We start from the raw sequence: 72,089 nt of genomic DNA, 5'->3' as shown, positions 1-72,089 counted from the left end.
ACTGTGGCTTCCTTTGAAGCCACAAGTTGATTGAAGACTTCTGCGGTTCTATTAGCACATTGATTGTTTGCAAAAAAAAAAGTGAAATTATTTCCACCCGCTCTGCAATTGAATGAATGAATAAACCATGTCGAACAATGAATTAGAACACATACAAGTCTCGATTCAAAACTAAGAATAATTCACATGTCAAAGAACCAGTAAGCCAACTTAATGATCTGTTCGTAATAAATAAAAAATTATCGATTCTCATTTTTTTGAAAAAGATACGAATTCAATAATCAACAAAATGAAAACATTATTGAAGCCAACTGAGAAAACGCTTCATATTTAAGTCGGAAATCGTTTCACGAATTGGGACTGGAATATTTCTGTGGCATCATTAATGATTTGATTTTCTTACCTGGTAATCTGATTAGAGATATGTACGTATTTGGACTTTTTGGAGATTTCTATCGATCAAGTGTTACCGCATGTTATTGGAAATACTGCAAATTTATAATTTAGATTGAGTTTCAGCAAGATTGAGCTCCTTCGAAATACGCTCTGTTTGTTCGACATCTTGATTAAAGATATGTCAGTGGATTGGAGGAAGGAAGCCACAGTCATGGTTGTTCTGAAGCTCAAAATGTCACAATTTCACAAAAAAACACTACAAGTGCCATGAAAACACCACTTCATTTTCAAATACTTAGTTAAGAATATTTCGAGAACTAATGCATAAAATGAAAAAACAATTACTATACTGAAATCAGTATAAAAATACCTTTCAAATGAGGTATCACTCACCCCATCTTCCCTATTCAAAAATTGGGGGTGAGGGTTGTAGTAGCAAGGGTTGAAGCGCTATGCGTCCGTAACCTACATCTTAAGTTGTCCCCCTCGAAACAGAAATCGACCTGTCCGAGCATTTCTATCGAAAAAATTTATTTCGTCTGTAATCTCGTCTGTTTCGTTTTCAAATGGCCACCCTGTATACCTACAAGTACATTTTATTTTCAAATTAATATATTATGCATTATGCTCGTTTTTATACTCACCATACTCCTTTTAATCCCTTCTTGGATGAATAACTCAATGCTAAAATCAGTGTGAACACATTGTTTATATGATCAACTAAAAGTTTTTTTTTCAGATTACTACTATAAATTATTTTTCAGAAATGTAAAAAAGTAAAATCTACCTTTTAGAGAATATATTAAACGTTTTAAATTAGAGTAAGAGGATATCTTCCTCTCAACAGAAAGTTTCAGATCGAGTTAAATGACATGACCTTCAAACAAAAACGTAAACAAATATCCGCCGGTCGAAATCGACTATTGTCGCCACTGTGGTAAATAAAGTCACTGTAGATTAAAGTGATATGGGCGCCATCTCTGTTTCAAAAGTGTTTTTAAAGCCCTAAGACTGGTTAAAATATCAATTCGAGGGACATTTTCAGAAAGATAGGAAATTTTGTGAGATTCGAGATGGCCATTTTGATCGAAGAGGTTTTGAATATTTTGATTCTCGTACTACCTCTTGTTTATTAAGCTGGTTATAGTTGCTGATTCTTGAAAATTTTGTCTAATTTCTTGGTGAAAACCTCAAAATATCGTTCGGAAATTATTGTATGGTGAAGAACTGTGTATCAGATAAAAAGAAGAATGGGAATGTAAGTACCTATTAAAACTGGTAACATGTGACTCGGTCATTCATTTTTTTTTTCAGTGCTACGAAGTGGACAAAATTTTCAGGGTATAATGGCCTGCAAACAGTACTGACTACACAATGTACAGGGTGGGCAAAATTGGTGATACCTGAATTACAACTTTTTCAACCCAAACAGATAGAGGAAAATGCGTGCCACATTACGGTCGTCTTTTTTCGAGAAATTAATAATGCCATCAACTGCATTCCTCTTTCTTCTTTTGTTTTCGAGTTATAGGCCAAAATAAAAATTTCAACTTTAGTTCATTTCGTTTCTGTTTGAGCTAGGATCATAAAGTAAGTCAAGATATGGGTCTGTTCTGTGGCTAGGATGTTGAAATGAAAACATTATACAGACACTTTGTCTTTGTGTTTTGTGATAGCAATGCAGTGGCGTACTAATTTTTTCTAACAGGTATATTTGCTGAGCTATAACATAAAGATGTATTTTTTCTTATGAAAACAGTAGTTTAAAATGACTTAGAAAGACTGAGTGCGATGTATGATATATTTCTGGAACGGTAAAAAAATGTCGATTCTTTCTGAGTCATTTTAAACTACTGTTTTCATAAGAAAAAACATAACTTTATGTTATAGCTCAGCAAATAAACCTGTAGGAAAAAATCATAGTACGCCACAGAATTGCTATCAAAAAAGTGTCTGTATAATGTTTTCATTTCAACATCCTAGCACAAACAGAAACGGAGATAATGACCAAAGTTGAAATCGCCCAAATTTAAATTTTGGCTTATAACTCAAAAACAAAAGAAGATAGAGGAATGAAATTGATGTATGTATTTGATGCATTTTCTTACTATAAAGGAATGAAGTTGATGGCATTATTAGTTTCTCAAAAAAAGACGACATGAATGGTACATTCATTTGCCATCTCGTTGGGTTGAAAAGTTGCAGTTCAGGTATCACCAATTTTGCCCACCCTGTCCAATGTGCAAAGAACTTTTTATTGCAAGTCAATTCAGAACTGTTCATCCACTTAAATTATTATATTCAGGAAGCATTCCTTGCATTAAGGGCCTATTTAGGGGAAATTAGGACTTTTATACGCTCATTCAAAGATTCTCAATTCCTACTCCTTCATTATAGTCTAAGATCCCACTGCAGAATTACTACGTTCATTACGTACAGAGACGAACACACATTTTCACATACGTTTATGGATAGGAGAATACACTGATAACACCGCAGCCTGTCAAAAGTGGCCGCAAGTAATTTTAATTAAATTAATGTTAATCAATATTCCAAGAGAAATTTCGTTCACTCCGTTTTGAAATGAAATATCATCCACATCATAGCAATGCATGTAAAGAATACTAAAATCCATAGCTGCCGTTGCACACTCGGCCGCAACTACCTCGCAGACAGGTCTAAGCAGGTAACATTTCGATGTATTTCTACGTTCATGACGTACACAGATGTTTTTGATATCAAATTAAAGCTAATTTTTTTTTCGAATAGGATGATGTATGGCTGCCTGTGAAAAATGGCCGCAAGTTAGGTCTGATATCCGAAATAAAGTAAGAGAGAGTTAGACTCATTTCACACCATCGGGTTCTTACCCGATGTTCCGAATTATATCTACTGATATTATGGGATCTTTCACACATGTTCCGGTTTAGTTTAGCACTGGAAAACAACCAGATTGCACTTTCGGCGGCGCTTATCGCCAAGAGATTCGAGAGCTTGATGTGTCCACCGTACGGATAAAACCCGATGAATAATTTTTCATTCGGTTGTTTTCCGGTAAAAACCCGACGGTAAAAACCCGTGGTGTGAAAGGAATCTTAGGGTTCTCAACAGTGCATCTGAATTATTCGTATATTATAACCACGTGTTGGAGTTCGTTTTGTACACAACGCTGCTGATATTATTTATGTAATCACCCTTCGTCGGGCGCTATACGAATATGTAGAGTTCGGGCGCAATGCGTATAATAGATTCTAATAAGAATAAGGTCCAAATAAATTAATATTGAAATATTGTATCGTTTTGGAAGTCATTAAAACAAAAGGTGCTACGGACGATTTTCGTCAATTCAATATTGCTCAATGCTACTAAGTCCCACTGTTTAAAGTTTAGTGCGGAGAATAAATGGTTGGCTTCTTATGGATGGTGCCCTGAAACCAACATGGTTTCTGGCAAGTTCAACTCCGATACAAGTAGAAAATGTATTATGTAATTGAGCTAACACATTTTCAGATGATGAGAAAAACTCTGATTGCGACGACGATAGTGACAACTGCGATTGTGAAAGCAGCGAGGAATCGGACTTGGACTAGAAAATGTAATACACTGATATAAAATGTAACTTGATTCAAGAGACTGATTTTGAAGAAACACGAAAAAAAAGGGGGGGGGGCGGTTGTTCAACTCCAACTGCTTTAAAATTTTGCCAACTGTCATAGAAACATAGAAATTTTGCCATATGCGATCGAAACTTTGCCAACTGCTTTGAAATTTCTCCTCTCCCCATCCCCCTTAGAGAGACTTTTTCTCTGAAGGATCAGGAGGACGGGCGGCCAACGGCCAACATCGATAATTTCCGTATATCCACGGAATTCAGTGAATTCACTGCAGTGTTTCTTTCAGGTATATTTCCGGGAGGGGCACTGCCGCCCCCCGAAGTTCCGCAGGTGCCCCCCCGGCGAAATACTGAGAGCGCCTAGATCCAGTTATGGCGTAAAACTTCAATATATATATAACAATAATTCAATACTGATACTGATACTGATTGCTGGGTGTGTTGGACGGATAAACCCAAACCTGCCACTGCGACCAAGAGGTCTATTGTAGCACACAGGCAAGCTCATAGAGCTAGATCTTTCCCTCCAGTCCCACCCTGCCCAAAAAAGGAGATGATGTCGGAGGGGGAGTAATAATTCAATAGGTTTTTTATTTTTTCCCAACATAATGAGGGAACCCTTTCTAGAGAAGACTCTAGGGGGTACTGGGGGTAATTAATCCCCCCCCCCAGGAAAGAGTTTTTCACACTAAATCTTCGGATGGAAACGATCTAAACCCCCCCCCCCTTCCCCGCTTTTCACTCGAGATCAGTTCAGGTCCCTCGCTAAAACTGTTATTAAACAGTTTTTCTGTATTGACAACACGTATTCAGCGCCATCTCATTGTCAAATGTGTTTTCGCTGGCCAAAATGTAATCGGTTTTTAGCACTAGCGATATGGGTCCTTTCCTATCTTTCTAATCTATAATCTTTGGAATTCACATTATTATTATGATAAATCAAATTTTGGAAGCGGAGAAATTGAACGAGTTTGCCACCAGTCCAGGGGGACATTAATTAACTAAGAAATTGTCAAAATCTATTATGTCAAACATATATTAATATTAAATAAACATATATTTATATATGTTTAAATAAACATATATTTATAGCTTCGAAACATTCCAAAAACGAAAGTAACAATTCAAACCGTCAATTCAAACTGATGACTATGCACCATTACAACACCAAGGCGCGCAAGTAGGTAAGGTATAGTTACTCGACTAGTCATCACATTATGTAGGTTAGAATTATGAAGATCTTCGATTGCATATCACAGCTGTTGAAACTAGTAAAACCTAATCATCGATAATGACAATTATCCAAATTGTTAGATATTAAGTTAGAGAAGAAAGAACACAAGCGATCCAGGTACCCGATGGCATTAAATACTATGTAGATTTAGTCTGGCATTGAGTCAATCAGCTCCTTACAAGCTACTACACTCCTCTACGACGACCACCATCTTTATTCCTTCTTTGAAGACAGCCTGTTTCCCTCAATCGTCGTTCAGTAGTCACAAAAGTCCTGGCATTGGGAATACTTCTGCTCGGATACTTGTCCGTATATCGTTTTAGAGCGGCAGTAGCATTTCCCGAACATTCCCCTAATACAAGAAGTATATCTGTCAATTCAGAATTTGAATAGCGTGTCATACTTAGGGCAAAATAATAAAAAATTGCAAAAAGACGCTTCTAACAAATTTCACTGTCAAGTACAATAACATCAGAGAAGTTGTTTTTGTAATTTCTGTGAAAACCATTTTGAAATGTGTCAATTTCAAAGTTCATTTGATATTAGTTTTAGAAATGTAACAATATAAGGCTCCTTTCAAACCATCGGGTTTATATACCCGATGTCCCAAAAGTTACATTGATGGGATCTTTCACACGTTTTTAGGTCAACATTCTAGTTTGCCCGTGCGGAATTCCAAACAAGCGATACGCTCCCTGGTGTCCATTTTTGTGATTAAAAAGTTAATAATTTTTTGTTTACATCGAGGAACGGAGAATATTTTTGAATAAGAGTTTTTATGAAAAATATATCTTTATCTGTTGAAAATATCTTCATCTGTCTCGTGACAATTGGGAAACTTAGTGAAGTTTTCATAATTTGCATCCTTTGAGCAAATCTTCGATTACGGACTGTCTTGTGAAGATGTCTCCATTTATATCAGAAGTATCGAACATTTGCATCTCAATTCGAAAACTATGTACCTACAGTTTCAAAATTATGAAGTTTTTGAATTGACGGTTTGAATTGTTACTTTCGTTTTTGGAATGTTTCGAAGCTATAAATATATGTTTTACATAATAGATTTTGACAATTTCTTAGTTAATTAATGTCCCCTGGGACTGGTGGCAAACTCGTTCAATTTCTCCGCTTCCAAAATTTGATTTATCATAATAATAATGTGAATTCCAAAGATTATAGATTAGAAAGATAGGAAACGCCCCATATCGCTAGTGCTAAAAACCGATTACATTTTGGCCAGCGAAAACACATTTGACAATTAGATGGCGCTGAATACGTGTTGTCAATACAGAAAAACAGTTTTAGCGAGGGACCTGAACTGATCTTGAGTGAAAATCGGGGAAGGGGGGGGGGGGGGTTAGATCGTTTCCATCCGAAGATTTAGTGTGAAAAACTCTTTCCTGGGGGGGGAGGAATTAATTACCCCCAGTACCCCCTAGAGTCTTCTCTAGAAAGGGTTCCTTCATTATGTTGGGAAAAAAATAAAAAACCTATTGAATTATTACTCCCCCTCCGACATCATCTCCTTTTTTGGGCAGGGTGGGACTGGAGGGAGAGATCTAGCTCTATGAGCTTGCCTGTGTGCTACAATAGACCTCTTGGTCGCAGTGGCAGGTTTGGGTTTATCCGTCCAACACACCCAGCAATCAGTATCAATATCAGTATCAGTATTGAATTATTGGTCGGCAGTGCCCCTCCCGGAAATATACCTGAAAGAAACACTGCAGTGAATTCACTGAATTCCGTGGATATACGGAAATTATCGATGTCGTCCTCCCGATCCTTCAGAGAAAAAGTCTCTCTAAGGGGGATGGGGAGAGTGTTTCAAATTTTGTGTTGAAAATTGTGATCTTAAATTGGCCATAACTTCTGTTTTTCAAATTAGAACCCTATTTTTTTTTAATTGTGTTGGATTCTGCGGTCAAGAATAATGATAGTTTTCTCACATGATTATGCTCCTAAATTCAATAATTTCTGAGTTATTTGCAGAGCCGGAACTAGGATTCTGGCGCCTGTGGCGAATTCTCATAATGCGCCCCTAAGAAATTATATTTCTTATGTTGATTTGTATTTATCTTTCATAATTGAATACCTAGCTTTTTTTGCTCGGAAAAATCTTTCCTATTTTAAAGAAATGAATACAAATAAAATCAAAATAAAAGGGATACAATATAACAATAACATGCATTCAAAATGAACTATAATTTTACTTTTCTTGCTTTGGTTTCTGCAAGAATATCAATGATGTCGTGATTCTTTTTCTTTTCTATTGATGTGACTGCTATGCTAAATAAGTCAGCCTTTCCTGTTCAGTTAAAGACCTTAAATAGGTTTTCACTAGTTTCAATTTGTTGAAAGAACGTTAATTAATATGTAGCTGTGGCAGCTGTAGTTACTGATAAAGTCAAGAATATTTTGAGTGGCCACAAATTTGTATGGATCTGAATCGGAACTATTCATGCTTTCTTATTTAGTTCGCCAAGTAGAAAGTCTTGCAAACATATTCCCTCGAGAAAGCTGTCTTCAGCAACTTCTGGCAAAACACTGATTCTTTCTTCAAGTTGCACTGAAATATAGTTCAATACTTGAATGAGGTCCTTTTCAGCTCATTCTTCTAGTCAAAATTAAATTGTTTTATCATCAGCTTTTCCTCCAGGCTGTTTTATTTTTCTTCTCTTTTCCTCTTCTGTAATCTCTATCTGTGATAATTTACCAGCTCTCCATTTCGAATGATTTCCAGGCTCATATTATATTTTCACTCAATAACTAAGTATATATTATAATAAGAAGAAGTAAAACCCTTAGAAACACAAATGCACGAGCGTTGTCTGAGATAAAAGGCTAGCTATTGTTGTCTATGTTCTGAAGGAAATACTCCCAATCGGCTAAGGTTTTGCGCCTCAATCGGTCTCCGGTAGTTTTTTTGTAAGTAGATCTCATATATCTATTATACCAATATCGATAACACGCGTTCTAGACTACGACAAAAAGTGGCTTAACTTTTCGTTGGGAGGAATCCACTTGTACGCATGCGCGAATTAGAAGTTCGAAAATGACAATCAAGATATTGGTTAGTTTGTTTTCATATTTGACGTTGAATGAATTCGAATGATGATTTATTTCAAATTCTTGTACACATTTTGAGAAGAATTTTATTCGACGCGAAAGTTAATGAATATTGAATTCATCGAGAATTTATCCGTTTTTTTTCAACTTTCAGATAAATCAACGAAAAGAGATCAAACCAAATGAGTGCATCAAAACTATTCACTCAATATTATTATGATTTGTGAAATAATAAGTGCCGAATAGGAATGGTATTGTCTATACTCAGTAAACTCAAGAGTGACATAATAACAATTTCATTTAATATTACTGTTTCATACCAGTTTCAATATTGCGTGTTTGTGTCAACATCATACTTATCTCACCTCCTGAATTTCCCCTCTTGTAAATCTACTCAATACTCAATAAAAAATATTCTTTGGTCAACATTTAATGTAATATGTAGTTATATTTTATTTATAAAAGTACAGAGTGCTCATTAAAAGAGCCATGCTTCAATAGAAGCAATACAATAATCAATTTGGCAATAAGAATATTGCCAGAAGATGAGAAACTTGTAGATACTAGTAACTACAGTTGAGCTTTATATATATAGATGTCGATTTAGATATTTCACTATTTCAGTGCTGAAAAAAGAATCATATAAATTGAACTAGAATTATTACCTCAACTCCCAACTGAATTTCAAGACAATAACAGACTTATCTAGATACAATGCAGACAATATACGATAGTGAACAACCTAGAAAAATGTATTCACAGTCCTATACAATTTTGTTGATTCAACATCACTTTTGTAAGTCTCCGCACTCCGCAGGTTTTCTGTGGATTACACATAATATTTCACTTTTGTTATGAATCCGAGCGTCTAGTGTTGCAAAATGATGAAGTTTCAAGAATTTTGACTTCTAGTTATTAGAAATCAACGAAGAAATACAAATTATACTACGTAATGCAAACCTGAGTTTGAACCTGATTCAAACCAATATCAACATATTGATAGGTTAAGGTCGAAAATATTCGAATGGTTGTGAAGTAAAATCATTTCATTCCTGTCAATTCATAAAACCATGTATCAGAAAGAGACAGAACTAATCAGGTATTTTTATTCTTAATATTTCTGCACATGCGCATAAGTCGATTCCGGCCACGGGCTGGCTTCAATTTTCGAGGTCCCATTATCGATATAGAATATAATAGATATATGGTAGATCTCGACATGGCCTTTGTTATCGCGTTGGTTGTTATGCGACGCCACAGCCGTCTATAGAGACGTTCTTTAGAAGGCTGTGGCGACGCATTCTGTTTTCGGACTGATGGTGTGGACTATATCATAATAATTTATTATTATTAAGTATTTGGTTATTATTCTCCAGTCCATGCTGTGGAGTACGGACGTTGTTTACAATCCCACCTGTATAGTGTTTGTTTACGTTCACATTAATTTAATTCACACACATATGTATAATGTGTTTTGGCATATTTTAATAATATTATGTTTTGTGTTAAATATTAAATGAAAAATATTCAATTGGGGAGAATACTGTTTTTTTATTATTTTTATTTTGCGCCCCCAGATCGCTAGCGCCCGTGGCGACCGCCTCTCTCGCCACGCCCTCGCTCCGGCTCTGGTTATTTGAGATTTTCTGGATTTATGTAGTACGTAGAGTCAAATTCTTCGAATCTGATTCATAAGGATATTCTGTGAGCATAGAAGATAAATCATCCCATTTATAATTCACAAGTGTCAGACAGGTCTTATTGTTAGTCGTTATGAAATTTTTTGATTTCACAAAATGAATCGTTGCTATTCTAATAATGATATTTTGGATTTATTTCTTATATTTTATTTTTTCAATTGTATACGCAATACACATTCAAATGCACTTTATGATATTGTTTATTTCAAATCCATGGTGGATGACACAAAATGTTGAGTATCCAATGAGAAGTATCCCCATTTTTTTTACAATTTCTGAAAAGATGTTTCAAACTTTCCAAATTTTGGAATGTAAGAGCCCCCAAAGAATACAAAAAAGGGCAGTTGATGAAATTAGTATTTCGACTTATTTCTAAGCGAATGAGAATAATTCATCTCTTCAATAGGAAACACATTAAATAGATTCGCTACTTCAGTACACCGAATTATGATTATAAATAAATTATGATAATAAAAATGAAAATACGTTTCAAAACTCAAATTAACAAAATAAATGATCAGGTAAGAGTTTCAATATGGTAACCATTTTGTTCCACACACTTTCGAATACTTCTTGAAACACCTCGGTTAGTCGCTCGCTCAATTTCCTCCCCCTTTAGCGAGTGGAAAGCATCCTCCACACGCCGTTTCAAATCTTCTTTGCTTTCAATAGGAGATTCATAGACTATGTTTTTTATTCTACCCCATAAATAAAAATCTAAGGGAGTAAGATCGGGAGATCGTGGGGGCCAAAACAGTGAAGAACGGCGTCCGATCCAACGATTACCAAACATTGCATTCAGTTCTTCAGACACCTCGTGCGAACTATGTGCCGGAGCCCCATCCAATTGATAATTTGCGGTAGTCGACATACTCAACGGCAGTTCATCCAAAAACTCAGAAACAAAATTTCTCAGGATTTCCAAATATTTTTCTGTATTTAAATTTTCTTCATAAATGTAGTACCGCACTTTATTGTTCATCAAAAGAGCAAACACATTAAAACTAAATTTGTTCTGGGGGTTTCTTTGTCTTTTTCTATGAGGATTTTCACTTCTCCAAATGTGGCAATTCTTTCTATTAAATAGTCCTTCATTATTGAATTTTGCTTCGTCTGTCCAAATGAACTTTTTCAAAAAATTTTCATCATTTTCAAGTTTTTCTAATATTCCACTACAAAAATTTAACCTTTTCATGTAGTCACCTGGTTCTAATGCATGAACTTTCTCATATTTGTAGTCATGCATGTTGTGTTTTTTCAAAATTCGGTTTCAACTGAATTTCTGTCTAAATCGATTTCATGAGCTGCACTTCGAATAGATGCATTTTCATTCGCTTCGAAATAAGTCAAAACACTAATTTCATTTTCCTCATCATCAACTACCCTTCTTTTGTATTCTTTAGGGGCTCTTACACATCCAAAACTTTGAAAGTTTGAAACATATTTTCTAAAGATCTTCTCCGTCATGGAAGGTAAATGGGGATACTTCTCGTTGAAGGCCAGGCAGGTTCTACTAATAATTCTGTCACATTCACCATATCACCATGTATATAAAATAGATCCAGAATTTCGTAATTAGAATAACGGTTCATTTTGTTAAATCGAGAAATGAAGATAACGAATAACAATAACACCTGACACTTGTGAATTATTAACAAATAATTTATCTTCTATGGGTACAGAGTGTTCCCATGGTTTCGAAAGAATATGCATTGAATTTTTTTAGATGCAATCAATTTGACTCTACGTACACCATAAATCCAGAAAATCTCAAATAACTCAGAAATTATTGAATTTAGGAGCATAATCATGTGAGAAAACTATCATTATTTTTGACCGCAGAATCCAACACAATTATAAAAAATAGGGTTCTAATTTGAAAAACAGAAGTTATGGCCAATTTAAGATCACAATTTTCAACACAAAATTTGAAACACTCTGTGATGATATTTTTGAAATCCAAAAGATGCATAACCTTTTCACATCCTTCCTCTTCGATGTTGTAAAAACGGTTTACGCTCAGGATATTTAAAATAAGAATAATGAACATATTACTGACTGAACATATTTGACTTTTTTTCCAGTTTTTTTAGGATATTTTGAAAACTATTCGATTTAATACAATGGTTTTAACAGAAATGTATTCACTATTGAATACTCGATCATACCAGGAATGGAAAACTTGAAAAAAAATTTTTTCGTCGAATTTATTTTCACTCCCTGTATAACCGGAAGTTTTTGGGCTTCGAAAATATTTTAGCTCTGTAGAGAACTTCGAACAATATCATAATCCCAATTTTCAGATTTCAAATATGTCTAGTTCTCCAGAAACGTCTAATAGGCACTCGAACTTGAGACACCCTGTATACTCTGCTTCATTTTACATATTATCATGATAGATTTTTTTCAAGCTCAAACATTTATAAACATGAGAATGAAATAACAAGTTAACTTATTTCCTTTCTATTATTGTATTTTTTTGTTTTCTTTATGTTTCAGTTCATTCTTTCATCATCGATATTTCTACTCTATTCTTCAGGCCACTTGAAAAAAAATTTCTCTGTTCAAAGTATAATAAAAAATTAATATGTAAAATAACCCGATTGAGTATTGAAATTGACAAGATCTGCTTCGCAGCAGGCTCATTCGGTCGTACTGAAAGTTTGACTGAATGGCCTAAGTACCCACTAGTGGACATCTAGAAGGAAAAAGAACACATCAGAAGAGTTAAGAGATCATCAAACCAATCTTTGATCAAACTTTTGTCCTAGAAAAAAAAAAGTTGAAAACTTTCAGTATTTTTTATATAGATTTACCACAACCCACAACTTTTGTTATTTTTGTTTAAAGTAGGTGAAACATGAAGGTATGTTTTGTAATTTTGCGGTTATCCTCATTTTTATATTTTTTTTTAAATATGTCTCAGTGTTATGACATATGACTAATATATTTATACAAAGTAGGTATTTGAAAATTGGTCGTTGATTATGGTTGATCACAAAAAGCAGACATCTCGTTTTTCATTAATGTTGTGATCCAAAAATTATGAAAATAAAAAATAATTGTTGATTGGTGAAAAGGTACCATTTGAGGAAAACAAATTATTTTTTTCAAATTTTGTGCCACCACATTTCCGAAACATCTTGTCTAGATTCTAGATTCTTCTCAAGCAAATGAGGGAAAAAGTTCGATGCAAAAACATAACTATGTTCAGTCTCGCGTATTTTTTCTGCTCTTTCCAAATTTATGGGAACGAAATTTTAAAATATCAATATATGTAAAAGGTGCTGTTTCGACCCTAAACATATTCATTAATTTATTTTTGGGGCGGTCGTGAAATAAAACTTTTTTCATTATGTTATTCGACAGTTCTCCGGTTTTCGGACTGAGAACATACGATTCAAATATCCGGAAAATGTATAGGGTGGTTCATGACTATTCATGAGTAAATTAGTAGGTAAATAACCCCGTATCTTACAACATTGAACTCAATAAAGATCAAAGATGCTTCATTTGGCCATATGCATAAAGAAGTTGTAAATGCTTTTACTTCAGTTTATTGAAAAGAACTTATACATTTTATAAGCAACTGACAAAGACAGTATTATAGTAAAAGCAAATACTCTTCTTTATGCATAAGACCCATTAAGTTCAATGCGTTACAAAGTTAAGTCCCATACAATATTTAGAGGCACTTCGATGCCTCCATCTACCATGATTGTAAGCGCATTTGCCAATGAATCACCCTGTTCACCCTGTATATGAGATGGAAGATGGAACATTTTTTGTTCTGTGCTTCGATATTTAAAAAAAAAAAAAGTTTGACGAACGTTTGTTGTACACCTATCTATTACATATTTCGACATTTTGAGTTGTTTTATTTACTCCCGCTACAATTTTTCCGATCATTTTTCGGGGTGGTAGTTTGAAGATAAGGGGGATAATCATGTTTTAGTCATGTTTTTTCATGAGGCACCAAAACTGCTCGAGCGCTATAGGCTAAATATTATTATTAAAAGCTTTAAAACATCACAGAAAAAATATTTATTGGCGGAATAGAACTCACGCACTCAGGTTCAATTTACTAATGAAATTTTTAATTTACTACCATACAATAACTCTTGGAACATACCATGAGTAGTTCCAAGACCTTTAACAGTCATAGAATCTTGATGTAAACCATAAACTAGGAAAATTTTTCAATTTCTTAGGTTGGCCAAATGCAATTTCTCTATTGATTACTGTTTTTATTGGTTGGAACAGCAAAACACTACAGCCAATAAACTTCTAGTTGTGGTTCGAAAAGATGGCTACGTTGCCGTCTCCTACACAGGTAAAGTTTTAATGAATTTGGTGTATTTGCAATCGGATCAGAAATTCGGTGGACAGTAGAAATCGTTGTTTAGGACTTAGTTGTTCAATATGATGAGTTTCGTCCATCTGCTTCTATTACTTGATTCACTAGTGACAATTCGGTGGGCGGTGTTTGAGTAATTCTAATGTATTTTACTGAAATTATCCTTATTCAATATTCTAAAACCATTTAAGAGAACAATGAGGAATGAGTGATCATTGAAATGTTCTAGTTACATAGCATGAAATTTTTTGACATCTACATCACATACAAACATATTGATCTGACACATATTTGAATCCTGGAGCCAGTCAATTTTGTTATGTTCATCATAACCCTCCAATATATAATTGATCGCTTTATTGTTTCAGGTAGCTGGTCAGCATAGTGCCATATATGAGGCCTACTATAATGTGGTAAGCTTCAATGAATTCATAAATTATATTTTGAATTGTACGTATTGAGATAATTATACCTTGTAGGTTGATCCAAAGGGTATTGGGAGTATTGGAGGAATGGAGGCCGCCAGATTCTTGAAGAGGTCAGGTCTAAGTGATGTCATCTTATCAAGGATATGGGATCTTTCGGATCCGGGTGGAAGAGGATGCCTGGACAAAGCAGGGATGTTTGTAGCATTAAAACTTGTAGCGTTGGTTCAAAATGGAAAAGATCTTAGTGTGAACAGCACTCATTTAGATGTTCCTCCTCCAAAAATGGTAATAAGGAGCCTATCCATTATTATTTATAGAGGAAATTGAACAAACACTGTTTTAGGGTGATATTCCTTTGCCTAAACCACAAAAACCTCCACCACCATCTGTAACTCCATTAATCACTTCACTTCCACCTACCGCAGTTGATTGGAGTGTTAAAGCAACTGAGAAGGAGAAATATGAAAAGTTATTTGATTCATTACAACCCATAAATGGTCTTCTTGCAGGAAATAAGGTAAGTTTGGATATGCATAATGAACACAAAATGTATATTTGGAGTTTAGGCAAGAAATTCAAAGGTTCTGACAATATGTAAAGATAATAAGAATTAAATAAAATAGTTTAGTTCAAGTGCAGAAAATTTTTGGGGTTTTCATTATGATGGTATTTCCTTATCAAATTTAATTTCAGGTGAAAAATGTATTGCTCGAGTCAAAACTACCATTTGAAACCTTAGGAAAAATTTGGGACTTGGCAGATCAAGACAAAGATGGAATGCTTGACCGCTATGAATTCATTGCTGTGAGTAGTTTCAAAATAACTTGATCTTGATGACAATTGATGGTGAAAAAATTTTTGCATGCAGTAAGTGTGTAGTGTAGTGTAGTTGTTCCCATTAATTTGTGGAAAGTAACTTGCCAATGTGCCTGCACCATCTTGTCTTCATTGAAGGCTGTGAACTTCAAACAGTACTGGAATTGTTGATGTTTTTGACACATGGTTCATCCCAGAAAAAGGGGAGAAAAGTGAGATTGTTACTTAGTTTTGCATATCACAATTGAGATAGTTGACTCTGATATCATTGTCATATCAATTTTCAATAAGAAAAGGTAAGAGGTATATAAATTTATTCATTTTATGCCACTGCCCTAGTGTCGCACTAGACAGAGAAGCATCAAATGTATGTACCACAACAAATACATTCATAGCACTACAATGGCCGTTCTATGTATTTATGGGTATACATTAAGGTGTATACATATTTGAAGTAAACTGCAGAATTGCTTAGTCCAATGGATTGATTTCAAACAAGAGGATTGTGAAGTGCCAGGACATTTTTCTTGATAATTTTCAAAAACTTGAATCCTATCATATAAAAATTTTCAAGAAAAGCATTTTCCATTTTGGTGTTTCATGCAACTCTGGGGGATCCTGTACAGAACTGTTCCCAAATGAAACAGTTATTAGTAGACTAACTCTGCACAGAAAGAATGAACAATTGTTGAGCTTAATTGACAAGATATACTACTTGGTTACTGGTTCTTCAGATTCCAGTACTTGCTGCTTATCTATGTGTCACTGTTTTTAATGTAGGAGTCTGATCATCGAATAAAAAAAAAACTGCTTTGTTCCATTTTTTGCCTTGAAGAGTAAATACTAACAGAATTCTAGATGTAAAGATATATAACTTTAGATATACAGAGATTCAATATTGGTTTGACCTTCTAAGAGTTTGTTGATGGTTTTCTTGGGTAAAGGAATAGTTATGATTTTTTGAAAATTGCTTCTAATGGGGTATTTTCCTAAATTTCAAAATATATGTCATGAAAATCCTTATAACTCAAATACTTCGAAATATATTTTTTTCGAATTTTAACATATTGCATTTTGTCTGTATTCGATTACGAAAATTCTGATTTCAGAGTGTGCTCTTGTGAACAATCTACGTCATTTTCACAATCCGGCAACGCCCATTTGTGTCAGTAATGGTCATGAAAGTTTTCTGATCACCATAGATGTAATAAATGTCAAGTTTGATGATCACATTTGACAAGAAAAACACACATTGACACAAAATGTCATCGGTTTTAAGAAGGTAGAGACACAGATTACAGAAACAATTTTTTTTTCAATCTGTGGATATCTTCTTGATCGGTTCCAGTGTTGTCGAATTAACAAAAATTACTATACTTTAATAAAGGCATTCTACGTCACAAGCTTTCATATAGTCGAAGTTTCGAAGGGTGTATTTCTGAAATGTCTGAATTTTGAAGCGAATCTTTTACGTGTTGGATAACTAGTAGAAAAGGCTTTCCATAAATAATCTCAAATTCGGTTTTGGAGTTTTAGGAAACTTGCCCATTATGTGAAATGTCATATTTCTATGAAATGTTATATTTTCACTGTTCAGCACTGGAATAATAACACTAAACTCAATCAGTTGATGGATATCTGCAAATGATATATCTGTATGAGGAATTGCTAATTCACCATCCTCTAAAAAACACTGAGTCATAAAACTACATAATAGGTCCTTTCGTTAGCATAAAAAGTGTAGCACTTTTCTACACTCGATTTTAGTATTCCTTTGCTGATTGAATTTACACCAGTGTAGAGGAGGTGTAGTTTATCTACATCTCCTTTCGACTATGGTAGATAAACTACACTGGTGTAAATCAAATCGAGTGTTGAAAAGTGCTACACTTTTTATGCAAACGAAAGGACCTAATATAAAGCACTAAGTTACTCACACAATTTTTTTAGATCTCATAACTTTATTATTAGAGGATGAAAATAACAACCCCTTATGATTTTCTTTCAAAAATTGTTTTCGTAGGATAGATTTTCGAAAAATAAAATTCTCTTATGGTTTCCCATTCAATTCTAAAGGAAGAAGTCTCTTGCAAAATTTTGATACAGTCGATACTTGGAATGAATAAAAAGTTACAAGCAGTAATAAAGGTCTATGAGGCAGAAATTGAGATCATTGACTTTCAAATGGTATCAAAATTTTTTTATGTTTTTATAAACGTTAACAATCAAGTATTGTTCCAAATGTTCAATGGTGAGATTGTGTATGTGATCATTCAGAATATGTTTATAAGTGGAGAAGGTTCGCTCCACATCCACGGGCGTAACTGGGCAAAATTAGAATTTGGGTGCTATGTTTTCACTTATGGTTGCTGGCAAAACTTCTGCCGTTCCATTGATGAAACTATCGATTTGACACAAATCTTGAAAACCTAGATTACTTCTCAATATACTCTCAAACTTTCCTTTAAGTTTATGTGCGCGAAGATCTTCCGTCTATTTCATTTTATTGCATTACAACCAAAGCAGAACTATTACACAATAGACCTCATATTTTGTGACTATTAAATTTGGTCGGATTCGCCATATCATCGCTTTTGTCGCATTTTGGGACCCAGGGAAGAAAATGAGTACCGATAATATGCATCATAACTGGATCTTAGGTAAAATATGCATATACCGCCGAAGATGTCTTAGATATGCAAATGCATATAATCCGGTCTCTACTCATAATATAAAATAACTTTTATTAGGGGTTGAAAATAACAACATGTATTTTAGTGGGAGGTAGTCATTCTATGGACACTTATATGATTCATATTGTTCATATTCATATTATCCTGATTCTCCATAGGTACCGAAGTACCCCTCAGAAGCTCCGTAAGCTTGTGCTAGTTCGGAGAATCAGTTGTGTTCTGTGTAGGCTTTGTTACTGTGTCCTTACGCCACCTTAGGCACAGCACTGTTAATTTGAACCCAGCAGTGAATGGGTACGGGCCACCATTCACTGTGGCGTAGGGACACAGTAACGATGAAATGGAATGAACAGTGCTTGTAAGTTTTTATTTATTCCGAGAAAAGTATCGACTGTATCGAAATTTTGCAAGAGACTTTTTTTCTCCAGAATTGAATGGGAAACCATAAGAGAATTTGAAAATCTATTCTACAAAAACAATTTTTGAGGGAATATCATAAGGGGTTGTTATTTTCAACCCTAAATAATAAAGTTACGAGATCTAAAAACCCAAGTAAATGTAAATTAAAACGATTGTTTTTTTTTACATAATTTTTATTACACAGAATAAACCCCCTCTATAGAGGTGATAATATGGGCGAAAAACGCTGTCCTTAATCACAAATTGGTCCTGTGATTAGAAGAATAGACCGAAAATCGGCAATTCAGGTTAGGTTTTTTTGGAAACGATACATTTTCGCTCAACTAATGTTGGTGTCATTCGATAGTATTTGATCTACTCTACCGTGGTGTGACCTTTGATTCGCTAGTTTCGGGACACCCTGCATATCTATTTATGAGTTGAAGTTTTGTGATAGTTCGTTTGCCTCTCAGTGTGACGTCAATCCGAAATGATCAGTTTTTGTGTTGAGTTTAATTCGTTTGTCAGTGATTTATGAAAGCTCTATACAGGGTGTCCCAACAAAAAATAGACCCCTCAGAAACGGAGAACTCTCGAAGATTTTAAATGAACAGGTTAACTTCTGCTTTGAGGGACACCAATTTCCAACATGAGTGTGTTTCGAAAAAGCCCCCATGAAGGTGAGAAAGTTTACGTTCAAACGTAAACTTTCCAAATGAACCTTAAAATTCAATGAAGAATCTAATTTTATTCCGAGATATTTAGGATTGAAATTAAAACATCATCATTAAAAGTTACTTTCAATTTTCTATATTTTTGCTGATTATTTAAATGGAAACAGGAAACTTCTGTTTTATTTGGATTAGGACATAACCGCCATTCAAGGAAATAATTTTTCAGGATTTCTAAGTCTTGCGTTGAAGTATTTTCTATCTTATATATAATAAGACAGTTCGATTTCGATCTTCGGTTAGCAGGTGAGGAACCCACTTTGCCTACATTTGCCTACAAACTACAAAAAGTGCATGTGAAGTTTTTTGTATTTGTTTATCCGCCCGGAAAGGGGAATTCTACGTCGCAAAGTTGATTCTCTTAATGGAAACTGGAAACAGCCTGTTTACTCTTATTCTAACGGAAACACATCTGATATTGTTGTTTCAATTTTCTACTCAAATAATGCGTTTAACATTATGTTTTCAGTTTCCTTATTTCTTTATTTTTATTGGTCCCGTTATTATTATTATGGAAAGTCAATCGAAGCTACGAGTTTCTTCATTAAGAAACTTTTAGAAAGGTGACTTTGCTAAATCGATTAGACTTAGCTTACGGGATAGATGAAAATGAAACGATGAACCTTTGTGTCAAATTCAAATCCTTTATCCAGTTTGGTATGTTTGCAAAGAAAGAATTACTATCTAAAGCCCGTTTGCAACAGCCGAAAATTCTTTAGACAATTTACTCGTGAATTTATGCGCCTTGAATTATCTATAGTTACATACGTATTTTCGGTAGAAATCACTGTTCAGTTGCATACAAAATGATTTCTGCCGTTTTCTTGCCAGAATTCTCCAGAGAATTTTCGGATGTTTCAAACGGGCTTTACAGGTGAGAATTTTTCGCTGCAGGCATCTTTGTAGGAAGATAGTAAATTACTTATGTAAATGATCAAGAATAGATGTATGCCTCATGTCTGATATGAATATTATTTTTGTTACAGGCCATGCATCTAGTTTACAAAGCACTTGACAAATTTGCAATACCCAACTCTTTACCTATCGAGCTGATGCCACCAGCTAAAAGAAAAAACTCAGCATCACCAGCACCTCCAATTCTCAATCGAGGAATGGATGGAGTTAAAACAGATATACCGTCTTCCCTCATTTCGCAATCTCTGATTTCTAATGCTCCAGCCAAACCTCCCGCTCCAGCAGCGATACAACCGTCTGTTGTACCATGGGTTGTTAGTAATGACGAAAAAGCAAAATCCGACGCTTTGTTCGTTAAAAGTGATGTTGACAAAGATGGATTTGTATCTGGACAAGAAATTAAAGATGTATTTTTGCAATCTGGCGTACCCCAGCCTAAGTTAGCTCATATATGGTAGGTTTTTATTTGATTCTATGAGTTGATTAGAAATGCATATCAGTATGTGTTTCGTCGATACAATCATCAACGGATGTTATGAAGGCTAAAAAATTCTTTTATTTACATATACCGGTTCTCATTTTTACATACTGGAATATGTTTCTACTTACAGTTTTTATGCGTGAAGATATATATCTGTTAGCAAAATGCTACAGTACAGGGTGTTCCAGCATAAGGTTCTGTAAATTCGGAATCTTATTCCTCAGGTGATATTAGAATGCAAAGAACTATGCTATGGGTCTCTGACGCATTGTTTCTGAGATACAGTTTGTTGAAATTGAAGTTTTGGTACGCTATGAGTACGCATTGAAGCACATTTTTTCAAATTTAAAATTATTTTTTATTTTCACCAGTGGCGTCCGAACAGACTTCTGCCCGAATAAATTTGGTGAAAAAAATGGTAAGCCAATACTTTCTTTCAAATTTGAAATACCACAGTAATGGTGTCTTGAGTTGCGATAAATACTTTGTGAGATAAAAAAAATAAAATGCAATTTCATCTGAGAGCTACGAAATTCTAAGATTACTTGTAAAATCCTCTAGACACAGATTGAGGCAGCTCAGTCGCCTTTTTCTTACTCAATTATGTCGTTTACTTTGACATTGAAGATAACTGCTGATATTACAAAATATATTTTTTTTAAATTTAACTCTGTATCATCATTTCTCCTATCTGAGGAAGAAAATTCAGGATTTACGGAACCTTATTCTGAAACACTCTGTATAGTGTTCAGAATCCAATAAACTAATACATAGTAGGGCGTAAGGGAGACAGGCAGGGTGGGCATTTGAACAGTATAATCGACAGTTTTGAAAGGATACACTCTTTTATAGCCAATTCAAGAATTAAACGTGGTTACGAAAAATCGAATTTGCGTTCTTAATAGCCCATAAGTTAAGATTTTGTACTGCGGAATTCAGGTTGGTATTGATTATAAACATTGATCTATAGACCTATTGAATGTATATCCATGCACTTACCGAAGATAATTGAATTGTTTACTGCTGCTTATGTTCCTAATTAAATACAAAAAAATTGGAAACTAATTGTATCAAGTTTGAATGCTGATTACTTTGCTTTGAATTTGAATAATTCTTTTCGAATACTAGGTTATGTTAATAAATTTTTATTCTCTAATTGAAACTACAGGAATTATTGGAAATCTTTTGTGGACAGATATTAAGAGGCGTCTGGACTTTCGAGGTCTACTGGGACGTCAATAATTCTTGAATGGACTATATATATTTTTCGATTATAATGAGAAGGAAAGTTTTGAATAGCTTGAATATCATAGCAGGCAATTATTTATTCAGTTTTTTCGATTATAACAAAGTAATTATTAGTCGTATGAGCCATTGACTTGTCGTATGAGCCATTGACACTAAATTCCTCTCGTTACAAGTAAGCTTCCACACTTCTGTAAGGTGTAGATCACATCAAAGGGATTTTAGAATTATTTTATACGAATCCGTGTAAGTGCGCTTCTTCAAATGAATGGCTATGTAACGGTTCAACAATTTTCAAAAAATCCAAATAAAACTCGGTTAATGCTAAGTGGTTGGAAAAACATTGTGACCCAATAAAAAGTTTCTTAGAAGTCTTCATCGCCGAAATAGGTAGCACTAAGAGATTTCCGATTTCATGAAATTTCTGTATACAAAATTTATTGATTCGTTTATAACCGGATTCTGAGATAAAAAGGAAAGCCTATTTTTTAGGGGCAAAATTCAAGGGGCTGTAACTCCAAAATAGGAGGCAAAAATCAAAAAGAGTATCTCATAATTTTATAACGAGAATCTGTGACAAAATTTTGTTGCATTAGTTTCGGGACACCCTGCACTCTATTCATTGCGTCCAGCTAATATTCTTCGATATAACTTTTTTGTTTTTCAGGGCGTTATGTGATATCAAACAAAGTGGGAAGTTGAACAATGAACAATTTGCTTTAGCGATGTGGTTTGTAGCCAGATGCCTCAAAGGCATTGATCCACCAACCACTCTGACACCCGAAATGGTTCCACCAAGTTTCAGATCACTAAAAGCTGATGGACTTGTGGTAAGATTTTTTGTAAAACGCTATTCATAGAGATGAACTGCTGAGTAGAATATTTTTTTGCGAATACATGATTCAATTAGATTTTAAAGTCAGATCAACATAAAATTGTTTGCGAATTGAAAGGTTTTATTTATTCTTATTGGAAAACGATTTTATGTTCTTCCGAGTTTCAAGAATTTAAACATTTATTTGAAGGTACATATTTCAGTTTACTTACGCCTGATTTTCAGAAGACAGATGTTCGAGTGAGTTTCCATTCATTCTGAATGGATATTGTGCTTCAAATCTGCTTCTCTTCATCTATTTGAATTATTATTTAATTATATAGGATTGTTTCTGAAAAATATTTATACCAACTGCCAAAAAAACTGCAACACCAAGAAGGAGCTATTTAAATTTTAAATTTTTTTTGGTGAAACATAGGTAGTATAGCAAGGAGTGAATGAGTAATATTTGGAGAAAAAATCGTGAAGGTTTTCTCATATATACATTTTTTGTTACTTAAATATTGTAGTCGTTTTTTAAAAGATTTTTAAATTTTACTACAATCCAGCTGTTCGAGGAGATCCAAAGTCGGTGTTTAGTTGTTTTTTGAATGCCTAGAGTTGTTCTTCCTCACCTTAACCGGCTCGAGAATCCAATATTTTAGCAAGATAATGCTCGACCTCATGTTGCCAGAGTTAGTTTTAACTTTTTTGAAGCGACCCATGTGAATCTTTTGCCATGGCCCAGGTCCCCCGATCTTTCGCCCATAGAGCATGTTTGGACATCATGGGTAGAAGTCTTGGAAATTTACCCCAGTCCCCACGGACTGTGGCGGCTCTGACACATGAAGTACAGGTAGTTCGGGATAGTATCCCTCAAGAAGAAATAGACCATCTTCTTGCATCAATGCCAAGACTTGTTGGGGAGTGTATAGATAACATATTATTACCAAATTTAATTAAAAAAATTGTAAACCCTTCGTTTTTTTCTCCAAATTTTAATCAAATGCTCCTTGCTATACTACCTATGTTTTACCAAAAAAAATATTAAAATTTAAATATAGCTCCTTCTGGGTGTTGCAGTTTCTTTGTCAGTTAGTATATTTTCATATCAAAGGCAAACTTTTTTGGCTTGCTTTCATTATATTGTTACACATAGTTCTACAAAAATTGAACAACATTCCTGCATTGAGGAATCATTATCATATTTTCACATATTAAAAATGACTTTTTAAGGAAAAAGTATATCTTAACTATTCGGATTTTCAGTCTTTTATCCTCGCATATTTCCTTCCGAAAAAGGCTTTCGTGAAAACCCAAAAGAATGTGAACAATATTACGGTCATAGCGAGCATCATTACGTGATGATTAAAATGAAATTCCAATTTCTTTTCAACAACAAGTTTAACAATGCCGGCCAGTTCCTTGTGTTGCCAACAACTGAAAATTAATTCTTTTCATCAATTTTGCAGTGACCTTTTTTCCTTTAACTCACCTATAAATGTTGCTATCGGACACCATTGCCCGTTTTATATGAAGTCTGTCTGTTATACCGACGAATATCCTACCATTGGATTCTTTTGAAACCAATTCAGGAATAATGAGTTTCTGGCCAATTTGCCACTGAATAGGGACGTCTGAATTAAGATTCCTGAAGAAATATTATTCAGCTTGTCTAAATTTCATCTTTCATTATGTCTTTACCCAGGGCAGGATAATGTTATGTCAGAATGAGCTTTTCTGTATTCCAAAGTTTTTTCGATATGTGGCTCCGACTGTGGCATACCTTGTTCCATAGAATAAATTCCTGCCGAATTGTTGGCTTGCTCCAAAATCTTACCATGTTCATCTTTCACTTCATAAACAGATTCATCCTTACATTTCTCCTGCAGAGAAGTTATACTCGATGAGATATATAAAATACTGGACAATTGAAATAATTTAAAACATAATATATAGTTCGGTTGTATATATCCTCGTTATTCTACGACTTAGATCGACATTGGGCATTCATGGTAGTACGCTCTTTTCGTTAACACACATACAGAGAGTAATTGTTTCCTTGACCCAAAATTATAATATATAACTACAAAAAATATTTTCATTTAATTCATTTTCAGTGTGCTATCTGGGATGACCAGATAATCTAAATTATGTCCAAGTTTCTATAACTTCCGATGGTTGTTTTTTTTTTTTTTTTCAAAACATGTCCAATAACCATTAAATTATCATATTCTTGGATTTCTGTCATAACATCACTTGTACTCCGAAGCTTTCCAGAGATATTCAAGCTTTCAGACAAATACATAATCCCTATTAGGGATGATCACGAAGAACATAGTCTCGTTGAAAGTATTATTGAAGGCATGTACGTTTTTCAATCGAATTTTGATGAGTGAATTTTGAGTGTATACAAAAAAAATTTGGTCTTTATGAACTCGAATCACTATTTCTCTACAAAACTGATCAATTTTTACGAAATCAGTTTCTTTCAAATGATTCCCTAAATTGAATTTGTAAATATGCATCATATATTAAGTTTTTAAGCTAATATATCTTGACACTTGAACAACATAATCCAAGATCCCCTTCAACGTCATTTAGAGAATTCTCCAGATTTGCAAGACAACACAGTAATTTCGCTATTTTCGCCATCTAAACATTTCTCTGTCCTCCGACCGTGTCGTCATGAAAGGAACAAAAATTTCTTTTGTTTTCATTGGTCATTGTTCTATTGATGGCGTGTATGGTATAGGTAGGTTGGAGAGTTTAATTGTTCTATCAACAACTCGATTACACTCGGGATGTACATATATAATAGTAAAATCATTTGTCAATTATTTTAAATCAAAAACTCCTTCTCCTTCACATCTACATTTTGACTTGAACATGAACTATCTATTGGTACATAATTTAGGGGACAAATTCACTGTGGCCTGCGAGATCGATACTGTTACGGCCTACACAGAGATTCTGAGGAATAATTCGGCAGAGAGAATCAGGATAATATAATAATAATAATTACCTGACAAAATCCTATCATTATTTCGTCCCTTCTGTTTTTGACATCAGGAAACCTCTTTATATCGACTGGTAAAATATGAGATGAGCACGGTATCCCTGCTGGAAATGTTTTCAGTATCTCAAGATTTTTTTTAGTGATGGACCTCGCTCTTCTAATCTGAATTGTTAAGGAAATTACATGATCACGAAAAAAATCAATTCATTTAATTGTTATACCTGCTCATCTTCCCCTGATTGAAATTGGACAACACAAAATCCGTAACGATGATGTTTACCTATTTTACCACATTCACTGCAAGGTGACCACGGACCCCACTCTGTATGAATTCGGATATTGTGCTGTGGTAGGAGAAAGTCTTCTTTGGGATAAGGTCCATGTTCGGCAGTTTTTGGGTGCACCTTGAAACATTGTGTTCAATCCATAGATTAATTTAAAACAGTCACTGTTGAATGATCGTAATCTACCAAGTCTCAATGTTGGACAAGCCTAGTGTCTGTTTGCTTTAAATTTTCGGAATTAGTTAAGCTCGAGGTTGAGCTGTTTTAGTTTGAACCAACTTCAATTCCGATTTACTCAGCCAAGTATTGAATGTTGGTGGCAGAGCTGCAGAAAAAGTTCAAAAGAACGCTCCATGATAAAAAGACGTTTCCAATGGAACGTAATCTAACTTCAAACTTCCATATAATAATTCGCAAATAATGCAAAGATTATAGAGGAGAAATATACGAGACGCCTTCATATCATCCGACTACATTTGGCCTGTGTTTGTCACATTTGTCGAAGAGGTGTCGCTGAAAACGTACTGTCATTGCAGAAAAACTGTTTAATAACAAGTTTTCTGTTATATAATTGAGGGACCAGAAACAAACATCCTGAGCGACAAAACAAAAGTATGGTTTTACTTTGTGATCAGTATATTGGTTTTCATCTGAACATTGTTTGGAATCAATTGATATCAATGAAATACGCTGTCGGATTTGTTAAATTTTTTGTTTGCAATTTAAAAAAACTAACAAAAATTTGAAATTATGGGCAACAAATAGAGCTTTGAATAGGACACAAAAGTATATGGTGATCTGTTATACGTCAAAGGTATTAATTATGTGCTATAAATTGTTTTGAATTGAAAAACTTTGTTCAATAGACCATATTAGAATATGTCTTGAACTATTGTACTTCAGTTTCAAATGTTCTATTCTTATGTGGAGATTTTAACATTAATTATCTTCTCCTGGATGACAGTAAGAAAAAGCTATTAGATGATTTGTTCATTAGTTATAATTTGAATATTTGCTCATGTGAGCCAACCAGAATATTTACTAATAAGAATGGATTCACTACTTCGAGTAAAGTTGATTACATTGTAACTGACGGAGGACTAGATAGAGTTAAGTCCTTTGTTAGTGAGCTTTACATAGGCGATCACAAAGCTCTTATTCTCGATTACTTCGTGAAGAATTTCATGAATGCTACTTCGAATAAAACCTTTATATATAGGACTGTCTCAAATGATAACTTGAATCATCTTGCTTCTCTTGTCTCAAGTACCGACTTTGGGATCATCTATCGTGGTCTGTCCACCGAGGACAATTTCAGAAATTTCATCGACATCCTGAAATCTTTAGTTGATGCTTCTTGTCCATTGAGGAATCGTAGGCCTTATGGTACTCAGCCAAAGTGGATTAACGACCAGATTATTAGTGCTAGAGATAAATTAAGAAACCTGCATTGGCTTGTTCAGAACTCAAATTCATTACAAGTGCGAGATAATTATAAATGTGCCAAAAAGCAATACCATCAATTGCTGAATTATACTAAATTACAATATCATATTAATCTGTTATCAAATTCAGTCAATATAAATCGAACAGTCTGGAAAATTGTCGGCAACCATCTAGATGATCGACATGCGACCTCTGCAGGAATTTCTCTTGAGTTGGATGGTGAGGTGGTTTCCTGTCCCGAGGCAGTAACTGAAGTATTCGCTGAATATTTCACTGAGGTCAATGAGAAATCCTTGCTGGATTACTATTGAACGAACATTTCGACTTCTTGTACCACACAAAAACTATCAGATCCTAACTTTTTCTTTTTTCCGGTATTACCGGATGAGGTCATGACTGTTATTAAATGTTTGAAGAATAGTGGTAGCACAGGTCCTGATGCAATCTCTGCTAGAATGCTCAAGACAATAGGTCCTCTTATAGCCGAGCACTTGGCTTTTCTGATCAATGATTCCATAACATCGGGTTGTTTCCCTTCAGTTTTGAAGCTTGCAGAGGTTATACCAGTACACAAAAAGGGACCTACGACCGACATAGCGAACTATCGTCCCATTTCTATTTTAAGCCAGCTGTCTAAAGTCTTTGAGAAAATTGTATATCGACGAATGTGTGATTTCCTCATGAATTTTTCGATATTATCGAATCATCAACATGGCTTCCGGGCAGGAAGGTCGACGCAAACTGCTTGCTCTGAATTTATTGAGTTTGTCCATTGCTCCTTGGACGAGTCCTATCATGTCATGGGTATTTTTTTCGATCTCTCAAGGGCTTTCGATTGTTTACAACACCATTTCATCGTGGACAAGCTTTATCAGATGGGATTCCGTGGGATATTTCTAGAATGGATACGGAGTTACCTATCGGACCGTAATATATTTGTAAATCATGGCAATTATAACTCAAGAAAATATCGCAACAAGCTTGGTGTCCCCCAGGGGTCAGTTTTGGGTCCACTCCTGTTTTTGTTGTTTATAAATGACTTACCGGAACACCTAATCGCCCTAATCATTATTTTATTCGCTGATGATACTTCTTTGGCTGTCCGATCGAGAAATCTAGACGAACTGAGGTTGATCTGTGAGGAGCTTATCCAACAGTTCATTTCATGGTGTAGACGTAATTCTCTCATTGTCAATTTGAATAAAACCCAAATTATTAAGTTTCAATACCGAGAAACAAATCAATCCTTGACACCAGTGTTGAAAGTTGCTGATCAATCCTTCAAAACAGTTGAGTGTGTTAAGTTCCTGGGACTATATGTTGATAGGTTCTTGAGATGGGACTTCCACATTGATCATCTTTGCAAAACTTTGAGCAAGTCGTACTATGCCATTCATCGTTTGAAGGGAACACTCCCAATAGATGCGCTATTGAATGTTTATTACTCCTTAGTGTACAGTCATCTCACTTACAACATCATTCTTTGGGGTGCTTCGCCGGATATAGATAGAGTATTCATTATGCAGAAGAGGATTATACGTATGATTTTCAATATTCGACCTAGAAACTCCTGCAGAGAAATCTTCAAAAATTTCAAAATTCTCACGCTTCCATCCATTTATATTTTGAATTGCCTCCTGTATGTGCGATCGAATTTGCATAAACTCATGAGGTGTTCTGATTTCCATAATTATAACACTCGACATTTCAATACGATCAGTGTCCCTAGGCACTCCACCTCCAAATTCAAATCTTCCCCAACACTTGCGGGTATCTCTTTGTATAATCACTTACCTGATAGATTCAAGAATTTGAAATTAAAACAATTCAAAACGAATATCAAAGAATTGTTATGCACCAGAAGCTTTTACAACACATCTGAATATTTTTCAGATGAGCTTCTTTGAGAGATTGCTATTTTTTGTCATATTTAGATTTAGATTTAGATTTAGTTGTTTTTTCGATTGTTATATTTGGGTACAATTAATTTTCTATATAATTATTGTTTGTTGACATATCCTATGTATCTTTGTGATATCTCAAAGGACGAATAAATTATTATTATTATTATTATTATTATTATTATTAGTCAGGTTAGGCGGGAATTTTGAATCGCGATCCATCCGTGGATCTTGTCACTGAATTCCCTATGCATTTCTTATGGGACTAAAAACGCGTCGTACTTCTCGCCTGTTTTTGGATATTTTAGAGAATTTCTTAAGATTTATTTGTTGGAATGTGTTCTATGATCCTTTCTTAACAAGTTGAAAGCAAAATTTCGAAATAAAATGGTATATTCTTTTAATAAAGGATCAATATAAAATTGGTCGGCAAGATCCATGGAAGTTTGTCGTAACTTCATTTCGTTTCTAACCTCTGAAGCTGACATCATTCTAACGCGCAAGCGTAGTATGTCATTTTCCTTGTTACGGTTCATGATTGACGTATAGCAGAAATGATCTACGACATACGGATATATTCCGTATAATAATGTGTTCAATTTGGATTTTAGGACATATAAAAGTATTTTGTGATATAAAATGTACTTGGAAAAAACCTCTAATAATGGGGGCACCCTATTTTGCATGTCTTTATATTAACATTTACTTCTAGCTAGCGATATTCCATCTTAAAGTTGATTCCTATGTAAAAAAATTTGAATATGGATCTCCCGCCAATTGAGTGATTCTAACCTCACTAATATGGTCTATTTGTACAATTCATATCAGAAATTGATATGAACCAATATTGAATATACCATCATAGTATACACATTTCAGTTTTTTATATATTATATAGTCTAAGAGGCAGAGCCAAAAAAATCTCTGAATTTATCAAGCCTGGTTTAACCATTCCGTAGAACAACGCCCGTCAGTACGTGGATAAGAAATTAAATTTTTTCCCTCTCTATAGATATAGCAGCTCGTCTTTTATTTATAATTAATTTGAAATAAAATAACACTATCATAATTCATAATCATTTAAAGTAAGACATTTATTTTAATAAAACCCGTTTGCACCAAACTCACTTAGTGTCCCTTAAAAGTGCTCCTGTAATGACCACTTAAATATTTGAGGGCGGGATTCTAACCTAAAATAATTTGTTGAACTGGCTGCAGGACTTCCCATTTTTGATGGATTTCGAAAATTGAATGAATTCATTACTGAATACCTAGCCTTTTATTTCGCCTTTAGTGTAATGACAACGATCATCGGCAACCGGCCAACCAATGAAATGGCTTTATTGGCCTAGGATGAAGTTGCACCAAAATAAAAAACAGAAATATCACTAGATATAAAAACTTAAGGACCCCTTTTGAGATTCTGTGAAGCCACAGTCATGCAACTGGAAATAAAATTAAGTGTCCATTAACTTTAAACGACAATTAGTTATGTACTCGTTTTAGGGGGTATTGGTGCAAACGTGCCTAAGGCACTTCCGTGTCGCAGTTGTGCCTTAGTCTTAGAAATAAAATTCGTTCGAATACAACAATATACTTAACGAAGGTATATACACTTGTAAGAATTCAATGATTCTTGAACATTTTTAACTTATAGCATCAATTCCGAGAGAGCTTTATTACAAATATTTGACGTAATGCTTACCGTCAAATTCCAACGGAGCTATCTCCTACTGACTACGGCTGGAAATTGGTTGATGAGAAATATGAGTTTGATTGGTTCAAAGGCAAAGAACTTGTACAGTATGTTATTATTCAACCTTTTCAAGAAAAAACTAGTGTAGAAATAACTTTATCTAAATTAAACAATCACAAAAATTATTTTTTTTATAAATTTATTTATTTTTTAGATTGTCGGTCTGAAATATCTGATCTTGACGTGTCAGATTACGATAGTGAGATTAATTATATGTAAGATTCAGATGATGAATTATGCGATGATAATTTATAGGTTGTTACAATTTCGAATCCTTTATGAATTAAATAAATATTAGTTATCCTCCGGTTGAAGTATCTAACACTGCACTGTACTGATGAGGGACAATGATCCCGAAACAACAGTTGTGTTAAGATATCTTCAACATTTCTGGGATTTCCTACGTTTGTGCATGACTAGCTCGCACTGTTGGAACGGCAATTCTACGGAATTGTCGTTTCTCCAATTTCATCGTGACTGGACTGGAAATCAGAGATCGTTTTTAAATTTTTACCTCATCAATATCACTCTCGAAACTTTTCACAACAGTGAGAAAATATGGCGCTGTGAGACTTTGCCCTAAGGAACACATATATTGTCCAGTTTGTTCCAATTTCAAATTGTACATCATCAGCGCCTTATCCACTGGCGACACCAATATATGTTCGTCAAATTCTACTGGTTGCAGTGAACTTTTCCCCTTCATAGCCGAACGCCATTCGACTTTATGGATATCGTTCATGTTTTCTGGACTTAAACATATTGCACAATCCAACCTGAAATTTTTAGTCGCCATGTAATGACCAACTCTCCCATATCATATCTACATGCATTCTAAAGTTGAAAATAAAAAATGAACAAATAGAAATATTTTATCACCTCTTGAATTAATTAATTGATGTTACAATAATTGCTTGTTAGTTCACAACAGGGATTAAAGTCTTGGATATTATTTCTTTTTTGCGCCCTTCTTTCTAGAAACAAGAGCTTTGCAATTTTACCAAAATGCTTCTAATTTTTAACAAAAATTAAAGCAATTAGGTTTCAATGACAATGAGGAACAAAATAAGAAACTTTTATCAGCAAATAACAATCGCGTTATTAACCTTTTGAAATCGATTCATTGGGCTATATGCTCAAAAAAGTAGTGAATACTTTTACTTCAGTTTATTGAAAGGAACTTATTATAAGAAACTCACGAAGATAGTATTACAGTAGAAGCAATTAATCTTCTTTATGCATACGACCCATCAACTGATAGAATCCGGAAATGAATGATGATTTCGGAGTTATAGGCTTCTTCAATATTTTACTCAATATTGGAAAAATACCGATCTTATGGAATAAAAACTAACTAGATATTTGTAAAGTACCGTTGCGAAGCCTGGTGCAGAATTTACTCGTTTTTGTATCAATAGAAAATAAGAAAGTATTTGCCAGATGATCTCAAATTTTGCACGACTTTCAAAAAGTCTTGTCATTGCTTTCCTCATTATTTCATAACCAATTATTGTGCGAAATAATGCATTCATAAACTTACTTCACTGAAGTTCCTTCGAGAGCTGCAATTGCTACTGGGCTGGCTGATCGATGTATACCCAAATTCTTTTCTTGTGCTAACAAGCACTCATAATAAATATCCCATTTTTCTTTATTCAATTTCCTATAATGTTCGTTCGATCCTGGATATTCAGATGGGTCATAACCCAGGAAATTTGTGGTTTTTTGTCGAATCTGATATTTTTCCTTAGCCTTTTGCTTTATGTCTTTGAGCACATCTCTCCAGCCTCCGAAGCAGGAATTAATTATAAGAATGAAAATTATGAAATGATTCAACATTTTTGCAAAGTTATGGAAATTAAGCTACGCTTTTGGACAATATTATCTTGACACGTTTTGTAATGAATGACATATGAATCATAGATAACCTATAGATGCGCGACTCTGTCATGATTAGTTTCCTTAAAAGCGACATCTATTGGCTTACTTCCAATTTCACCCGCATGTTTTTGGTACAGTGACTCTAACGAGACAGTGGCGATAATTGTGGTCTCATTTTCCATCGTTTTAGCAAGAATATGGCGGATTTGGTCACGTGACGTGACGCGAGCCAATCCGCATTCCGAATTAGAGATCATAGCATTGAAATCTGTGCTTCTAAGCCGCCATATTCTTGCTAAATTTCAAATTGTCGCCACTGTGTTTGATACGAGTCACTGTAGTTTTTGGCAGCGTTGCTACCAGAATTACAGATACCTATCGAACTGTCAACGAATTTGGTTTAAATTTAAACACCTCAAGATTGATATTTCGGCGTATCATTTCAAATTTATATCAAAAACATCTCATTTCCGACATAAATTAGTAATAATTCGCAGCAGATTTGAAACTCACCATGAAAATTTCAATTTGTAGATTTGATACTATCCGTTAACTTGTTTTTTAACCCTTTCAGTGCACCTTAGTGAAAAGATTTGTTCAAAATTATCCTCCTATTTATATAAAGACAGATTTTCGGAGATTAGTACATTCAATTTATAAATCTGTCATCCTCCCTCTTGCTGTTTTTTTCATAAACTGTCCCTCCAGAGGGACAAATGCGTATACAGTATGGATGATTGCTTGAAAATCGATGTCCTACAGGGGAACAAATACAGTGGAAGGGTTGTGTTATTTTTTAATTTTGAATTCGATTATTTAAAGAGATATCTTGAGAGGATCTCTGAGAGTTAAGCGATGAAAAATAGTATTAAATGTTTGGGATGATGGCTTCAATTAAAAAATTGACTGGTATATCGCTATACGCCTCAATTACTTCCAAGGAATCCAAACATTCATTTCTTTCATCGTTTTTCTCAACCACATACGGTTTCCTCAAGTCATTTTCCACCCTACGGGCTTCTAGGTGATATGAATCTGCAAAGCGGGGTGACAGCCTCCATTTTTTTGAATAATATTTCTTGCATGTTTGCGACATTTTCTATATTTCAGTTTTATCTAAATTCTACGGGGATGTTTTGTCATAACGTGTGTATGTGTTTTGGAGAATTACTGATGCTATGGTTGAAAGTACATAAGTGAAATGCGATGTTTTGCGAATTTTTTCATTGCAAATTTCAACATTACTCAACGAAATATCATTATTTGCAGGAAAACAATAATACTAAATATTCGAATCCAGAATTAGAAATGATAAGTAAGGACATAGAGCAATTAAGTAAAGAACGCCTGAGCTTAGAAACAGACATTACTCAGAAGGAAGCAGATATTCGAATCAAGAAGAGCGAAATCACAAGTTTACAGGTATGATGAATATATACTTCGATGTAACATAATGCATAATGTACTTTCATTAGCACGATAACATAATGAGTTTTCCACATTTTGTTACAGAGTGAACTCGACACATTAGCGGCAACTCTGAAACAACTGGAAAATCAGAAAGGTGAAGCACAGAAAAGGCTAAATGACCTCAAGGCACAGGTGATTTCTCGTAGAATTTTCATTATTTTGCTTCTCGCAGTAACATGTATTTGAAGCTTGCTAATGCACATTTCGCACTTTTTTTCCCTATTTTTCCTCTTTGAATCATATCTTTCTCGTTTTCAAGCATGATTTTTGCATATGGTTTTTATTATTGTTAGAGTTCAGAGAATGACATTCAGTTAGTGGAGCTTACACAACAAATTGAGGAGAAGGAAATTAGTGTAAGTAGTTTTTAGATTTTAGTTACCAGTCCTCTATACAACTTTTTTGAAACACTGCTGATGAATAAAATCACTGGCAAAATTTGTATTAAATTGATGAAGTACATAGATGTCGTCTATTGAGAAATTTAATTAGTAAAGCCACCGTTATGCACTAGCACCAAGCTTATCTCTAAAAAATCAGTTTCAATGACTCGTTAAGTACAATACTAATGAGCAAGCATAATAGTTAATAGATTTGTAGTAAATATTTGGTATATATTGAAAATGAATTCAAATTCAAAATATTTCAATAGTGGGCTCGATTTTGTCACCTTAATTCACAAGGTGAGTTTCTGACTTATTATAGTTTCAACATCTCAAGCTCATTGGAATCACATAATTTTTTTGCTCTATTTTTATTCAGCTAAAAACTAAAAAGATGCCTCTCAGGAATGAATCTCATTAACGGGAACGAAACTGTCGTGTAGGATTATTATTATTATTAATACATATAATTAAGTCTACACTAGCAAGAGTCAAATATATTAAGACGTTTCGAAAATATCGAGGAATTTGTTTTTTATTTGCAGCACATCTAAACAGGGCGTTACGAATGCTTTTGAAATCACAAGAATTGTTGAGAATGGCCACCTCCAGCTGGGTTACAAGAGGGCATAATAGACCTCGAGGTGGCAGTGTAATGAAATCCTCTAAATCAAAGATTCAAAGAACTAAGAAATTAATATCCGGAATTTGTTCGCAATGTTTTTGTTTTTTCAACGCTGTATATACAAAATTATTTTCCCATGAAAGCATACAAATTAAAGATCACCCGCGCCTAAATGGCTGCTGTAAGGTTTTTTTAACTGGTAACAAAAAGGCACATTAAGACACGGGAACCTACGTCACTAGAAAAATAGATTAACTCACAAGAAAAAAATACAGGGAAGGTAAAGATACGGAATGAAGATGAAATAAGCATACTAAATTCGCAACTAGGCATATAAAGTCCAGACTCATCTTGTGTAGTATAATTAGACACATGTCGACAAAATTGATACCTGCATTTCAGGGCAACAATATTTTCATTTATTCCACCAGGTACTGCACCTAACTTTCATTTCATATCAATGGATATGGGAATCGGTAGAGTATTATTTTTTTCGTGCTATTGCTGCATTGGTGGAGGTAACATTATGTAGTGTACGGTCTTTTTTGCATGCATAAGTAGATATTTCAATTCGCCTTTTCAGACAAAACGAACTGAATACACTGGGGTTGGTTTATAGGTAGATAAACTGAGGACACAAGCTTCTGAGCAAGCGGCTACGGTGTCAGCACAAGAATCTGAATTGAATAGCAAAAAACAACAGCTTGAAGGATTGAAGCAAGAAGAGGAGCGTTTGGAAAAGGAACTGGCTGAAAGTACTAATACCTTAGATAACTTAACTACTTCTATGCAAGATTCTCAATTGAATATCAGTCAGGTAATTTTTTTCATCCCAATCTACTCTTATGTATTCCAGTCTGAATACCGCCCTCTTTTTTCGTAATATGACTTAAATTATCAAAATCTTCCACATCCTGTATGGAAGAATTGGAATGAAAATTTTCCACAAGACAGCGTTACTCAACTACTCTGGGACAGGTTTGGTATAATATTCTAAATGAACTATTAGAATATTCACGTTCAATTTAATTTTGAGTATGAGAATTCTTCTTGAAATTTGTGATGACATCATTTCATCAGGTTGGATTTGGGGATGTTTAAATTCTTAGGCATGAATAAAAAGGGAACAATGTTTTAACTAATACTATTAATTTTCGGATTTAGCCATATTGAGTTGAAAATAATTGAAACCAGAATTGAATCCGCCCATATTAGGCAGATCAGTATCACATATTGTATTTCTTTCTTATCATGGAGCTTACATATTCTAGGTGTTTCCTTCAGAGGTGAGTTTTTTTTTGCAGAAGGTAGAACAAATTACACCATTTCACAGAAAGTCGCTTACATTAATTATCAAATTTTGGTACGGAAAAATGGTACGGACTGAGCTGTCATTGCTTACAATGACATTTGCTTGGGGTCATTCGATTAACATATTGTTTCAATGGTATAGAACAATTGGGTCACGATACTGCAATTGCTTGTGAAATTGTTCGTTGTCAAGTTCTCAGTTCTCAGTGATTTTAAATTTTTTTTTACCCCGCTTATAACTTCGAATATATGCTAATGGAAAGTTTTTGGAAAGCCAAGAGTTTACCTCAATCAGATATCGGTTATGAAATCCGAATTTTGTTCAAAAACATTCTGCCACAGATTAATGCGGTTCGAATTCTATATTCTCGTCCTTTTATTTAATGAACAGTTTGCAATATCATCTTGAGGACTTGATTTGGAAAAAAGATTAAAAACCTTTTTTATGATAGCCGACATGCCGAACGTTTATGGGTTCTTTTTTGGGGTTACATTTAGAATACAGAAACAAGAAAACTCAAATATATGGAAAAATAAGGGCACAAATCAGGAACAAAAATAGAAAACGCAATAATAATTAGCCAGGTTAACCTTACCAAGGATGCCGTAACAATAAAAACAATTGAATATACAATGCTAGTCAATAAACAAAAACTACTATCTACTTCACTTTCTTTCTTCTCCCTTATTTCCTTTTTTCTTCTGGCATCATAGGTGAAGTTCATCTGACTAATGATTTTTCCTTTAGGGGACATATTTTGGGCCACCAAAAATAAAGCGAAACTTGGAGGGAAAAGCTAGGATAATCCTACTTGGCTACCTTTTGTAGGAATTGCATCCCTATTGTGCGTTTTTTTCCTAATATGATTGTCGATATGATCTTAGGACTGGCCTGATAAGTCCATTTGTAGAAATCAACTAAATGCGTGAAAATGTAGATGTAGAACAACTTTCAAAGTTTCTTCCTTTTTGTGAAATTGGACTACTTTGAATTCCAACCTCGAACCGTACTTTAAAGGGATCCAAATTCGATGTCCTGTGAAGAGATCTCGGGAAGTAGATAAGCTTGAACAAAACAGATGACACGAAGTCTGCAGGAATATACAGGGTGTAGAATTCGAATCAAAAAAATCAAGGGTGTTTCGTGCTAAATCGCAAGTATAGAAGTAACAGAATATTGGGCACTACATGCCATGCAATTTCTCAGAAAAAATGATAAATATCGTCGTTTTGTAGATATTCACTTGGTTCCACACTTTATGCCAACCTGTATGATGATTGAAAAACGACTTTATTGTTCAGATCTTGCAGTAATGAACAGGGAACGTTGCTGCAAGCTAATTTGTACAAATAGCTTTATCTAACAAAAGCACGTTGAAAACTTTAGTTGATTGGAATCTTCATATAACTCAAACTTTTTTGTTTTACAGGCGAAAGCTCTTCAAACTCAACTCGAGGAGCAAACAAGACAATTATCCGACGCCATTAAGTCTTGTGAGACGGCAATAAATTCTAATGATGCTACCCTGGTTCCCGATACTACACTCAGAATTAATCCTGATTTCAGGAATTCCAGAGAAGCTAATCTTCGACTGATGAACGATACAAATGGAGAACATGTAAGTTATTCTTGAACATTTCATTTATAAGGGATGCACATTAGTCGATAATTCATTCGAATCTTCTGTTCAGATGAAAGTTAATTTTCTTTCACCGGATAGAGTAACTAAGTCCTTTCAACAAATCAAATCAAGAGACTACACTCTTCACTCTACCAATCCATTCTATCCAATAAATTATTCTTTATGTCTGGATGATGTATGCACACAAATTTGGCAGAGTTTTGTAAGTTATTATCAGTGAGTGTATTCAAACCCTGAGTTCAAACTAAAAAATCCACTGTGTTATTGAGTTCGAAACTAATTTCCTCGAATATAGTTAGAAAAAATTAAATATTAGAAAATTATTTTATTTTGTAGTGATGAAATCATGAAATTTAGAAACAAATAAAACTGCACTAAATACATAGCAACCAATTGTTGTAATAGCAATGTTTGCTTTGAGTGGCTTCACAAACGCTTGGCACAAGAGAGTTTCGATGTAGCTCAGTACATAATAAACCCTGAAAATATAAGATTCGCGCAGCTGAACATGCTTTTTCATGCACCTTACCTCAGACCAGTATTCTAACACTTTTTCCACTTATTGAAATGGAAATGGATTTTCAACTCTGGTTAATTCATAAAATTCTCTCCCCTGTTTATAAAAGAGTAGCAGATTATAAGAAAAAAAAATCTTCGAGGCGATGCGATTAAATATCCATTATTGATTTTTGCGAAGGCTGTGGATTCCTGTGGATTGAATAATAGCAAAAAAAGCAAAAAGGGAAGGGAGAGTATGAGTGTGCAATGTCTAGTGACATTCTTACTCGTTCACAATTTCATGAGATTTTTGGACAATGTTGGGGTCCTTCTGTAGATAGGTTTTCTATCAACTCAATCGAGTGACGATGTAGTCTTTCTTGGTAGGTGGTTGAGGTGGATCGTATAATTTTGGATATGTATGGCATCTGGAGGTCAAGAATTATTTGGTTAGTGACATACCATGAAGCATTGGCTATCAAGCGAAGTGTTTTAGACTGAAACCTTCGGAGGATGTTCCTTATAGCTTGGCACTGCCCCACCGTTGTATACCATAGGTGCGTTCGGTCATTAGACTCTATCATCACTTTTTGTTCCGAGTCGTTCGGGCATGCAGTTTCAGAACAAAAAGTGTCAATAGTTGTCGTTCGTTCTAGACGGAGTAGAGTTTTCGGAATCTACGAAGTCCCAGCTTCGGAGGTGGGGCGCGAAAGGAGGTTCTGTAGAAGTAGGGTTATGAAACGAGACAAACCAAAAAAACAACTTATAAACAGACTATTGATAAAACTGTAGAATTTCTGGTCGGCACTGAGAATGATCTATTCATATAAATTTTCGAACAAATCGCATTCAAATTCTAATTTTTCCCCCGATTTTTGTGGTTGACACTTGTGATTAGTTTATTCATAAATTGACAATTTGTACAGGATCCACTGACACCAGCTGATCTGTGATGAAATTCTAGTTCGCCTCTCACCTATGTTTACAGGCCGAACGTAGCCCATGAATCCAGATGGGTTTAAGATCCGCCTTACTTAGCAGCAGTTTGTTCTGGATACTTAGTTTTGATCTTTTACCTATAATCTAGTGCATTTTTCGAATATTCATATCGAGCTTTTTTCTTTTAGCTTAGATATGTTCCTTCCACCTGAGGCGCTGGTCCAAGTGCAATCCAAGGTATTTAACATTTGTCCTTGTTGGTATAGTAAATCCATTAAGGGTTAATCTGAGACAGGTGTTGATACCTGTAGTAAAAACTACTTGTGTCGTTGTGTCGATTTGCTATGGTTTAATGTCATCCATAAGGTTTATACCAATTATTCCATTTATCAAAATGTTCTTGGACATTTTTTTGTTTCTCTAGGAGATATCCGGATCATCATTGGAAGATAATATTGCAACGCCATTTGCGAATGCTGATAAAGTTATTTCGCATGCTTCCGTCATATCGGCGGTGTAGAATGAGTACAGATATGGCCCTAAGACACTACATTGTGGTACTCCAGACTTAATGGACAGATAATCTGACAGGGTGTGCAGTTTTTGTCAGTAGGGTTGACTTCAAGATTAGGTAGTACTTGTTCAGTTTTGCTTTAATCCTATACAATAATCCTTATTGCGTGTGATTGCTTTTTTCAAGGGAGTGATTGCTAATCACATTGGCGGAAGCCAAATTGATAATAACAGGAAGGAGATTTGCTGATTGTTCATCCGGTTGGTTTTGACCAGCATTCTCGAAGATTTTTCTGGGAATTAAAAGGAGACTTAACGGTCTATATGATGCTGTTCGTTTCATAGGATTGTAAATAAGCCCAAATTCAGCATGCGATTGAGGATGGTGGTTAGATGTAGGGGTGTGCTGACAGCAGTGGCGGCTGGTCTGTGAGGGCTATAGGGCTACAGCCCCCCCATACAAGAAATCAATCCTTTTATCAGTGGCGGCTCGTGATCTAGTTCACTAGGGGGCTACTTTTAGAATAATAATAAAAATATGAAATTTTAAAACCAGTTTTCCGCAAAATTTGATGCAATTTATAATTCTTTTTACAAAGGGCAGGATTTAGAGATTTGAAGCATCTTAATGAAAATATTAAGAAGCATGAGCTATCTGCCAAGCATGTTAATTGTTCGACAAAATTAGCTTTTCTGGTTTCGACTACTATCGCTGCTCAATTAGATTCAGCTTACCGGAATAATATTATTAATCACAACGAGCAAGTAGATAAGAACAGGTATGTTTTAAAAAGAATTATAAATTGCATCAAATTTTGCGGAAAACTGGTTTTAAAATTTCATATTTTTATTCTTATTCCAAAAGTAGCCCCCTAGTGAACTAGATCACGAGCCGCCACTGGCTGACAGCTTTGGGAATTTCTCTCTTGATCCAGGGGGTAGCGTGCCAAACTGCCTGTATTGTTTCTGTGAAATGTTTAGTAGCTTCATCTATTTCTATTGATTCTTTCATGGTCCTGTTGCAGTTTAGTTTTGTATTTATGCAGGTCCCAATTGGTGTGTTTTGTCACCCATTTTGGTGGAGTGCCTACTTTAACAGGCGAGTTATTAAGGTTCATGACACCAGGCTAATTAACCCAATAACCTGAGTTTTTTTTTTCAGAAAAATACTATTCTAATTGAATAAACATTCTTTATAGAGTGTACAAGACAAAAACGACTCAATTTCTGTTTGTAAATTGTATGGTTTTTGTTTGAGAAAAATGGTGTTACATATATGTAACGCTAATAGCTACAGTTACTGAGAAATAAAATAGATTTGCCAGTGAAATTTGCGTTACATATGTGTAACACTAGCTTATTATGGGTTAATAAATTCCACTTGAGACGCTATTAAGATGACGGCTTGATAGGTTTTGGAAACGTCAAATTTTAAGTGTGGTTGGACCCTGACTCAAGATGTGAACTGAAAGTAATTTCTCTCTTATGGTTCCAAAAATCTTTTAATATGGTATTATCTATAGGAGAACGTTCCAAGACACCCCAGAGCCTCTGAATCGGTACCGTATCATAGGCTCTGGTCAAGTCCACGAAGAGTAGATGAACTTCCCTATTAGTCGCTACTTTTTTCTCATTCAACTGCATCAAGCTAAAGATATGATCAATGCAGGATCTACCAGCACGGAATCCAGCCTGCTGTTCTATTTCTTGAGGACCATATTCTTCCTCGACAATATTTCTCAATACTTTTCCGTACAGGCGACTCATGGTACTCGTGACTGATATACCTCTATAGTTCTCACAGTTGTCGCGTGGCCCTTTTTTATAGATGGATGTTATCCAGGTTTCCTTCCAACATGGTGGAATTTTGTCTCCGTTCACGTATCGAGTGAGAAGCTCTTGGAGGTGTTTGATTAATTTATTTGTTCCGCTTTTCAAAAGCTCAGCAGGTAGACTCTCCGGTCCTGCAGCTTTTTTATTTTTCAGGGATTTTATAGCTTTTCTTATCATATCCTCAGTAACATCTATGTGTTGTCCCTGTATGCTGTACTTTTTTGGAGAAGTGCTTGTGTATTCTTGCCTATCTTCTGCAAGTTCTTTGGAGTAGTGTTTTAGCCAAGCATCCATCCGAATTGGCGATATTCGGGTTTTATTGGATGAATTAGATCTAAGCGATTTTATTATTTTCCACGCCTCGGAGGATCTTGTACCGCCTATGAAGGAATCCAGTTCTCTCAGTTTATTTTCCCAAGTCTCGTTTTTACTATGATTAATTAATTTCTTATAGTCTGTTTGCAACTTTTTATATAAGAGTTTATCGTTTGGGTTTTTACTACTTAGCCACAGTTTATATGCTTCCTGTTTTTTTGTTCTATGTTCTTCAAGACTTGCATTCCATATGATATTACTATTCTGTGTTGTATGGTGTCTACTCTTTAGACCAATAGCTTCGCATGCCGCAGAGTGTATCGACTCAGTTATGTGCTTGTACAGATGTTCCGTCTCCTGCGTAAGATACTCGTCCTTCAGTTTATCATCAAGTCTAGACTGGTAAAGCTTCCTGGTACTCTCGTCATACAGACCACAAAGGTTGTATTTGATTTGATCTATTTTTTGATCGTGTGGTTGATTCTCTATCCTACAACTGTTAGTTTTGAACGGAATTTGTAATCTTGATATGAGGATGTGGTGATCTGATCCACACTCTATACCTCTGTATACTCTGGTGTCTTTAACACGCCATCTTGTTTTTTGTCCTATTATGGCATAATCAATGATGGATCTCAAGCCTCTTGTATTTTGATACCACGTGTATTTATGTATGTTTTTGTGTTGAAAGAAGCCATTTAGTATTTTAAGTTCATGTTCTTTGCACATATCTATTAGTCGCTGGCCGTTATTATTCAATGTTTCCTCACCGTATTTGCCAACCACACAATCGTTGTCCCTGCTCCCTGTTCGAGCATTGAAGTCTCCGAGTAGTAGAATCTCTCGTTTAGTTCCTACTTCAGCGATTGTGTCTCCAAGTAAGTCATAGAACTCATCTTTCTCGGTTTGGTTTGCGTCTTCGTTGGGAGCATACACACCTATAAGCGATACTCTGTGTCCCCGTATCTCAAGATTTGCTGTAACAATTCTCTCATTTATTGCCTTCCAACTACTGAGCCATTTCTGGTATCTTTGATTTATTATAATTGAGACTCCTTTGCATGCTCTGTTTGATTTTGGTACTCCGCTGTAAATGTGTATATAGCCGGCATTATATTCGACTCCATTTCCCTTCTTTTTAGTTTCTGATAGTACTGCCATGTCAATCTCCGCTTGCTGCAACCCCTTAAGTACATCTTCAGTTTTTGTTCTCAATCCCTGAACGTTCCAGGTTCCAAAAATCATTTCCTTATTCCGTTTCCGTGGTCTTTTCCCTTTATATCCGTCCAATTTCCGAGGCTGTATACTAGGATTTTTAGCACAAAAGTTGTTTTACAAGTAATGAGTAGCTAACCCATTGCCTTAACCCCCAACCTGGAGGGCCAGGTAATTTGTCGTCAAGGTTGTCTTCCTCTAGTCTTTGATGAACCAACATCCTCCTGCAAGACAGCAGCTTTGCCGTACCCTGGCAGGGGCCCTAACAGGGTGCTATCATCCGGGCCAGATGAACCCTGTTTTTTTTTTTCGAGGTTGTTACTCCTCCCCCTCCTCCTTTCTCCTCTCTTTTGCGGAGACCCCAGGCTTGGGACTGGTATAGCGGAGTTTAGTTCACAGTTCACAGCTTGAGTCGTGAATTTTTCAAACGGTCGTGGTTTGATACAGAACGGCCTCTGTGAACAGCCGACTGTCAGTTCTGAATCAAACATTACGACACTTCGAACGCAAATATTGAATTGCGCATGCTCTGTACAGTTCGGGACAGTTTGGGACTACTCTACGAACAAACTTATGGAATCCATGGAGGACGTAGTCAATTACCACAATAAAATCGATCACTTCGACGAACAAGAATGTAATATGACATCTCTCTTCGTTCGAGATCGAAAAATCTTCTACGTTACTCTCCATTGCAAGCCGCAGTGATGAAAAAATATCGAGCAAAAATGAAAATTAATTTTTCTTTTCATTTTGTATTCTCAACTTGAGTTTCTCCTTCGAGAGATGAAATCTTCAAAGAAGATAACCAACATTAACTCTCTTCAAGCTACTGCATAATATTACGTGTCAATAATTCAATTTTCTTCCATAGCAAAAATAAATATATTTAAAAACTGATCTCTTTCCATGTGTGTATTTTCCATGCAAATATCCAGATTAAGTATGCCTTCAATCAGTTTGTATAAACGTCAATTGTGATAATTGAAGGCATACTAAATCTAATTATTTGCATGGAAAATACACACATGGAAAGAGATCAGTTTTTAAATATATTTTATTTTTGCTATGGAAGAAAATTGAATTATTGGCATTTAATATTATGCAGTAGCTTGAAGAGAGTTAATGTTAGTTATCTTCTTTGGCTAAAGGTTGAATACGTTATATCAGTTGAAGATTTCAAAAAAATTGAATGGAGCATATATCTCCATTTTCACTTTATCAAATTGACGTGACATTTAAGAAATTAAATTTTACCCTTATCGATGGGTGAGTATCGAGTAGCCACACAAACTTGAAATCTGGGATTATCTTGTTGATTCGTTTGATGTCAATAATTATTCTTCTCATGTGTAGAATCATTCGTTTCTTCGCTCAACTACTATTATTTTATATGTTCTCACAGGCGTCAAAAAAATTAATATGTTATCAGACATTAAAATTTTCTGCTTTCTTTGAGTGCTAATTCATTTTTTTTAAATCTGCATGCGTTTTGTTTTCTTTAGGAACCCTCTTCTCAAATCATTCTCCCTATTTATCAGTTGTTAGTAATTTAATTTTGTTCCAGAATTTCAGTGATGATCCATTTTCGAATAAAAGTAGGAAAACTTCCGGATTTGAAAAAGACCCATTTCAAAGTGGTGAGTGTAATGATAATTCACATCAATAATAATTGTTAAATAGTGTTTTATATTTAATTTATTTTTCCATCAATGAATTACAGAGAAAGTCGAGCTCGATTAGAAATAGTCATTAATGAAATATAAAATGCACAATACAAACATTAATGAATTACAAAAATTCGCAAGAAAATATGACAGTTTATTTTTTACAGATCCATTCAAGAATTCTAATGCTTTCGGCTCATCAGATGCCTTCAGTGCTACATTTGGGTCTTCAGTGCAGGTAATATTATATAATATAATTATTTGATTCTACTAGTTACTACTAATAATTACTTCCTTAGATAAAGTATAAGTGGATGATACATTTCATGTTGTAATATCGATCTTTTTGATTTGAAATACACTACTCAACAATTTATTTCGGGAATATTTGCTTCAAGATGTTTATTTTGATAAGATAATATGTTCAGGTGATATTTTCGGTTTTTTCAGAAAAGAATGGGAGAGATTTATAAAAAAAAATTAATTGAAAATATGAAAAATTTTAGGCTTGAATAATGGAGAAAAATTAAATAAATAAAGAGAAAATTGAAAGTCTACACTCTACTGTCCAGACATCTCTGCCCAGATATGCTCAGTCACCGTCTTAGAGCCTGATTAGAAATTAGAACTCCTGTTAGTGATTTATTGAGCCGAATATATGGAATTCCTCCTAGCATTGGTTATCAAAAGGCGATCTTGAGCAACTGTGGTACTGCGACTTACAACACTTCGCGGAACATTCAACCGCAACATTCAAGTTGCACAGGAGAGAAACGTCTTCTCGGCAGGATTGATGCATCTATATTGTTTTTATTTCTGCAATTATTGTCAATTCAAAACGAACTTATGCGTTAAAATGAGAAATAACGTGCTTAGCAACAAATACTACATGTTTTTTAGACATTTTCGATTTTGTTTGATACTAAGAAAATCGAGTATATTCGAAGATGCAAACCCCATTGACAACCACGAAAAAAAACGTTGCAGGTCTTCCGCCATTTTGGAATTTGTTTCAGAATTCTATACCGATATTTCAAAACGCACACACAAATCACCACACCCAACCAAATATTGCTGACAAATTACGTTTCGTTCTACTTTGAGCTCGTCAGTAACGTATAATTCAAACAACGATGCCGACCAAATGGAGCAGAGGACCTTTTGTTGAAATCCAATAGCTGCATCGAAGTTCCAAATAAACCGATGCGACACGTGACGTTCAACGACCTAAGCCTTCTCAAAATCATCTGCGTACATTTCCTCTCTCCCATCACATATATGGATTTCTGCCACTCCCAGTGTTTTGATTATCTTTCATAGCCCTATTGGCGTTGAAGTAACTTTGTTCCTCCTGATCTACACATCTACACGACAACATATTTTTAGTACCTGCATGTACACCATCGCCGTTTTATAAGAAATAGCCTACTATCAATAAATTAATGTAAAGTGTTATATTTCGATAATTAATGAACCTTTTTATTGAAATATTTTGATTTAATAGGATGGTTTCCCATCTGATCCATTCGGTGAGACTAATAAGGCAGATCCTTTCGACGCCTTTGGAGACTCGAGGAAAAATTCAGATGCTACTTCACATAACCAAGAGGTGAGATAAATGTTAATTTCAACTAGAGATTGCTTTACCATTATAGAGTCACGCTTCTGTGTGTGTCGTTTTTATGATTATAATATACATTTTTTCAATTCTCTTATCCATTGCTTGGCACACAAAATATTATCTCTTTTTTTCTGCTTTCTTTTTTTATGTTATTACTAAGTAACTTCATAATGATATTTTCGATTTGTAGGCAGACAAAGATCCATTTGGTTGTGATCCTTTTGCTATACTTCACGCACCTACAAGAGACGGATCAGTGCCACCAAGGCCTACTAGCCCAAGCCCAGCTCTACCACCTAAAAAAAGTAAACAACCACCTCCAAGACCCGCACCCCCTAGGCCCCAGCCCCCCAAAAAATCATCACCAAATGATCCATTTGGGGGGGACTCCTTTGGATCAGGTAGTGGAAGCTTTGCTGACTTCTCAGACTTCGAATCTAAGGTGAGAATTTTTTCAGTTTCCTTTTGAAATTGTTGGAGGTGTATTAGCAATACATTTTTCTGTTCGTAGTTTAGATTTTCTTCCTCAACATTATTAGGGATATTTTTTATTTTATATAATGATAATATGTTTCTATATTCTAAACAGATAGAGATGGATTGTCAGAAACAGATTGATTCGTGTATTTATGAACTGAGTTCTTTTCCCAAGCGTGATGAATATCATATAAACATGATATGATTTTTTTTTATTATTTTAAGCAATAAACCCTTTGTATCGAATGCGACAAGGTTCATATTTTGAGAGAAAAAATTCTTATTTTCATCCTCCAGTATTTTGATCGAAAACTAGTGAGGATAAACCAAAAGAAATTTGCGAATTCTCAAGTCCAATCGACTTATTTTGAAGGTTTGAAATTCAATACTTATAAGGTATTGATATATCAACACCTTGAAGTTAATAGGTCTATCCCTTAGTTGTTGAATCGATAACAGAGAATACTACCACAATAGTATAGTGAGAAGGGGTTACAGTTCACTGCGAACTTAAGGTCTATTGTTCCCCCTAACAGAGCTGCTACAATTATATTACCTCCGAATACTCCTCACTGTTGGCATTTTCATTTAGGTTTTGTTTCGAACTGGATTCACCCGAAAACTATCGCCTTCGGAAAAAATCGAAACATGGCATGATGCTGGATCTGATATTTTTTTAATATCTTTATTTTTTGAAAGATTATAGGGCTTATTCTACTGGGGGTTGATAATTTCAACCTCTTCTAAGTATAGTGAAGGCTTGGAAAGAATTGGATATGAGTGTTTCAGCTGGATTAGCTATCAAATTATCCCAAAATTATAAAAAAAAAGTATTTGTCTTATTTTTGGGCAAGCTCTATTTATTGTCCAATAGAAGTTAACGGGAAATGTATACATGGTGTCCCAAGTTCGAGTGACTATTAGACGTTTCTGGAGAACTGGACATATTTGATATCTGAAAATTGAGATTATGATATTGTTCGAAATTCTCTACTGAGATCAAATATTTTTGGAACTGGAGCACTCGATTTTTTCGTTTCAGATATGATTGAGTTTTCAGTGCTGAATACATTTCTGTTAAAACCATTGTCTTCATTCAAATAGTTTTCAAAATATCAAAAAAACTGAAAAAGAGGGAGACATGCGTTTTCAATATTATGCTTGTTATTCCTATTCTAAATATCTTAAGCACAAACCGTTTTCATATTTTGGAAGTCGAAGATTGTGAAAATATTGTACATTTCCTGAATTTTGAAAAACTTGTCACAAGGTGTTCCAAATGTGTCAAAATTGGTATCAAGATTTGCCCATAACTTTCGTTTTTCAAATAGAACCCTATTTTTTTATGATTGCGTTATGAATAATTCATTTAGTTAGTTATTTAGAATATTCTGAATTTATGTAGTCAAATTAGGGGGTTTCAGAGGCTCAAAAATAGGAAATTTTAACTTCTTTTTTTAATATATGCAATAATATATTTCATTCAAACAATTCAGCATATCAAAGATACATATTTAAACAGTATTTGTCAAATTTATTTTCAAGGGGTTAGTACCCCATCTCTATTGACGTCTCGAAAAAAATGCTCTTGCTGTGGACAGCATGTATCATTATTGTTTCATCTAAAATCGAAAAACCAAAAATATTTCTTTACTACATGGATTAATCTCGCTATTAGGAAAAAGGAAAAAAAATAAATCGAAATTTGAAGATTTGACAGAACAAAAAACATATTTTTGGTCGAATTTTCAGCATGTATTGGCTCGAAAAAATTAGTTGTAATTAAAAAAAGAAATCCTTCGTTCAATGACTATATAATGTTATCTCAAACATGTCTGCAAAATTTGAGCAAAATCGCTTCATAACTTTTCGGGAAATCATGTCCACCGACTTGGAAAATTCGTTTTGAGATGAACGCGTTTAAGGTTTCAATTTGAAATAACATGCAAATAGAAATAATTTTTTTTTTATGAAAAAAAAATTATATATGTATAATTCGATTCGGGCACACCAACTTGTTAGAGTTGCCCTTGAATTGTAAAAAAAAGTAGGAAAGGCCGACCAACTAACATGTAGCCTCTTCGTATACCTGCGTGGTCCGAAAACCACGACAGGGGCTGGCCCAAGAGTATTAAAGGCTAGCGTTAGGTGCTCACTATCGGTAGACCGATAGTCCAAGTGGCTTCAGGAAGAAATGTTTGTAATCGATAGATGTATAGAAATGAACCTAGAAAGAATCTTATCAGAAATGTATAATAACGATATATTCTGCAATTCTGGCTGCGGTCAGATCACAGAGCTCGCACTTCATCGATTCTAAGAGGATATGGTAGTTTCGAAGGAAACATAACGAATTTGGCAAGATTAACAAGATGTGTTAAGCCTGGGTTCGAAGTCACTCGGGAAACTAAGATGCCAATTGCACTTTCCAAAAAAGAAGCACAAACTTTTTCATTAGCCTGGAACCTTTCTGTAGTATAGGAAAATGTACTTACAAGAAACAAGAGAAGTAAAAAACCGAAAAAATATGCAGCAAGTGCAAAAATTGGCTGCTGCGTCTGTAGTACAGATAGGTCCCCCAAGCAGTCGGACATTCGTCGTTGCAGCTGATGCACAAGTAAACCCGCTGCTGTTTCGTATGGGCAGTCGATGCGACAGACACAGCAGACTAACGAGCGAAACCATGCCTAAGAAGTATCTGGATCTTAGTAAGATCTGGATGCCCTCACAGAGCATTGTCTCCTTGGGGACACCTTATGCGAATGGACCTAGAACTTAACAGACACTGACGAGTGCAGATTCCTTGGGAGAAGGATGAAATTCCAGATCACCTGGTGACAGAATGCCTCTCCAATTCTGTTCATCGCAGAAAAATGCTATGGAGGAGAAACTTAGAAGCCAGAAGTTAATCTCCTTGAAGAAACCTCAGATACTGGAGTTCATTCGAATGCTTGAGCTGGACGGCTAGCTATAGACGACATAGGGCGGTAACAACTCTGATGGGGGCACAATAGATCTTAACGGCGTAGAGTGATCCCCTTTAAATTAACAATATACATAAATCTTTGCAAATATTTCAAGAGAGAAGATCTAATTGCTTTTTGGTCTTGTACAAAAATTCAAACGAATCCAGTATATGTATATACATATTTTGTTTAAACTTCTAATGACCACTTCCCGTGGGACACCCTGAATAGATCAGGATTCTTCAACCTTAACTTTTGAAGTTATTCTTATTATTAGTGTGTGAAATTTCGAAACTTTCAAAATAACCCGATTGGATGTTTTCACAATTGACACAATTATTGAATATGGATACTTTTCATCCAGGAAACGAAATATAAATTGAAGAGATTATTTGAAATTATATTGTGTAACTATTATTTTAACGCTTTTTTACAGTGCTTACATTATAGTTTTATCAAAGACATGTCGTTAAATCCCGATCCTCTCACATCCTGTAGAATCCCCTACCCCCAATCAAGAATGTTTTTCCTGCCAAAATGTTCGCAGGTGTATTATAACTATATTTTGGTATGTTCAATTTTTTTTCAGAATTAACCTAGATGTAAAGGACATCATAATCAATAACTGCATCTTGAAACATAGGGTATGGTCCATAAGTTAACCATATTCTGAAAAACGGTTGACAGCGGTTATGCGTCAACCGATCTCGGTTACCTGAAAAATGGTTAATATACGAAACGCCTTGGTTCCCTTCGTTGTCAGTCATGTCTACAAATTGTCAGAGAGTTTAAAAATCCATGTGTCAACTGTAAAAACTGGCCTTTTGGAATTGTTGATACGGTTCATTCGGTTAACCGATTTTTTCAGTATTTTGATCAGTAAGTGCGGGTTGATTTTAGTAAATCACTCTTTTCAGGGATTACGAACCACCCGATCAGAATTCTGAAACGTATATTTTTCTTACGGACCATACCCATAATATCCCCTAGTGGGATATTATGTGGTAGTTGGACCCCTACCCCAAATGGATGTCCTCTACTTCTAGATAGAATATGATTTTATTTTTGTTTCAAGTATACATATTTATTTTTTTTCTTCTAGTTTGCAGTTCAACTAGCACAGCATGCATGTTTCCGGCACCGTAGAGAATTCATAGTTTCTTATTTTATTGTGTAAGACTAACTGATATTTCAGGCTGGCCAGAGGGGATGATCAATACTAACATATTAACACCTACCTTTACAGCCTTAATAACCATGATGTATCCTCTTCAGTTTTCCAATAAGACATCGCCATCCAGCAAGACCAGTCAGGTAGCCGCAGGAAAACCATCCAAAGAATTAGAATTTGTAGATGACCCCTTCAGAGACTACCGGTATGAAGATCCATTCAATATATCATTTGAAGATGACGAATCACCCGATAATTCTACAAAATTGAAAATTGTTGATGCTTTCAATACCCCAAAAAATGATAATGGAAACGATGTTGATGCTTTCAATACTCCTCAAAAAAATAGTGTTAGTGATTGGGATAATGAGGATATTAATAAAAATAAGTCAGACTTTGAAATGGATAAATTTGACCCCTTTGGATTGGATGGTCGACAATCTGCACCTCTTCCTTCAAATGATTTGTTTATAAATAACAATGGCAGGGCTTCTGTACCTATACATTCAAAGGTGCTAACCGAGGATCAACAGTTAGCTTGGGCAGCATCAGAAAGCCTCAGATTGGAAAAAGAAAGACAACAGAGGCTCTTACAAGAGGAAGCTGATTTGAAATTGGCCATAAGTTTGAGTCAGACAGATGTTCAAAAATAATTGTTTTGAATCACCTTTTGCATTCTTTCTTCTCAATATTTCCTGTTGAATATAAGTGAGGTGAATAAAAATATCTTGTTTTCAATGCTTATGCAGAGTTTTGCTCAGTATAATTGAATTTTCTTTGAACCATGTTGTCAGATAATATACATGAGGCACTGAGAGATTCAGAAAAATTATAAGCATTTATTCAGAACTGGAGGAAAATAATAAATCCAGCAGCATTGAAATAATCGAGCATCTTTGTTGTCCTCAATGTATGCATTGGTGTTCAAACACATATCATACAATTTTGAAGTAATATTCATTTTGCAAGGTACCTGGCAAATATTGAGTTAACGAATATGTAGATCTTTATGCTTGTAACAGTTAATTTAAGTATTTGATATATTTATAAATGTTACACAATTCAAAATTTAACTTATCTAACCACTCCTGGTCTTTTCGTATAGTGGTGTACAGACATTGAATGAATTCAAAACTTCTCCGAGATATTATATTTCTGTATTTTTTTGACCAAGGTTTAGTTTGAATTTTAGTGATTTATTCAATAATTAATTATTTATTATTAATTGTTATGTATAGCACAAAAACTTGGCTGTAGGATTTTTGTATCATATGTTGAGTTATGTTCAGTGCTAGCATTATTGTTATCAATGAAAACCCATACTATGGAATGACTAAAATCAATGTTTTGTATTCTATTTTATGAGATTGTTATCATTGAGCACCGTTTATCAGTATTTATGATATATCCCTATATAAATATGTTGAAAAATGTGAACATATTCAGTCATGTATATAATTTCATTATTTAAGAATATGTAGAATTATAAATTACTTTTTGTTTTTTTATATTTCCCCTATGATCTCCTGTTCATAATTCATTAAAGAAAACGTTGTTTGAGTTCTGATAAAAATTTTCCGAATGATGATTTTATAATTAGTGGACTCATTGAATCAATGTGAAATTATATCATCACAATGCCATTTGTGCCATTTGATTTCTAACTGTCCGCTGTCCCTCACTAAATTTCGGACAATGAATTTGTTGAAAATGGACAAATCAAATCTCGAAGAATGAAGAAATCTGAATTTAAAATGTATGGCAAATTGTTAAGTTAATAGCTAAGTTCTATTCATACTTTCATTTATCCACAATCGATGCATAATCTGTGTTTCCTTTAGCAATATGATATTTACAAATCACTTATGTTTAATGAACCATCACTGATCTATCAAACTCAATAGTAACAACCACAAGGAGAGGCTCTGAACATATTGATATTGATATATAGTATATAGCAATACTGAAATGTCAGAAGAGATATTGAAATGAGTACAGATATTGTTTGAAATGAGGCGAGGTATATAAGGAATAACCCTTTTCATAATCCTGAATGAGTGTTTTTTCTAATGGCATATTGTGGCTATTGTTTACCTGGATGATTTACAACTTGACCTCGTCTCGTTTAGTAAACGTCATCCGCGGTTATGATTGCAATCATAATATGCTAGTTAAATCATATACTATTTTATGGGTGAAATTGAAGAGGATTTGCAGTTCATGATAAAAAATATTCCAAACATTTCTCTCAAACTGTCATGTACTCTATAATTTTCTTCCTTCACAACAAGTGTATACACTTCAAACAGTGCTTCTGTAATTCTTCAGAATTACATTTTCTACTTTTACTCTTCTTCTGAAATCTATATTCAGTTTCGACGAAGTAATACAAATATAAAATGATTTTCTTATTTCTAATCGAATCATCTGAAGGAATAATTATTTTAAATAGGTATTTATAATTTTTCCTAGCTATCGGTAACCTTCTTATATTGCGAAAGAATGAATAATAATGTAACAATTGTATCGACCATTATTTGTTATTAACGAAATATCATTAGAAAACTCAGTAGAATTAGTTATTACTTTTATATATATCTAAGCGTAGAAAATCTCATGTGTTTGAAAATTCACATTTAAGCTACTGTACAGTGTTATTACCTCTTATATAATTGTTACTTGGAGATGGAATTTAATTACACATCAGAACTGACTTTTCAACTTTTTGCTCAAAAAAGGTTGATGAAGGAGCTGTTGATAATGTAAACTTTTCAATTTTTTTTGAACATTATTGTTAATTTTTGCATTGATAGGAAAGACGTATTTCATCATCTTGAAGGTGGTGATGTATGTGAGGATGTAGTGTTGCACAGTACTGATTTTGAACAATTACCTACCTAAAATGATGCTTTAAAGGACATTCGCCTGGTACATACTAGAGGAGAGTGATGAATTAATTAGCATTTTTTGTTTTGATTGCATAAATGATTCAATTGAGTTATACACAATTTTTTACATTTTGAATGAACCATTTTAATTCAAACCAGCTGATAAGGAGGAAATATTTTCACCTGAAAGGAAAATATGTGCCTTAGCAACAAAAAATATATAAGGATTGGAGATCGATTAAAAAACATTGTCATTAAATTTTTGAAGTGAATGGACAAAATTGGAGTGTTAAAAATTCATTTCTTTCATTCGTTCTGAATTCCCCAACAAATATTTTAAATGAGCACAAAATCGTCAGTTTCTTCAGTATGTACTTAACAATATTCCTCTAATATAAATACATGTCATTCTTAAAAATACTCAATTGTTGTATGTTCAAGCTTAATATCGTCAAATGTGATCTTATGCTTTCAACCTGACATTACCGAAAATAACTGGTAGTTAAGTATATGATGTATGTAAAGTTGATAATAATTATTAAATTACGTGACAATATTTCCATGCTTTTGATTGACTAATTATATTATAGTGTATGCAGTCATTATATACAGAGTGTTTCATGAATATTGCGAACAATTTCAGGATATTGTTCTCCGAGTTTTTTGGAATCGAAAGGGTTCCTTTAGTATTTTGTCCGAAAATGCTTAACGACGAAGCTTTGAATCTTTTCCAAATAAATAGCGAATTCCTCGATATTTTCAAAACGGTTTGAGATATTTGAACGAGATTTGATTTTCAGCAAACCTGGATTCCTCATTAAGGTTATTATTTCACATTGAATATGTCCTCTTCAGGAACTACAGTGGCTTTTGCGTACTGGCATTGAATTTTATATTTCTGAAGAAAGAAATAGTACACCGGTCCAGTGCCTTTTCACAAAATTAAATTTTCTTCTCCAATTCTTATTCAAGTTAGAACGAAGAGAGTGCGTTTTTCACTTTTCACTGAAAATTTGAAAAACGTTTGTTATTGAAAAATTCTTGCTAAAAGCGAAATAAATCTCGGAAACAAAGCATTGCAGGGCAATGGCCCGCGGAACCTTTCCGAGTGCAAATAACTCAGTAATTAATATCATCTGAATTTGTTCGCAATCTTTATGAAACACCTTGTGTACTAAAAAAAAGTAGATCTAAAGCCCGTTTGCAACAGCCGAGAATTCTCTAGAAAATTTACTCGAGATTTCATGCGCCGTGAATTATGTACCGTTACATACGCATTTTCGGTAGAATTCTCTGTTCAGTTGCGTACTAAATAATCTCTGCCGTTTTCTTGCGAGAATTTTGTAGAGAATTCCCGGCTGTTGCAAACGGGCTTAAGAGTTTTTCAACGGTAATACTATAAACTTATCTATCAAATACGGGGATTCGCAGAGAAACTTACGTATTTTGAAAGGCCAATAAAAACAAGTACTTCAGATATTGTTTAAATTCTTTTCTTAAGCCCGTTTGCAACAGCCGAGAATTCTCTAGAAAATTTACTCGAGATTTCATGCGCCGTGAATTATGTACCGTTACATACGCACTTTTGGTAGAATTCTCTGTTCAGTTTTGCGTACTAAATAGTCTCCGCCCTTTTCTTGCGAGAATTTTGTAGAGAATTCTCGGCTGTTGCAAACGGGCTTTATTTGAAAATACAATGTCCCAAAAGTTTACATTCGGTGCTCAAAATGACATCTGTTAAATGGCGACCCCCATCGATCGTGTATTAGCTGATTTATAAATCAGCTTATATCGTGTATACACGATTTCAGAAATTCGTTTCCACTCTTAATGGGTATGTTAGCATTGGCGAAATGAGATGAAGTTGAAGGTCCTCATGGAGAATTCGCCGAACAATGGTGTAAGAAATTCCAAGAGCAGCTACATGTTTGCGGACTGAACGCCGAGGAGAACGCAGAATTGACAGCCTCATTCTTTCCGACATTTTCTGCAGTTTTGGTTGTCCTTTGATGTCCAGGTCTGTAGAAGTGTCGATAAACCCGATAACCACAACAGAACCGAATTCCTACGCCCAGGAACAAGTCTGTGAAGAGAAATTTCAAAACGAGTGCGGAAAGCACGTTGTTTGGCAACAATTGAAGGACTGTTAGAAAAATATCTCTCAACGGCGAATGCCCGTTGCTCTCTCGACCAGAGCATGATGGCAACCATTCCAGATGCGCCCCCTCCCACTCCTCCTATAATACTTATAAGTGCCGTAGGGTAAATGGTGCGTATCTTTTATATCGGTACGCCCCGGTTTTAGAGCTGTCCGGCTTGAACCGTAGCAATGTTTTCGAGCGGTACAAACCTCTACTCGTTTGGTAAAATAGTCTATCGCCACCACTATGTACCTATTTCCATGTTCGGTGGAGGAAGATCTACTTCAGGAAAGCGATCCTGCCCACGCGAGCCTTGGTTCTCCCCTCAATTCCTCATGCCGAGGGTGACCATGTCCCAACCCAGCATCCTACCTACAAACCCACTAAATCCTTCCAATATCCTGACCACTCGTCAAACCGTCTGGCCAGTGTGACAAGTCATGGCTATATACCCCAAATGAGTTTTATGTACGGAACTGGTCCTCAGTGGGTGTTCAATCCCACACCCCTGAAGGGGTCTGCCTCATGGCAGAGAACCTAGTTACCCAAAAAAATTAAAATCAAAAGAGGAATTAAACAAGGGGACACCATCTCCCAAAAATTATTCACCCTTGCACTGGAAGGCGTGTTTAAAAAACTAAATTGGCGGAATGGGGTATAAAAATCGACGGACAACATCTCACCCATCTAAGATTTGCCGACGATATTATACTTATAAGCAACGAGTTACAAGGTGGAAGAGCTTCAAGAGATGTTCAAGGAGTTGAAAATAATGTCAGAGCAGGTCGGCTTAAAGATGAGCCTAAGCAAAACAAAGGTATTGACTGAAGAGAAAATTAAAGTCGAAATAGATGGTTATGAGATCGAGAAAGTTAACGATTATGTATACCTCGGATATACAGTAACACTGGGCAAACAGAACCAAACTGCAGAAATCTTCGCGAAGAATCCGTATGACCTGGGCCACAGTGGGAAAACTTAGAAATGTTCTGAGAAATCCAGAAACTCCAATAAATTTGAAGAGAAAATTATTCAACCCCTGTGTACTACCTGCTTTCACCTACGGCGTAGAAACGATGACACTCACAGTCCACTCAGCAAATCGAATGAGAACGACACAGAGATCTATTTTCCGAGTAGCTGGCAGCAAAAACAACTACCTCATAAGTTACCAAAGGTCCTAGTGTAATAAATCGGAATACGAGATTCCGAATAAATTTGGCATAATTCGAAAAAGGTATCGCTAGAATTTTTTATACATTCCCTAATAGCACACAACGTCCATGGGACGTACAATTCATGTCCATTTAACGTCGGAACGTCCGTGGACTTGATTTGTATGTCCTTTGGACGTCCGTTTCCGGACAGTTTTAGGACGTCCAAGATGGATATCCATTGTTAGTCCAATTTATGTACAATGTCCGTATCGGATATCCATTGGATGACCGTGATGGACATAATACGGACTATATGACATATGTCCGTATCATATAGTTCCAAAATAGTCCCTGACCGACTCAATACAGGCAATGTCAAAAATATATCCTTACTGGATATCCATTAGGTGTCCGTGATGAACATATTACGGACCATATAACTTATACATATATATTACATGGTCCGTATAACGTCCATCACGTACACCTAGTGGATATCCGGTAGGGACATCTTTTGAATGTCCTCACCGGATATTCACTAGGAGTCCGTAATGGACGTAATATGGACCAAATAACATGTATATATTACATGGTCCGTATGGATGTAATATGGACCAAATAACATGTATATATTACATGATCCGGATAACGTCCATCACGGACACCTAGTGGATATCCGGTAGGGACATCTTTTGAATGTCCACACCGGATATTCACTAGGAGTCCGTAATGGACGTAATATGGACCAAATTATAATACACATTACATGGTCCGTATAACGTCCATCACGGATACCTAAAGGATATCCGGTAGGGACATCTTTTGAATGTCCATACCGGATATTCACTAGGAGTCCGTAATGGACGTAATATGGACCAAATTACATATACACATTACATGGTCGGTATAACGTCCATCACGAATACCTAGTGGATATCCGGTAGGGACATCTTTTGAATGTCCATACCGGATATTCACAAGGAGTCCGTAATATGGACCAAATAATACATACATGTATATCAATGAACACCAAAATTTAATATTATTTTTCACTAAACTCCTTCTTTTCCGCTTTGTAGTATATGAATATCTTATGAATATTATATTATGTATAACGTTATGATGAACGAAGACTAAATACTTGATTAATTACTATTATAAAATAATCTATGTTTGAGTTTTAAGACTTCAGTACTTATTATATGGTATTTCTGTATTGATCGACTACTATTCCATAAATCAGTTAACTATACAATGAATATGTTCCTACAAGTAGTATGTATAGTCTAGGTAGCTAGGACGGTTGCAGCGGAGCCTCAGTAATACGATGTCCCCACGTACTCGCGGGTTCGAATCCGGGCCAAGTGTAAAAACTTTCTAGTAAGAATGGATGGAAATGGGAACAACACAGAAATAGCATCTGCGTCTGAGTGTGAGACATTGGGTTCTAGGACATTAAAATTCTAATAGATAGGATAGCCAACGTCGTGATAAATTTTTGTACCGTTGAGATAGCTAATGATGGTCCCAACGGGATATCCATTGGACGTCCGCGATGGACGTCCGAATTCGGTTCAAAGTTGTGACATTTGTACGTCCCTCGGATGTCCATAGAACGTCCATTGTACCAGAAATGGACGTCCCATGGATGTCCGTAATGTCCGAAGAGGACGTCCTATGGATGTCCATAGGACTACTTTGTGCTATTAGGGTTGTTGCAGCCGTGCTGCAGAGGCGATTTTTAGTTGGACATACGATACTTTGAGGCGCTTGAGATCAGACGGTATTAAGTCGCGGGAATTTAAATAATAACCAGCTCGATAAGAGTTGAAAGAGTTAGTGTCACTCAGTCAGAAATTCTGCAGATATTGATACAATGTACGTTTTCGGAGAGCAACCGGTGATCGCCGGCCTATGTAATTGATTCCAATATCCGGTGATAAGGTCTTCAGAACGGGTGAAAACGGTCAGTCATGTAGGTTAAGAAGATTTATTAGTCTGGAGACCCTGAGAGGAAAACAGTTCTCAGAATTCGAAGTAGCCGAAATTTTCTTGTAAGCACCCAGCTTGGGAACGCTGATTTTTCAACTCAGCAAGAATGATCGTCCAATGATTTCGATTTTGGGACGTTTTGGTACCACCCATAGCGTGGGAGAGATAGACCAATGAAAAAGTACATCGGAAAAAGTTACTCAGTCGGTCCGAGGAAAGTGATCCCCTTTAAGTCGGTCCGAGGAGCGTGATCAAAAATAATACCCCTTTCAGTCGGTCCGAGGAGCGTGATCAAAAATAATACCCCTTTAAGTCGGTCCGGGGACGTGATCTGAAAAATATCGAAAATATACCCCTTCGAGTCGGTATGGATAAGTAGAGAAGTTATAAATCTTTTGTAGAGTCAGTCAGTAAGGAAGAAGTATAGGGTTTTCACGAAGTAAGAGAAAAGTCTAGGTAGATCACGGAATAGAATCAGAGACTCGGTCGGCTCATAGATATTTGGAAAAGTTCAGTGTAGAGAAAAGTCCAGTCTTTTGTTTTTGTTGATTTTGTTCAAGTAGAACCGGAATATCAGGAATTTGGTAGTTGAAGAAATTTGGAAATAATTTGAAGTTAAAGTCAGTTTATCGGAAATCAGTAAAGTAGCATTCGAGGAGTGATCGTCTATTTTGATTCGTAGTACGACCAGATATAAAATTGTGTTGAAATTTTGGATAGGGAATTTTAAAGCGAAAAACGTTGCGACGGAAAAGTGCGGGAAGTTCGGTTGAGTGTAAAGAATTCGCCGATAAGTGCGGGTAAAGTCTGGTGTCGAAAAGTTTTCATCGGCAGCGTCAGACAAACAGCAGTCGCAGAAAAAGGTAGAAAGTTCCAATTTTATTCGTCCAGAGTCTTGAAAGCTCCTCTTAAAATTCATTGATAAAGTATTGATTTATTATTGAGCGCTAAGATGAGAAGTTGAATTTTAACCCAAGAATTTGGTTATGAAAGTATGTTTTATTGGTTCGCGCTTATTTGCATGTGTTTAAGAAATTGAAGATTTTTGTTGGTCGTCTCGGACCGAGTACGTATTTGTAGAGAAGTTCCAATTTTTTAATTTTATTTTCCAATAGATTCAATTGTTAAAGTTTTTCCTGAGTTTCATTTAAACTTCTCCCCAGAAATAATATCAACTTCAAGACCTGTCCTTCGTGCGACGGGCCGGATCCACACATTTTTTTTCCCTTTCGAGGGCCTTCAATTTTTGTGTATCTAACATCTAAAAATAATCACCCCATGATCAGTGGAAAGCCGCTCTTCCATTGATCGAGATACTGTGGTGTTTTATTACACTGGTGACAGCTAGGTGGGATTTATGTTGATTTTTCTGGGGTAGAATACCAAAATTGTTTTATTTGAGAAGTTGATTTTTAAAGTTTTAGTTGTTTCTGGAGCGAGTCGAGATAAAATCCAATAATTCAGTCGGCGCCATTGTAGAAGTACTGAGGGAATTTTGTTTTAAGAATTTTGTGGTTGATTAAGGGTTGATTGATGGATTTAGTTGAGAGTATATCAATGAATTTGAGGACTTTCGGATGAAGGAACTCTGAGTTATTTCTATTGCCAAGAATAATTTCATTTTGCGTCAATTTTTGTTTATTTTAGGAGAATAATCGAGTTATTTTGTGAAAAGTGATAAGTAGAGTTGTGAACAGAAATTTTTGTTTTCGTTAAAGTCTAGCTGCCGCGATATTAGAGAAAGTTGAGTAGAGTTAGATAAAACTTCGTTAGTTACTCTTCGTTGTAGTGGATCAGAATTTTATTTTAAAATCGGATAAGTTATCAAGTTTTAATCGGGAGATAGTTGGAAAATTTTATTCGTGAAGAACGTTGGTGTTCAATAATTTGTGGAAGATTTAATTAATCGATTGATGGAAACGTTAAGAAAAATTGATGAAGTAGTTGATCAGTATTGAAGATTTGAATTTAATTTTTCGCGATAATTTTATTGTTTTGAGGTTGCATTCTTGGCTGATGGTGAAAGATATTTTTTTTTCTTTTATTGTTTTCAGGTGAATTATTTTTTTCTTGAAGTGTATATTACTGTGTGTTTTGAAATTTTTGATTTTGCAGGAATTTGATGGTTTTGAAGTGAATAATTTTTGAAATTTTTTTGTTGAGTAGCAATTACGTAGGATTTTGAACGCAAAGTTGTGTGCGCGGATTTATTGAATTCAGACTTGTAGTTTATCGAAAAATTTTAGAAGAAAAGTCGTCAATCAAGTTATAATTCTTTGGCGTGTTTAATAATTCATTTTGTGTTTATCGGTGACTAGTCGAATGATCGGTAATTTTGTTACAAAAAGTGGGTTGGAGAATTAGTTAGTTTCATTCAAATTTTTTTTCTTGCGAATTTAAAATCAATTTAGAAAAAGCAGATAAGAAAAAATTGAGACGTTTTAATGATGTTTTGTTAGAATTTGAACACGGATTTAAGGGTGAAATCATTTGAATTATTTTTTCCATCAATTTGGAGGCTAAAATAATTTTGAATTTCGGTCATTTGAATTTAATTGCTTCAATTAAGTGAAATTTTGAATTTTGGTGATTTCAAGTTAAGTGTCTTGGTCAAATAAACGTCAGAATATTTCGGAATTTTAAGTCAGTTGGATGTAATATTTGGATCGGTTTGATTTACAGAATGATTCGGAAGGTTAGGACAAGATAGGGTTGCAGGTTTTTTTTCAGGACATTGTTTATTGAATTTTATTTTTGCTGTTGAGATATAATTTTTTTCAGGGCGTTAATTATTTTTGGGATCACAGTTGCGTTCAGGATAATTTTTTTTTTTGTGATATAATTTTTCTTTCAGGGCGTTTCCATATAAGGTTGATATAATTTGAATAGGGAGAGTATTTGGCGTTTATAGTTTGATTAATTCTATCGTGTATTTAGTATTTTGAAATAGGGATACTTGATTCATACTTTGAAATAGCGCAAACCTGATATACATAATTGTTTTGTGTTGATCGTTTAATTTGCGGAGATTAAAGATAGTTTCGGATTTATTTGTTATTGAGGTTGTTCACAAGGTTTTGAAAATGTTGCCGGCGGCTAGTGCTAGTGCTACCACCCCTGCGGTGGCTGAGAAAGATGTTATGAGGTTTCCGTTTATGTATTCGTTGGGGATGATTGCGACAACCCTTGATGGTTTTTCGGGAAAAGACGCAAAGCGGTACTTCGACAAATTAGAGTTGAGGTCGAAATTGGACGGATGGAGTGAGGAAGAAACCCTTAGTTTATTGAAATTAAAACTGATAGGCGCGGCGTACGAATATTTTAAGTCTGATGAGGTGTATGATAAATTGAAATACTCGGAATTGAAACAGCGGCTAATTTCAAAATTTACACCATCAAAATTGCCAGGGGAGAGTCAGTGGAATTTAAGTCGTTGTTTCAAGCGACATGATGAAGATGTTTCATCATTTTGTACTAGGCTGCGGATTTTAGGCGCGGAATTACTCCGGGAAGATTTGGGCGGAGCATCGCTAGACGAACAAGCGGGAATCAAAAAGAAAAATGAAGAGTTGATATTAAATCAGTTTAAAACAGGGTTGCGCAAAGACTTGATGAAAGATATGGGGGTAGCGCTATTAAGGGAAGAAAATTTGGACTTAGAAAAAGCGGAGAGACTAGTCATTTTACAAGAAACTGCAACCAGGATGATACAAGGAAGGGCTTCAAACATCAGAATATCTGCAGTTCACACACACACAGTGTGTCAGTTATGCGAGCAGCAGGGTCACTCGGCGAAAGAGTGTAAAAATCGCTGGAGGAGTCAGGAGAATGTAGGACAAAACACCAAAAAAGGGTGCTTTTCATGTGGTAGATCGGGCCATTTCGCTAGAGAGTGTAGGAATTATAGGAGGTCAGGGCAAATGACTCAGGGAGATTGTTATACTTGCGGTCAAAACGGTCATTGGGCTAGGGATTGCCCAAGACAAAATCGTCAGGGACGAGAGAATTTTAAGGAAAATAGACTGCAGAAACCTACAAACCCAATAAGAGGGGGTGATGTAAATCTGGAAATAATTCAACGAAGGGGGGAGGAAATGGCACAGCATTCAACTAGAGAAGGGAATCGAAATACGGAAGCAATTTCCAACCAATTGTCTCCATTTTCGCTGGAGTTCCAACCCAGGAAGCAAGAGGATAACATACATAGGGGTATTAATACTATCAGAATAGAAAATCCGGACCCAGCGGGGGTAGGTCACAAGGATGGTGATAGGTTGGCGAACCTAGAGTCACTGTTGGGAATCCCGATGAGGGAAGATGAGAATGGAAAGGGAGACAAGAAGAATAGCGGTGAAAGGGAAGCAGCTTGGGAACTGCGAGAAGAAAGGTCTTCGATGGTTAGAGCAGAAGTTGCGGAAGGAATTCAGGAGAATTCAGGTGTTCGGAATGAAAAAATAAAGGGGAAACCGGTGGAGGCATGGGAAAAGGCAGCCTCAAATAAAAATACTAAGGATTTTGAACGTGGAAAAATACGGAAATGATAGGGAGTAATGCTGAGTACTTACGTGAAAAGGGGCCCAGGGGGTTAAGGATTAGTGGACGCGTGCCAAGGACGGTCGCGACGGAGGAATGCCAGTTGGCAGAATCGAATATGGGAATAATCGATAACGTAGAGCAGATGATCGACGTAGATCAGGGGCGTAACTGGGAAACTGGTGTTTGCCATGAACAAAGGAGTTGCATGGAAGGAACTGGGAAGGAAATTCGGAAGAATTTAAAAATTAGTACCGGTTATACTAGGAAGAAACAGAGAGATGAGGATGATAACAGGGAACAAGGAAAAAGGTGCAAAGAGAAGTTTACTGAAATAGTAGTGGATACGAACGAAGTGGAGTATCAAGAGGAAACTAGACCCAGGGGGTCGAAATCAAGTAAACGAGTATCATGGGACGTCAATACAGAGGAAGATCCGATGATGGAATTTAGGGTAGGAGGTATCTGAAAAATTGCGAAAGAAATGGTTAGGGCCATACAGGATCCAGGAAGTGTTTGATTCGGTAACCTGTAGGATACGAAAATGTGGGGGATGGGAGAGCAGAATTGTTCGAGTACACAGGCTAAAGCCTTATGTCGCAAAGGTTCGGAAAAAGCGCCCTGACAAACATTTGTCAGGAAGAGAGGAAAGATTTGAGGATTTTAGTGAGACAGATTCGGAAATAGGGAAACCTCGGAGGTTTCATCCGATAATGGTTCCACAGGGGTATGGGAGACATACACGGAATTCAGACACGGGATTAGAGATCAATGATGAGGAGGAGGTAATGGAGAACGATCAAGAGGAAGCAGAAAGGGTGGTAAGGAGGTCTACCAGGATTAGGCGTCCCCCAGATAGATGGAGCCCAACCTAATCAGATAGGAGATCAGGGTAGCGGCAGGAAAATCTGTAGGATTGACCTGTCAGGAGAAGTGAATCGACTCCTGCCCTTTCGCAGATTCCAGGGGCTCTCACTGACTCGGAGAGTCACAACATGAAAAGGGTCTTCTTCTTCTTTTTTTTTTTTGGGTAGTGGCAGGACATTTTGGCTGATAGTCCTGAAAAAGGAATAATCGACCTTTCCCATTCCACAGATTATAAGTAGAATAACAAGGAGGTCCGGTAATAATGACTTATAGTAAGGGAAATGAACGGTATAAAGATGGGTTTCTTTAATTTTTTTTTTGGGTCAGATGGGCGCCAGGGTTGAGTATCATAACGAATTGATCTCCCGAGAAACCCTTGATCATTATGTAGCAATTGGTTCATTTTCGTTTAGATTGAAATCGTTGAAGTTAAAGGTTGTTAGCTGTATTCAATATGAGAAGTTTTGAAAGAGACACTGTAGAGTTGAAGTATTTTGAGTTAAGCTGGACCTAGAGTCATTATAAGGTGATAGATTTCATAGAAGAAATTTCATATTCGATTGTGTTAGGACATGACCATGTTGGAAGTTAGATTAACGATATAGGGGTTAATTTTGATTTGCTGATGGATGATTTTAAATATCATCAATAAAGAATATCGGGAACAGATGAAATGATAGAAATAATCCTTGACGGAGAAGGATTATGAAGAAGCGTTGTGGTCACCCTTTAACGTGAGCACAACGTTCTGCATGCTTATACGATAAGGTCGAGTTTTGTTGATATAGTTATGATAGGTATTTTATGATTATTGTTTTCTCCATGATTAAATTGCATGCTCATGGGAGATGAATTGTTTTGTATGATTTTTGCATGTGTTTTTTCGTTTTTCTTGTATTCAGTCGATAAATTGGTTTTGGTCAATCAATATCCAAAAGAAGGTATCTTTGAAAGACAATCCATGGCAGATTTTCAACCAGAAGGAAGGTATAATGATCAGGTCATCATCAGTGGGATAACCTCTGAATGGTGATTAACCTTAGTTACCAGGTGGCGACGGCGATAGTATACCATAGTGCGGAAAACCGAATATTGCGGCTATTTCATTAGAAATGTTGAGAATCTTCATGAACTCGAAAAGTTGTGCGTCAAAGAATTAGAAAGAAAAAATGAGAGACATTCAACTCAATATGTGAACGAGTGCGTACGAAGGTATTCTGAACTGATCAAGTGTGGTTTATGGAACAATGTCGGTTCGCATATAAGGCTCGAAATTCATCATCCAGAGGTAGACGTAATCGTCATCAGTAGAACGACGATGGTTCAGCTTAAAAAGGTTCTTCGAGAGATGCAAGTGTATGTTAACCAGAAGAGAATTGGATTGAAGACGGCGGGACATAGACTGTCCACTATATATTTTGACGATCAAGAAGGAATAGGATAAGGTCACCAATCTGCGATTAATCAAATGTAATCACTCAGTAAAGAATGTTTTCAACTTATGAGAGACGAATAACGGCGTTAAAGTTCGAGCAAATCCGAAGTCGAAAGTACGCTACCAAAAACAAATCGAGCGATATCCAGGGTTACACCCAATTTTACCAATAGTGATACCACACTGGACTGAGAGACATAGCCGGTAAACGATGCGCCGAATAATGTGCCGCGTCAACAAGGTCGAACTGAGTTTGTGTTTTCGTAACCCAGATGATCATACGATATGGACATTAGCACGGGTTGATTCAACCCGTGCTAATGTTCTACCCGGTTGAACAGTGGCGTTCCGTGTAAAGAAACTTTTCCACCTGAGGTAACTTTTGGTTTTTCACCTGAAGAGTTATTCCATATGATTCCGAGGATATATATGGTTGTGTGAGAATGTTCGCGATAGTGAGAAAGAATTCCGAAAATTAAACCTAAAGAACTCCATGTTGGAGATAGTGAAGTGATTGATGAAAAGATGTGGGTAGAAACTGTTTTGATGACCATTGTCTGAATAATGTACTATTTAGGTTTAGTTTGTTCATATTTGTTTTTCTTGTTATTTTATGTTTATAGAGCTTGAAGATGATGTGTGATTTAAAGGACTACTACATAAGTAGAGTTGTTAGAGCATTTGTAGGTTAAGTGATAAGGAAGGGACCGTAGCTTGTGAGGAAAATTTGTTTGTGAAACTTAATTTTTGGTGAATGTTAGTTTTAGGAAAGAGTAAGATGATGGATTTTGGACGAATATATGATGATTTAGGAAAAGTTGTGGCATCCAATGCCAAAACTTTTTAAAAGGAGGGAGTATTGTAATAAATCGGAATACGAGATTCCGAATAAATTTGGCATAATTCGAAAAAGGTATCGCTAGAATTTTTTATACATTGTTGCAGCCGTGCTGCAGAGGCGATTTTTAGTTGGACATACGATACTTTGAGGCGCTTGAGATCAGACGGTATTAAGTCGCGGGAATTTAAATAATAACCAGCTCGATAAGAGTTGAAAGAGTTAGTGTCACTCAGTCAGAAATTCTGCAGATATTGATACAATGTACGTTTTCGGAGAGCAACCGGTGATCGCCGGCCTATGTAATTGATTCCAATATCCGGTGATAAGGTCTTCAGAATGGGTGAAAACGGTCAGTCATGTAGATTAAGAAGATTTATTAGTCTGGAGACCCTGAGAGGAAAACAGTTCTCAGAATTCGAAGTAGCCGAAATTTTCTTGTAAGCACCCAGCTTGGGAACGCTGATTTTTCAACTCAGCAAGAATGATCGTCCAATGATTTCGATTTTGGGACGTTTTGGTACCACCCATAGCGTGGGAGAGATAGACCGGGGAAAAAGTACATCGGAAAAAGTTACTCAGTCGGTCCGAGGAAAGTGATCCCCTTTAAGTCGGTCCGAGGAGCGTGATCAAAAATAATACCCCTTTCAGTCGGTCCGAGGAGCGTGATCAAAAATAATACCCCTTTCAGTCGGTCCGGGGACGTGATCTGAAAAATATCGAAAATATACCCCTTCGAGTCGGTATGGATAAGTAGAGAAGTTATAAATCTTTTGTAGAGTCAGTCAGTAAGGAAGAAGTATAGGGTTTTCACGAAGTAAGAGAAAAGTCTAGGTAGATCACGGAATAGAATCAGAGACTCGGTCGGCTCATAGATATTTGGAAAAGTTCAGTGTAGAGAAAAGTCCAGTCTTTTGTTTTTGTTGATTTTGTTCAAGTAGAACCGGAATATCAGGAATTTGGTAGTTGAAGAAATTTGGAAATAATTTGAAGTTAAAGTCAGTTTATCGGAAATCAGTAAAGTAGCATTCGAGGAGTGATCGTCTATTTTGATTCGTAGTACGACCAGATATAAAATTGTGTTGAAATTTTGGATAGGGAATTTTAAAGCGAAAAACGTTGCGACGGAAAAGTGCGGGAAGTTCGGTTGAGTGTAAAGAATTCGCCGATAAGTGCGGGTAAAGTCTGGTGTCGAAAAGTTTTCATCGGCAGCGTCAGACAAACAGCAGTCGCAGAAAAAGGTAGAAAGTTCCAATTTTATTCGTCCAGAGTCTTGAAAGCTCCTCTTAAAATTCATTGATAAAGTATTGATTTATTATTGAGCGCTAAGATGAGAAGTTGAATTTTAACCCAAGAATTTGGTTATGAAAGTATGTTTTATTGGTTTGCGCTTATTTGCATGTGTTTAAGAAATTGAAGATTTTTGTTGGTCGTCTCGGACCGAGTACGTATTTGTAGAGAAGTTCCAATTTTTTAATTTTATTTTCCAATAGATTCAATTGTTAAAGTTTTTCCTGAGTTTCATTTAAACTTCTCCCCAGAAATAATATCAACTTCAAGACCTGTCCTTCGTGCGACGGGCCGGATCCACACATTTTTTTTCCCTTTCGAGGGCCTTCAATTTTTGTGTATCTAACATCTAAAAATAATCACCCCATGATCAGTAGAAAGCCGCTCTTCCATTGATCGAGATACGGGGTGCGTTATTACACTAGTTTCTCATATAAACATATGTCGAGAAATGTTTCCTCTCCGAGATACGGGGTGTTAAAATTATGGAAAAAAAATGTTTTTTATTAATAACTTTTACACTGCTTGAAATATTTTTATGAAATTTGAGACATAGGTTTTGAGCGTCAAGGAGCACTTTTTGCATAATATCATTTCTTTTCTATTCTACCAGTGGCGTCCGTACTGCAGCGACACTGATAATTTTCAGATAAAAAAATGATACGCCACTGATTTTTCCGACAAAAAAAATTACTTTTCAAATCCTCATTCAATTTGGAGCAAATTCAGTCTCGTGACTTTTTGCTGTACGAGGCACCGTTTCCGGGTAAAAAAATAAAACACATTCTCATGCATGAAGAAATCGCCAAAATTTGATATGATAGGTACATAATAATAATAAGACTATTTTTGTGAACAAAACGTGTAACTAAAAAAAAATAAGCATTAACAACCACACTCAAAACGAACTTAAAGGAGATGGTCGAAGTATGAACACGTAATTCACATCGACGTCTAACAGATCCGACAGCACCAGCTAAATTTCGATTTCTTAATTCGTCGCAAGCATTTTGAATACGGCCAATAAGTTTTTCCCTTGAGTTCACATGAGTCTTATATACGATTTCTTTCAAAAACCCCCATACGCAGAAGTCCAAAGGGGTAATGGAGGCCAAATGACTGGCCCATTACGTCCGATCCATCTTTCTGGAAAATTATTATCCAACCAGTTCCTCACATTTCTATGAAAGTGGGCTGGACAACCGTCAAGTTGAAACCAAGCCGCTAATCTTGATTCTACTGGAATATACTTTCCCACATATTTGCATGCTCTGCCATTAGAAATTGTAGAAAATTTTCACCATTAACTCGTTCTGGTAAGAAATTGGGTCCAAATAGGTGATTATTATAAACTCGCAAGCCAAACATTAACACTAAATTCTACTTGGAAATTTCTTGGTCGAATGGAATGTGGATTTTCGTGGGCCCATATACATGCTGGTTATGAAAGTTTACCACGCCCCGACGAGTAAAACACGATTCATCAGTCCATAATATGGTATTTAAAAAAGTCTATTTCTGCTCAATTGAACGAAGAATCCATTGGCAAAAAAAGTAACCTTCGCGCACCTTCTCGTGAACCTTGGACGGGTTGCAAATGGAAAGCATGTCAACGGTCCTTTTTTAAAACTCGAAAAATTTTTGACTTAGAAATCGAAGTGTGCGAGCTGCTTGTTGTTGGATTCCTATCAAATTCACGAAGAATCCTGTTATTGTTCCTTTCTTGCCCAATATTCACCCGATTCTGCCGTTCATCAGATCTAGTACTAAGTCCATTAGTTCTAAATCGTTGGTGAATGTTGACAAACACTGAGGAATGCGGATGGCGTCTTCTCGGAAATCTTCGGTACTCCCTAGCTGCTTCCGCCGAGTTTCCATTCGGCACTCCATAACAGAAATGGATATCGGCTTGTTCCTGACTCGTAAAACAAAAAGGCATTTAGTTGTTAAAGAGAAACTGACTTATCACTGTGATAAATTACTGTCAAACTTCAAATAAATGTTCGAAGCTGACAACAGTTTTTTTCTCCATGGCACACTTTGCTTTCCACAATGAGGATATTACAGTTTTTTATGGCTATGCTTGTATTGAAACGAGTAATTGGAAACCAAAACTGTCATGTAAGTTTTTTAATCAAATTTTTCTACCCTTAAAATAGGAGTTGGGTGTGTGTTGAATTTATCTAATCTTAGAAAATTGCTACAAAACCGTAGTTTTATTTTTTTACCCGGAAACGGTGCCTTGTACATCAAAAAGTCGCGAGACCGAATTTGCTCCAAATTAAATAAGGATTTGAAAAGTAATTTTTATTGTCAGAAAAACCAGTGGCGTATCATTTTTTTATTTTACGGAGGCCACAGGTAGAATAGAAAAGAAATGATATTATGCAAAAAGTGCTCCTTGACCCTCAAAACCTATGTCTCAAATTTCATAAAAATATTTCAAGCAGTGTGAAAGTTATTAATAAAAAACATTTTTTTTTCTAAATTTTAACACCCCATATCTCGGAGAGGAAACATTTCTCGACATATGTTTTATGACAATCTAGGGCTTATTTTTGATGTAGAATACGTGGTTAAAATTTCTTGGATACGATCTGGACCATCCTGTATTTGACAGCTTCTGTTTCAAAATAGCGACCACCCCTGTTGGCAGACACTTACGATTTCAATTCAGTTAAGATCCTATAGTATATCCAAATCCAAGAGGCCAACCGTAAACATTGCAGCATGCAGTGATCACGCGTGAGGAACGTGATAACGCAGAGGTGTACTAATAAATTTTATTCCGAGAGCGTTATATTTTAAAACTTTTTAAGTGTTCCAGTTCCGGTGAAAAATATGTACCTATGCTTATCTACGAGTCTCAGTAATCTAAAGTTTCCACTTTAATACATACTATGTATATAAATGTGTAACAATATTTTTTGTGAAAGTGACTAGTCCGTAGTGTCGTCAGAAGATGCATAACTTTCTTCTAAGTTGACGATGACTGGTGTTATATCATCCATAATATTATCCAATTTCCACATGTCTACCTCAACTTTTTGTTTGACATGTTCCACGCACTTTCTCCATCTTTCGGAAGTAACCCGTGAGAGAGCCTCTTGAAAAAGATTTTGGACG

At 35.4% G+C, this 72,089-nt stretch overlaps 2 protein-coding genes across 6 annotated transcripts; one reads left to right on the top strand and one right to left on the bottom strand.

Annotated features, from left to right (window-relative positions):
• The first annotated feature begins 14,201 nt into the window (after nt 1-14,201).
• Nucleotides 14,202-53,315, top strand: LOC123306487 (epidermal growth factor receptor substrate 15-like 1). 5 transcript variants are annotated; one of them, XM_044888520.1, is made up of 20 exons: nt 14,202-14,342; nt 14,735-14,779; nt 14,846-15,079; nt 15,138-15,311; nt 15,488-15,598; nt 20,420-20,802; nt 22,742-22,904; nt 34,445-34,597; nt 34,688-34,777; nt 34,939-35,001; nt 36,273-36,470; nt 38,395-38,583; nt 38,657-38,809; nt 45,488-45,560; nt 45,755-45,825; nt 47,092-47,196; nt 47,399-47,650; nt 51,088-51,219; nt 51,754-51,824; nt 51,898-52,070. In XM_044888520.1, exons 1-20 carry the CDS (start codon nt 14,316-14,318, stop codon nt 51,935-51,937), a joined length of 2,727 nt encoding a protein of 908 aa, XP_044744455.1. In that variant the 5' UTR covers nt 14,202-14,315; the 3' UTR covers nt 51,938-52,070. The 5 variants fall into 5 exon arrangements, with proteins under 5 accessions (XP_044744455.1, XP_044744456.1, XP_044744452.1 ...); XM_044888521.1 differs by lacking the exons at nt 51,088-51,219; nt 51,754-51,824 and having other exon boundaries at nt 51,898-52,031; XM_044888517.1 differs by lacking the exons at nt 51,088-51,219; nt 51,754-51,824 and having other exon boundaries at nt 14,209-14,342; nt 51,927-53,315.
• LOC123306488 (Ig-like V-type domain-containing protein FAM187A) lies at nt 24,055-33,173 on the bottom strand. The gene is made up of 7 exons (XM_044888522.1): nt 32,835-33,173; nt 31,809-32,070; nt 26,129-26,311; nt 25,914-26,069; nt 24,593-24,774; nt 24,384-24,539; nt 24,055-24,328 (listed from the first exon to the last, which is right to left on the bottom strand). The coding sequence occupies exons 1-7, from the start codon at nt 33,131-33,133 to the stop codon at nt 24,154-24,156; spliced, it is 1,413 nt and encodes a 470-aa protein (XP_044744457.1). The 5' UTR covers nt 33,134-33,173; the 3' UTR covers nt 24,055-24,153.
• Nucleotides 53,316-72,089: the final 18,774 nt, after the last annotated feature.

This window comes from Coccinella septempunctata, chromosome 2 (assembly GCF_907165205.1).
Source record: "Coccinella septempunctata chromosome 2, icCocSept1.1, whole genome shotgun sequence".
Classification (NCBI taxonomy): domain Eukaryota; kingdom Metazoa; phylum Arthropoda; class Insecta; order Coleoptera; family Coccinellidae; genus Coccinella; species Coccinella septempunctata.
This window is presented reverse-complemented; position numbering and strand designations above follow the sequence as displayed.

Coding starts and splice junctions, on each gene's coding strand:
- LOC123306487 (XM_044888517.1), top strand. CDS start 14,316: ATGGCTACGTTGCCGTCTCCTACACAG. Junction 20,803..22,741: donor CCTAAGTTAGCTCATATATG/GTAGGTTTTTAT, acceptor TTTGTTTTTCAG/GGCGTTATGTGATATCAAAC. Junction 47,197..47,398: donor CTACTTCACATAACCAAGAG/GTGAGATAAATG, acceptor TTCGATTTGTAG/GCAGACAAAGATCCATTTGG.
- LOC123306488 (XM_044888522.1), bottom strand. CDS start 33,133: ATGTTGAATCATTTCATAATTTTCATTCTTATAATTAATTCCTGCTTC. Junction 24,775..25,913: donor TAATGATAGGATTTTGTCAG/GTAATTATTATT, acceptor ACTTCTCTGCAG/GAGAAATGTAAGGATGAATC. Junction 24,329..24,383: donor TCCGATAGCAACATTTATAG/GTGAGTTAAAGG, acceptor ATTAATTTTCAG/TTGTTGGCAACACAAGGAAC.